Consider the following 72,089-nt stretch of genomic DNA (forward strand, 5'->3'; position numbering starts at 1 on the left):
GGAAAATCCAACAACATTAACACTGACCACTAGAGAAGGAACACTGGCTGAGTCATTTACAAACAGAAGAGAAATGAGTTGACTGCATGGAGCATCTATAGGAAGAAGGTAGTGAGGAATGATGGGGGTCCAAGCGTTCTCTATAGAACAACAGAATTACCTGAGGAATAAACCAAGCCTAGAATACTATGAATGCTCACAGCTCCAAGAATGTATGGATCTGCACATGGGGATAGAACTCTCAAAACATACTTGCCTTATTTTAAGCCATGTTTCTTGAGGATTCTATGACCTCAACAATGCCATCCATGCCAGAGCCCAAGCTTCTGGTATATGAAGCTTCCAGGAATCTAGATGCAAACATTGTGTTTTCTGTGCCATGCAAAGTCTTGTTTTCTTGAATGTGTACACAATTCAACCAACATGAAGACAATTTGATACACTGAACGTGGTACCTTTTCACAGGTTTCAGGTTCAGTTTCTGCGCAACAAATGGTGCTATAAACCAAACAAGTGATAAGTCATTTTAAATGTGAGTATAGGAATATACAACACATGAACCTACTAGATCTTCTTAAACCCTTTCTCTGCCAATGAGCTACATTCTTTATTACCCGCTTCCCACTGATTTATCTAGTGTAATTTATTTTACTCTTTTGTTTTAATGTTTAGTGTGTGAGTGTTTTGCTTGCATGTATGTGCTCTTACAAAAGCCAGAAGAAGGCTTCTGCTACAATCGAGCTGGAGCCATGCATGATGGTAAGCCATGAGTTAGATGCCAGGGATTGAGGATTGAATGTGGGGCCTTTGAAGATCATCTCACACTCTTAGTCACTAAACTTTGCACAGGCCCCTACTCTAACTTTATAACAATTGGACGAGGCATCACCATTTCTTTGTGAGAGAATATATCTTGATTCAATAACTTTTACTGCTAGTAAGAAGTCTTCTCCTTAGACTCTGGTCAAATTTTACTTCCAGAATTTAATACCGTTATTTTTACTTTTGTTTTTAGTCATTTGAACACAATTGTTTTCCTTTGAGTGCTCACACAATTTATCACTAGGTTTTGGTTTCTCCTTTTAGCTTCCAGACTGTTTTTATCACACACATTTTGCTTGAATCTATATTTTTTTTCTTTAAATTTACAACCTCATACATTTTGGAACAAGTTTAATCCATCTTTTCACTAGAGCTTTTCGAATTTCCATGCTTTCATCCTCAGGGAGGCTCCCACCACATCCCTGATGTGGGGATTAGTGAGCTATTCATTCCCTCTTTAAAGCCATGCATAACAATGCTCTGTGCAATAAAGTTCTAATTGATCTTTAAAGGTTGCTAGAGGCCTCCTCACAGCTATGCCCTCTGTCAAGATCATGAGTTACCTCGCAGACAATACTCAGTTTCCCACATGAGCAAAGATCAAAATATGCAATCGTCCTGCAATATTTCAGATGGGTGCTCAGTGTTGAGCAAGGGGAAAACATTACAATGTTTTCTTTTTAGAAATTATAGAATCTTAGTATTTATAATTAATAGGTCTAAAGCTTGTTGCAAAACAACACCATAACAATTTCATGAAAATAGCATCATTGGCAGAACTGTGGGGCTCTCTTCTGGAGTCCTAGGTTAAAGATGTAGAAATATTAGTATGTGAATATCTCCATTCACATCACAACCCTAAACTTCCCATCTAGACCATAAGGGACTAAAGGGGTACCAGGGAAAAGATATGACCATGTCCTAACCTCCATAGTCGGTGAATGTTAGCTCATTTAGAAAAGAAGAGAGTGACAGTATAAATAAGTTAAACACTGTGAATGGGAAGACAATCGTGGGTTATTTAAGTGAATATTGCTTATTGTAGGAAGCATGCAGAAGAGCTACTGGCCACACAGAGGTGGAGATTTGTAAACAAAGCAGAACCTGTGATTCTCTTCAAGCCACAAACTGTCAGCAGTACCTGATGCAGAAAGAAGCAATCCTAGAAGATTCAGGCCTCCACCAAGGTTTGCGCTGTTATACTTTTCCTCTCCAGAACTGTGGACAAATATATTTATGCTGTTTTCTGCTATTTATCCTGTGACAAATTGCTGCTACATTTCAGGAAGCTAATAAGTCACCGAGCTTTGGCAATTCCTTGAATTATTTAATCTTATAGATGTTGCTAGTTTATTCATGAAACAACAAATTAATCTCATTCTTAACTTACCCTGCCCTAATTTTGTGAGATAAATGTTGAGGCTTTTGCCATTCTGTTTGTAAATGAACCCATCTTTTAGGGATAAGACAGAAGCTTGGCCTATTTAAATGAATAGTTAGACATGACTGGGAGATGTCAGAAAGTGATGTTCCAGGAAAATATCCAGAAAAAAGAAGACGGCTGAACCTTAGCTCTTCTTCAAAGGGGAAATGGGGAGGAGCTCTGTGAGCAATGAATAACTAATCATTTTGGACATTTTATCCCAACAATTTGAGTTGCAATTCAAGATATGTGTTTTTATGTCAAAAATTATTGTATCTTGTTTTGTCCTGTTTGTTGGTTTGTTGCTGTCCTTTGAAGGCTGCTCTTTTTCTGAAGAGAACCAGAGGACAAGTGGATCTGGGACAGAGGAGAAGTGAGTGGGGGCTGGGAACAGTGGGAGGAGGAGGAACTATGGTCAAGATATATTGTATTCAACTAAAAAAAAGTTTAACGTTTTTCAGATAGAAAACTCTAACTTACATTCAACATATTCCCATACACGATCCCATAGGAAGAATAACAATATCAATCAACTCAGATTTCCCAAAGCATCCAGAGTACCCATGGAGGTACCCATGGCTCCAGCTGCATGTGTAGCAGAATTGACTTGTCTGGCATCGATGGTAGGGGAGCCCCTGGGTCGTGTGTAGGCTTGATTTGTTGAGAGCTTTTGGTGCCACTTCTAGGAATTTGACATTTGTCACTGGGCTCAGACAAGGAAGTAGGCTCATATAAGAATATGAGAAACAATGATTGTGGGGCTTTGTTTGCTACTTTGCTTGTGTGATCCTTTTGCTTACTACTTTACTTAGTTACTATCTTGTGTGATATCCTTGTTTACTACTTTGTTTCATCACTTTGTCTTTGATCTAAGAACTGACCGTGTTCTGGATGGACCTAGAATGATATTAAAAGCAGGCTGGAGGGAAAGAAGGCTGCTTCAGCCTCAGCCCTGGCTGGAGTCAGGCTATCATTTTGTGTAACTGTTTTTTTTTCCTTTTCAATCCTCACTCCCTCGCCTGAGACTCTGCTGACTGACTCAGCTGGCTTGGTCACTGGATGATCCAACAGAGTGGAATGCTAGGGCACTGAGGCAGGGGTGGTGGCTGAGTGCTGAAGCACTCTCATAGAAGCAGAGGGAAGCGGGAGAGGATAGGGAGTTTGTAAAGGGGAAACTAGGAAGGGGGATAAAGTTGGAAATCTAAACAAAGAAAATAAAGAAAAATAAAATAAAATGCTTTGTAGAAGGACATGAACATCAAAGAGAATAAACCAAACAAAATTAAAATCCTGCCAAAATTTGTTTCAAATGACTCAAGGAGCCAGTGTTTGGAAGTTTGATATACAGGTTTCAGTACTGTCTTTGGCTTTTATCTAAAAATGATATGAAGCATCTGAAGGTAAAAATGTAATATGCTGGTTACTTACGAATATATAGTTTTATCTGCTCATTTAAAAATATTACTCAATTATTTTGTCTTTATAAATAGCTATGTTTATTATCTATTATCTAGCCACATGTACTTTTGTACTCGTGGATAGATTATGTCTTTCCTGGTTGATGGCTGTGGTTAATTTTTAAGTATATATTTTTGAAATTTTAATTACAAATTCTCCCTTCTAACTCCTTCCATGCACCCCTTTACTTGCTGTCAAATTCATGGCCTTTTTTTCTTTTCAATTGAATATAGAGGCCAGTTAAGAGCTAAGGAACTCTAGACCAGGATGAATTCAAGCAAAGAGTATTGAGAAAACAATGCAAGATTATGAGTCATAAATATTACTGCACGCGTTGCAACTTTATCTCTTTGAAGCTATCTTACATGTCATGTAACATACCAGGAAAACAATTATCCCTGGATAAAGGGTTAATATTGCCTAGATATCAAGAGGAAAGAATATTAAAGAAGACCATGTACCAACAACCTTCAAAGCAATGCCCATCTGACATATCGCTGCCTTCTTAGGTAAAAACTAGACAACCTCTTTCACCTTTCAGTCATTTTATTGAGAACTTAATATCGTTTGCTGAGACTGTTTGCTTCATTCAAATAGTCGCATCCTGAAGAAACTGCTCATAGACCTCTCAGGGTTGGTTGATGTAATAACAGTCCACACTTCCATAAGATTCTGTACTCATAAGCTCTATTGGGGAGAGTGGCATTATCCCTTTTCTGTAGGACATACAGCTTTGAGCAGGTCTTCTAGAAGAATCGATTACAAAGGAAAGACACTTCAAAGGTCCATGGAGTGTGTGGAGGCTGTAAGTAACCGGATGACTTCTGTGACAGACAACACTGACAAGACTTACTCTGGTCCCACTTCTTCCTGTGAGGCAGGTGTCCATACTCCTTGAGAGAGGACGAGAGTCACAGAGTCTTCTATAAATAAAAAGATCCAGTAAATTGTAGCTTTTTCAGGTTAGCTTTAAGCCAATCATGCTTCTATAGTTCATTGGTCAGGCAAACTTTATATGCCCCAGTACAGGGGAATGCCAGGGCCAAAAAATGGGAATGGGTGGGTAGGGGAGTGGGGGGGGGGGAGAGGGTGTGGGGGACTTTTGGGATAGCATTGGAAATGTAATTGAGGAAAATACGTAATAAAAAAAAAGAATTAGCTTATCAGGTATTTTCTCATCTCACCCGTAGGTAAATCAGTTCAATGGAGGGTGAATATCCATCAAAGTACAGGCAAATTCCCTTCCCTCCTGCAAAGCATCCTGAACTGTTTACATCCTAACTATTATTCTATCAACATGTACTTGACTATGTGCACATGAGTGCAAACACATGTGTGTCCGCATGCACGTGCATATTATTTATGGTGGTAAGAGTAGAACATTCTCAAAACATACAGAATATCCTGACTACAATTGCATGTCCAGGAGAAAGTGGATACATTTAGATAGTCCCAGGTCCATTGATTCAACTGAGTCAGATATGGGATATATGTAGCCTAGAGAAAAACAATAGAAAATGACCTAAATAAATTGATAATAATAGATGATATTATCAACTCATGTTCGGTTACTAGCACTAGAAGAGGAAGCATGTTGTTTTCTTCATGAATGATATCAAGTTTTCACAATGAGGAGTAAAGAGCCATTTCCTTACTGCTCTTATGTAACTGAGAAGGTGACCAAACTCAAACGATGCTTCACAAGAGAACAATCATAAAGGAGGCCATTCGCCCACCTCTGCTATCATTCACATCAGCTTGGTTGGAAAACGTGCAGGCTTCAAGCTAGACAAATTCCAGGGTAGACAAGGGAAAGTAGATATAAAGCCCAACCATTAACCCAGAAGCTATTTGTGAGTGATAGATCCTGGAAGAGTGAATATATTTTTTTCTTATTGGAAAAATATTGCATATATCAACCAAGTCCAGGGAAGATTTATGTCTTCAGTAGTAGGTGACCAATACAAAATTCTTTCCTGTGTATATGTGTCTTTGTTTTAAGAGAGAAACATGAAAAATTGTGAAGTTGGGTATATGGATGGGGTAGCTAGGAAGAATTGAGGAAAGAATTTGATCAAAATTTGTTTATAAATTAAAATCAAATAATATTAAAGTGAAAGAAACTGTGCTGAGGAATGTTAGCAAATCACTTGTTTCTATTTATATTTTATCAAATATTCCTCATAGTCTGCAACTTTGCAATTGCAGATATATAAAATTCACCAGCATGTTTGAATTTGAAGCCTCTCACTAAGAAATGTGAAGAAAAATCATAGCCAAAATTTTAATCTGGGCTTGCCTTCTTATAAAAAAGAATACTACTCTGATATAATATGCTTGTGGCTCAATGTATATCATCACATTGGTGTGATGCTCAGAGAAAAATTTGTTGGTATTGACCTTCTCCTTTCAAAATGTGAGGGTTTCTTTCCTTCCACTGTGTGGGTCCAGAGCATTGAACTCAGGCCACGTGGACAGGGGAAAGCATCTGTGCCACGGAACCCCATCTGACTATCACGGACCCTCCCTGACCATCCTCTTTACCTTCCCTGTCCTCACTCTCATCCAGTCATCCTGCCGCCCATCTCTGCTTCCTTTATGCCTCTCCTTCTTTGTTGTATTTCCTTTTCATTTGTTCTGCTTTCTTTTAGCAGAGTTTCAACGGCCTGTCCTTTTCTGGGAAATGTAAACCATGAGGTTTTTGCATGCAGGATATAATCTGCCGTTACACAACAATTAAATTTCTCTGTCAAGAGTAAAAGGTGACTCAGTAGGCATTGTTTCAAATGGAAAGATATGCCCACATTTTCAGACAAGGAAGCTGCAGATGCCCTTGCTACAAAGCAGTGCTTGCAGGTATGAAGCAAGGGCTACTTTTTTTTCTAAGTTGTGGGAATTAAGAAACTATTAATAAATTCCTGTAAGCTTATGTCAAACCACAAAAGACTTGGCATTCTTATGGGAAAAATAACACAAATTTAGTAGAGACCCTGAAAGTAAAATGCAAAAATGTATAACAGATAAAACATCATTTTAGGCAGGAAGATGCTCAATGGAAATAGGTAGACACTTGAGAAGTGTGTGTGTGTGTGTGTGTGTGTGTGTGTGTGTGTGTGTGTGTGTTGGGGGGAGACCTTCATAAAAGGGGAATCGTCTTCCAAAAGGCTGTATTAGAACAGAAAAGTCTGTGAAAATAAAAGAGAGTCTGGGGGGACAGAGGCATTGAGAGATCACACACCAGCGAATAGTCTATGAGATCATGTGTTCGTCTCTAGAAGCTTATGCTCACCGGGAGGTTGGGAACTTCAAGATGTTGAAGATTTGGGTCTGTTGCTATAGGAAATCAAATACAGAATCAACAATAAAGTTTGAATCACTTGAATTTCTAATGAAATCAGCCTGTTGAAAGTCATTTTCCCCCTTAGGCAGGCACTTTTATCCAGAAAGTCATCAAGGAAATAGTGAGGGAGAATTTCCCAGAGATGGACTTCTAGAAGGAAATGTGGACCTCACAGGAGGCATGAGAGATACAGTGTATAAACCTTGTCAAACAACGGAATGGGAAGTTGTAACTGTTTTGAAGGAAAAGTAAGATCAGATGGGCATAGTGACCACAAGCATGATGGGACATGAGACATCAAAGGCAGGAGGACCACATCAGGGGCTAATTAGGTTTTCTGTGCAGCTCAGGGGACCAGGAAATGTCCCTCTTGAAGCAGTGGTAAGAATCTCAAGACTGGAGAGAAGTACTTTTAAGAGACAGCACAAGTAGGTTGTGGAGCTGGGGGATCTTAAGAAATCTGAGGCTTCAACCTGAGGGCACTGATAGGAAGAGGAGAGAATGAGGGTGTGAGCCTGAGGGTGTGAGCCTGAATATGAAACCAGCCTAGAGTGGTTCTGGAAGCCAAGCAGGGAGTCTCAGGAAGGCAGGCTTCATGAACTTTTCATACTCTGGTTAGCATTCCTGTTACTGTTATACAAATGACTTTGAATCACCCATTGTCCTATTAATAACCCCGATAACCTCACTCATTTAACAATCTATATCTGGGAAGAATCTTTTCTTTGCTCCATTGCTCTTGCCGTGCTTGGGATGAATAGACATTATTGCACATATCTCCAGGGAATGCTTACACCACTTCATGTGTTGCAATCGTAGTTTAGAACTAACAGGATTGCAGACACATCGGGAATGCAATTTTCTAAGAGAGAGAGAATTTAAGGTGGGGTACAGTTCTCAAGTTGTGTTTCCCGTCAAGCAGAAGTGAAGTCTCATAGCTTGATTCTGGAGACTGAGCATTGGGATCAATGGTGGATGTCATTAAGCAGAAAATTTCAATTCAAGCATAAAACCAGTTGGAATGGCTTCCTCTTGAAGTAATAAATTCCATGCCTTGGAAAGTGTTCTCAGCAGAATATAGTTCACAGAAGAGCAGAATTGGTATGGCCAGGAAGTGTGTTAGAAATACAGACTTTTGGCTCTTCCCAAAACCTGAATTTTAATAATTTGCACTGTAATTCCATCTGCTAGTGACTATTAGGTGACTATTACAACACTGAGCTAGAAAGCATTTTCCCACCGAGTAGACTGGTAGATATACAAGCTCGAGCGGGTTTGCAATATAGTCTGACTCTGAAAGCAATTCTCTGTCTTGTTTATCTCTGTCATTTAGTCTCCAAAGGGAAACAAGGCTGTTTAACATAGACACTTCCATGATGCTTGGCTTTTGTGAAACTCCTTTGCTGTGATATAGCATCTAGGTTCATTTACACACTCAGAACAGTGATGTGTTACATTTCAAAGTAACTTCGCACTTTATAAATGGTGCAGCTAAAATGTGTGACAGTAGGTTGAGAAAAGCAGAAGCAGCCATGGTTGAAAGGTCTTACTACCTTTCCAGTCCCAAATTCTTAGCTGATGATTAGTGCTGAGTCTGGGGTTGTCACTGTGGATGCTTTTCTCCCCTGAGAATTGTTTTTGGGGGGCTGGTAGACACTTCCTTGTGAGAGACACCGACAAAGACTCAGTGCTTTCTTGCGTTTGCCTTTCTGTCCCTCCACACAGTACATTTGTTCCCTCTTACTTTTATTAGTGGCATTGTCTAAGCCCTTGAGTTTTCCTTCTTAAAAACAAAACAAAACAACAAGAACAAAAAAAAAATTCCAATTCATCTTGTTTGGTTTTGAAAACCGTGCTAATTGTGGCAGTGATTCATCTATTAACAGGAAAATTACGTTGATAAATTGTGGTAGTAATTATATTTTGTCGTTTTTGAGAAAGTGCATTCCTTGAGTTTTTGCCTCCAAATGGAAGGAATTTTTAATTAGCATAAACATTATGCAGCTTCTCTGTAACAGGAAAACATCACAGAAATGAATAAGGCTTTCAGCTACAAACCTCTCATGACCTGATATTGTTTTGTTTGCTCACAATAACCGGTTTGTATGAAAAATCCCCACTGTCAGCAAAGACACATCACAGTTTACAAAGCCTCCATTCCACCAGGAGAATTATCATTACTTGAGAAAGTAGCTGATTTATGACAAATGTCAATACCCAAGAACTCTTGGTTTTTGTGCTGAAAACAATGGCAAAATATTTGAAACATCTTACTTCCTTGAGTTTGCAAGAGAGTTGCTCTTCACGATGGGCAATAAGCTGGCGGCAGAGCTGGAAGCCTTCATAAATCACCTTTTGTCTAATAATAACCCCATTGCTGTAAAAGCATAGAAAAGGCATTTATCCTGGCTGAACAAAACATGAGTCTATGTGGGCTCAAACACGAGAACACTATCAACAGCTGATTTCTCTGTTTGCTTGACAATTTCCAACCAACACTTCTTTTTCTGCCTCTTTTTCCACTACACCTCTGAGCAGGACTTACCTGTTCTTCTCATGGATGCCTGCCTAAAGTGTGATTATTATCTTCCCTGAAAAATAATCAAACTTGGAAATTTATGTTCATATTATGGTAAAAAAATCAACATTTATGGCACATAGAATAGAAGAATATCTGTGTCATTCATGCTTTCATTCATCCATTCATTTGAGATAGTTTAATGTAGCCAGGACTGACCTTAAACTATGTTCCTGTGGAAGGCTTTGAACTTAAAATCTTCCTGACTCCCTTGCCTAAATACTGGGATTACAGTTTTTCACCACTACACACCCAACTATGAGAAGAATTTTGAAGATAAGAAACAAAACATGTTTTGAACTCTTGTTGGAGAACTGACATTCCTTTGGGTTCTGAAAATTTAAAGCATGTTCTTATGTGTTTACAAGTTGTACTTTTCCTGGGTACTATAACCCCTTTGTTGCTTTTGCTTAGGCAGTTTAATTTGCAACAGTTCCCTCTTCTTTTTTTTTAAATTTAAATAATTTTACTGTGTGTGTATGGGTGTCTCTCCTGGGCATATGCCTGTGTAGCACTCTCCTGGGTTCCTGATATATGAGGAAGCCAAAATGGAGGGTGTCAGAAACCATGTATTTGCCACATATTATTTTTCCATCAATGGAACATATCATAGCAGTAATTCAAGACAAATTAAGCTATGTTAATTAAAATGTATAAAGATGCCACATTGGTATTCTTGATTAATGTTAATCCTTTTTCCAGAGATAGAAGTGAGAGATAAGCATCACAAAATTCTCTGAGAATGTGGAGCTCAAGTAATGGCAACTTGTTATACATTTCTACTGACTATTAATATATGGATCTCTTATTTCATTAGTTAATTAATTCACTTTACATACTAATTTCAGCCCCTTTCCTTTCTGTCTTCAATCCACCCTTTTCCCTTCCTTTTCCTATTCCCCCCTCATTTTCCTCAGAGAAGAGGTGCCCCCACAGGGGTTGTCTCCATGTGCCCTGGAATTTCCAGTCATTAAGACTAAGTGCATCCTCTTCCACAGAGGCCAGACAAGACAATCCAACTATGGGAACAGGATTCAAAGGTAGGCAACAGAGTTCAAGCCTTAGACAGCTTCTGTTCTAGTTGTTAGGGGACCCTCATGAAGACCAAACTGTACATCTGTGAGATATGTGTAGAGGGCCTAGGTTCAGTCCATGCATACTCCCTGGGTGGTGGCTCAGTCTCTGTGAGCCACCATGGGCCCACATTAGTTGGCTCTGTAGGTCTTCTTATGGTGTCCTTGACCACTCCCCTTTCAGCTTCCTCTATTCTTCCTACTCTTCCACAAGACTCCCTGAACTCTGCCTAATGTTTGCCTGTGGGTTGCTGCATCTGTTTCTACAAGCTGCTGGATGCAGCCTCTAAGATACCAGTTATGCTAGGCTCCTCTCTACAAGCATGGGGTGACTCTCAAGCTGGACCAGCCATTGGTTGGCCTTTCCCTTAGTCTCTGCTCCATCTTTATCCATCTATACCTTGTAGTCAGGGCAAGTTTTGGGTCAAAGGTTTTGTGAGTGATGTGGTGGTCCCTTTCTTCCACTGCTTTGTTACATGAGATGTCCACTTCAGGCTCCATCTGCCTTGCTGCAAGGAGTCTTAGCTTGGGTCACCCCTATATCCTTCCAGGAGCCTCCCCTGTCCCAGGTCTCTTGCTTGTCCTATGGATGCCCCTCCCCTCGATTCCCCTTCTTGCCCCCCCAGCCATCTCATTCTCCACTTCTGATTTCCTCACACCTGATCCACATATTCCTTTAGAGTTCAGGAAGCTCTAGGCACTTGGCTAAGAGTAAGTAATGGAAACTTTGGTTTTGTTTAACTTGTTACAGCTCTTCCAAGTGACAACAGATCGACATGTTTCATTCAATCCATGACTGAATTTACTTCAGCGAAGATATTGTACTACTGATATACAAGTGAAGACTTCCCAGGGACTCATCAGACACAGTTACAATTGGAAAATATGTATTGTGTTACATCACTTCAATTTATTCATAATTGCCACACTTGTGGCTTTTTGAAACTTGTATGGATATAGTCATTGAAATGTTAACCCTACTGGAGTTCTCCATTTCTCAAATATTTTATTTTGAGCTTTACCCCCAAGATTGACAAATATATATGTCAAGAAGTCTTGGAAAAGATTTGGTAGTTTTCTAAGTTTCTTTGCAGTTCATAACTCTGTGCATGAGTGTGTGTGTGTGTGTGTGTGTGTGTGTGTGTGTGTGCACTCACTCATGTCCATTTTTAGAAACATTTAAAGCAAGCTTTATTTAAATATTGACTGGGATGGGTTTTGGTCAAGACCACTATCTGGAATTCCCAGCTTAGTAGCCAGGAATGTTATGGGAGCTATTTAAGGGCAAATCTAAGTGGCTTGGTTGTTATTTTCCAAGAACCGAAACTCTCAGAATGTTGAGAATTTACCTGGCCCTTGCAAGGTAGGGCTTACAGGTTAACTTTTGGGTCTTACAAGATGACTCTGTCAAAAGATGTTTGTCCTCATATCATGTGATATATTTTCAGATTGCTATGAGTACTATGAAGGAAATAACGCGGTACTGACTTAGCTGATGACAGGAGTATGCTAGTTTGTTTACATGTTCTCGAAGAGAAATTGAAGAAATATAATTTTCCCTACTATATGTAGGATATGGATGGTTAATCCATATTGCCATGTAAAGATAAAAATGTTCATCTGTAGTATAAAGCAAACTTGCATCCACCTTTATGTAAGCCTTAGTGAAATGTCGAAAATTTCAGAGGTTTGGGAAAACAGTTAATGTACTCCTAGCAGTAAATGGGAAAAAGACATTACTTTCTTCCTTCAAAATATCACTATCATCTCCATTATCACCTATGTTAATAGCAACTCTCAGCTTCAAGGGACATTTTAAAAACACGTGTCCAGAAGAATGTAAAGGCTTCTTAAGACACTTGACACTTTGTAAAACACAGCTACAAACATTTTCAGAAAACCTTAGAACTTTAGACCAAAGAGCTCTCATACAGGTGATTATCTGTTTTCTTCTTTCTTTCTTTCTTTCTTTCTTCTTCTTCTTCTTCTTCTTCTTCTTCTTCTTCTTCTTCTTCTTCTTCTTCTTCTTCTTCTTCTTCTTCTTCTTCTTCTTCTTCTTCTTCTCCTTCTTCTTCTTCTTCTTTGTCCTCTTCCCTTCTTCTTCCTCCTCCTCCTCCTCCTCTTCTCCTTCTCCTTCTTCTTCTCCTCCTCCTCCTTCGTCATCGTTGTCTTCTTCTTTGTTGATTTTACTTATTTATTTTTGTTATTTTTATTAGATATGTTCCTTCTTTACATTTCCAATGTTATCCCCTTTCATATTTTCCTCTCTGAAAATCCCCTACTCCCCCCTCCCTCCCCTGCTCCCAACCCACCCACTGCCGCTTCCTGGCCCTGGCATTCCCCTATAATGGGGCATTGAACCTTCACAGGACCAAGGGCCTCTCCTCCCATTGATGACCAACTAATCCATCCTCTGCTACATATGCAGCTAGAGACACCAGTCCTACCATGTGTTTTCTTTGATTGGTGGTTTAGTTCCAGGGAGCTTTGGAGGTACTGGTTAGTTCATCTGTTATCTTCTTTGTGGTTTACACATATACGAACATTAGCAGATGAATTGTTTGGCTTTTAAAGCAGCACTTTAGCTTTTTTACAGTCAGAGAGCTTACCAATGTGGAGTCTAATGTTATGTAGATATTTAGAATATGATTTTATGATAGTGTAAAATATGTGCCAGAGTACACAATATTCTTAATATGACAAACATTTACAGTCATGTTGAATTTTTTTGAAAAAGAAAATCATAAGCAAGTCAAAGAATATACAGTGTTGAAATGAAGAACAGCTACAAACATTCATTATGACATTGCTTATAACATTTTATGCAATTCCAAGCACCCTGGTATTTGGAGACTTTGTGAAGAATGCATGATGAAATAGTTCAAAGACCATATCAATGAATTACGGATTCTCCAAAGGAAAGAAGAAATCTTTGGAATGTCATTGGGGTATTTTCCTGACCATCTCAAGGAGAATTCATGGCAGCAGGCAGAGGGTTTTAGGAGTTCAGAACATTTGATTCCCTTGGAATTTCACCCTTCTCATTTTCCTCTTCTAGAAAATGAATTTGTATGGATATGAATTTCTCTCATGCTTGCACTTAAAGAATTGCTGGACCTACTCACCTTTCTGCATGTTTGCCAGTCAAAATCCAACCTGATCTGTAACCTGCTGTATTACCCAGATACCTGAAACTATGTATCCTACAAGCAGAATACATTAAACGATACTACTGAAAAAATTTAAATTAAATATAAACTAGCAATTTTGGTACTCTGAATATCTATCTACTGAAGATATTCCCTTTGAGCCCTTAACATACACTCTCCTGGTTTCTAGATGAGTAAAGGCCTTGAATCAAAAACAAAAACAACAAAACAAAACAAAAATTCTGTGAAATGATGGAGAAAGGGATGAGAAAAGGTTCAAGTTTAAAAGCTTTAGGCTTGTGCCTAGACTTATTGTATCATGGTAGATCATGTTCCATGGGTAGCCCTAGGATACATGGTCTGTCTGTCTGTCTGTCTGTCTGTCTCTCTCCTGTCTCCTTCTTCTCCTTCTCTTTCCTTCCTCCCTTCCTCCCTTCTTTCTTTTTTTGAAGGGAAACAGAATCTTCAGGAAATGAGAGATTGGAGGAGGTACTGAGAAGAGTGGAGGGAGGGGAAACTGGTTAGGCTGTGTGAGAAAAGAATCTTTAGGTATTAATAGTCCCATTTTATTTAAGAGTAAACAATTTAAATATTATTTTCAAAAACATTGCATTGTACATACTACACTAAGAGCAGTTTATTCAGTAAATCAATTTCGCTATTTTGTTGTGAATTACTTATCTATTTCAAAGGTGTTTTTTTTTACATCCGTGACTAATAATTAAGTGGGATGGATTTGATTTGCATTCAAAGAATGACTAATCTTCTAACTAAAGGAAGCGCTTGAAGGTGTTAAATAAAAAAGTAAGCTGACATGACTGCCTTGCTCCTTTGACTCCTAAGTTTCACAATTTGGAAACTGAGAATAATAATCAATTAATTCTGAGAATTCGGGTGGTGTGCATCTGGCAGCTTTTTGTTGTGAATCAGTGGGTTTCATTCCCACTATCATGTCCAACAGCAGTAAATGTTAGTCATGGCATGGATATTAGCATAAGTTCTTAAAGCAATTAGTACTAAGAAATGAGCTATAGGTCATTAAAATTAGAGTTAAAAATCAAACTAAATTTTTCAGGGTGGATAAGTGAAATTTATGAAACCTAAAAGCAAAAGTATTCAATACATAACCATAGAAAAATCCTGGGAAAGACTGTTGGCTATAAAAACATAGAATTACAAATAGAAAACTAATGGGTTATAACATGTAGCAAAGTACTTCAAGGAAAAGCACTGTAATCTTGGGCCGCAGGGCCACCTACTTGTGATTTTTTTTCTGTTCTTCCCTCAGATGAATGGAGAAGACTCCTACCTACTGGACCTTGTATTCCAAGTAGATCATCTTTTAATACAGGGAGTGTCTGCCTTCAATTCAGAAGATATAGATCTAGAAGGTCTTTGGATGTGATCTCTTGCCAGAGCAACCATATTATTAGAATAAAATTCCTCTATGCCTGATAAGCTTGTTCCTCTTATCTAGACAATATCCTCTGAGATCCTGCAGCTTAGAAAGCCAAGTTGAAAATAAAAATAGATAATAGAGAACTATAATACTTCTTTGCTTTTGTAATAGCAAAATACTACATATACTAATATAATAAATTATAATCATTTTCACTTACCCATTTCCTGCTTTCTCCTTTCTTTCCCACTGGAACCCTTTGCAGCCAGTATTTCCCTTACATTTATCTCTTCTTTTTGTGTCTGACTACTGAATCTAATTAATGGTTTTGCCTGATCATGGGAGGGAAGTCCTGTGGTTATGTCATTGAAGAAAATGGTAGGTCTCCCCAACAACTGTTAACTGTCAGTAAGGATGGAACCCCCGCTATATCTGTGATGATATGATTGTGAACTCAATCATGTGTAGTTCTTAAAGAGATAATTACAGATAGTTTCAATTTAAGAATACAATAGTTATGCCTTAATCAGATTTTCCCCCCTACAAATCTCCCCAAACTGTGGCTTTTATATTGTTTTGCCTCCCTCGTGAGTGTGTGTGTGTGTGTGTGTGTGTGTGTGTGTGTGTGTTGGTATGGAATGATATACTTGTCCAGTTTAGAGCCTGAGTATTCCACCACGTTGAACAATTACCCATTGCTTTAATGATTTCCTGTTACTGTGTAGTTGAGATCCCGTGCTCCAGGTATTGCTTCAGTGTGGTACATGCATTCACTTACTCAAATCAGTAGGAATATAGAGGAGGATTTTCACTGTTATTGCCTTCTAGTCCAGGCAGAGGAGATGAAGTTCATACTCAGGCTACTGAAGAGTACTTGCCTGAAGTTTCTAACTGCAAATCCTACTTAGATGTGCTTATAGTCTGTAACTATCACATAATAAAGAACAGAAACAAGAACCGTAATTCTGACAACATTTACAAAGCAGAGCTTTATTACGGCATCCCTTATTTAGATTGCTTGGTGAAAATAATTGTTTCTTTGGATTTAATACTATAGACTATAATAAGGAGAATGTTTGTTAGCAAATAGTAGGTAAGAAAGCCTATTTTTCTGTGATAATAGTTAACCACTTCTGACCATTTTACATAACTATTTGTAAAAATACAGGTATGTTTTAGTCAGTATTACTTGGGTAAAAAATAGTCTTGCCCATCACTTTAATATTCCCAGAAGTTCTTGGATCATTTGCTAATTCATTTTATTAATAATGCAACCCCATATGAAGAACAATATCAGCTAACTTTACCACCCAGAGCTTCCAGGAACTAAACCACCAATGAAAGAGTATATATACATGGAGAGAGTCATGACTCCAGATATATATGAAGCAGAGGATGACTTTATCTGATATCCATGGAAAGGGAAGGAGGCTTGATGCCCCAGCATAGAGGGATGCTAAAGGGATGAGACAGAAATGGGGTGATTGGGGAGAGGAGCACTCTCATAGAGGCAGAGGGGAGGGGGGAACAGGGAGGGTGGGGTGGGGAATTGTGGAGGGGTAACTGGGAAGCAGAACATCACTTGAAATGTAAACAAAATGATTGATAAAAATATATATTATCTTTTATATATGTCACTCAGTAATATCTTCAAATATCTGTCTCATTGACTTAGAAGCACGTGGCCAATTAAATCTAATCTTAACAATGTCTATGAAGGACAAATTTAATTTATATTACCAGGTATTACAATAATTATCTATTGCATAGTGATTCATGAGTTACTTTTTATCTATTTAAACTTTCACCATAACTGGTGACTGTTGTGATCATAATTTATTACTGCATTATTGCTCAAACCAATACAGAATATTTTTCTCTTTCTCAATATTTAATTCTGGTAAAAATTGATTTCATAATGCTATTTGGGAAAGTTCCTTGGCACTAATTTTGTTTAAAATCTCACTTTCAAAGATACCAAAACTACAAAAACTACATTTTATATTGATTATAGTAATTAATTTTACTGCCATTGTAGCGAAAGCTACATGATTTTAAGAAAGGTGCATTGTTTATTTTTATATTCATACAATTCATATATAGTGTACTAACATATATAGTATGACTAACAAGGTATTTCACACATATTATTTCATTGAGCTTATTTAAAAAGGAGCAGGCAAAAAAGGGGGGCAGGCTATCAGAGAATTATGTAACCAACCACCAACATCAGTGAAAGTACATGTGGATAAATTTTTTTTAAGTTCTAAAAATCCACAAATATGAAATATAAGTTCAAACTTCAGAATTTTTTTCTTCTTATCCTATTTTTTTAAAACTGATTCTGAAACATATCAATGCTCTAAAATAGGTAAAGAGCAAGAAATGAACATCTATACATTAAGTACTCAGTTTAAAGGGGAAAATTTATAGATGAATCTGTTCTTGACATACACACACTACTCTATTGGATTTATTCATTCATATTTAAACAATAATTTATTCCTACAGCCATTCTTCAAAAAGTGGGTTCTTTTCTCTTTTTATTTATCATTCTCTCATTCAATACATTGTAACTGCAGCCCCCTCTCTCAACTTTCAACTTCCCTTCCCCGCCCCAGATCTATTGCTCCTTCTTTTTCATTCAGAAATATCAACAGAACCCAGCTTAATAAGATCCAATAAATCTAGGCAAATATCCCACAGAGCTTGCAAGGGTCTATTCCAGACCTACATACATGCTGTCCCTGTATTATCTTGTTATTTTGGGGTAACTCTGAGCAGTGGAAGAAGGGTTTCTCTGAGTATTTTGTCTGCTCTTGGGACCCATTACCTCAACTTGGGTTCCCTAATCCAGCCTTGCTTTTCGTGTTTTTGCTCTTTAATTTCCTTCCTTTTTTTTCTCAAACTATCCTCTGCAGTCCCACTCCTGGTTAAAAAATGGTTTACTCTTACTCAAAGTACAAATTTTGGGAGGGTAAATAAGCTCTCCTGTATGTTTTTGTTTTTGTTTTGTTTTGTTTTTTGAGGGGGTGAGGATGACAACACTAATACCACTCAAAAGAGCACGTCTCTCCAGAGTAGAAAGAAGAAAATTGGGATTGCTGAAATATTTTTGAGATTTAAACTGCTTGACTCTTTGGTATTGGAGCTTTGTGATTGGTTTTCATTAGTGTAGTGCAGTGATCTAAAGGTTAAAATGAAAGGGCCCTTGACTTTTATAATTATCCACATAAAGTGTTTACACTTAATAATAAAGATAAGTTCAAAATTGAGTGAATCTGTTGCTGAAACACAGTTAACATAAGTATTTTGAACATAAAGTTCTTTCATTCAAGAGCTTTTATGTTAATTTTTATTTCTATTTTGGCTATTGAGAAATTTCAGTCCATGGCAAGAGTTATTTTGTGAAATGTTTGTGTTTTCCTTTTTAAAAGAAAAGGAGTTTTGAATCTGTAGATTTCTTTGGGTAAAGTGGCCATGTTTACTATGTTATTCCTACCAATCAATGAGCATGGGGAGGACTTTCCGTCTTCTGCTATCTTCTTCAAATTCTTTCTTCAGAGACTTGAAGTTCTTTTTATACATGTCTTTCACTTGCTTAGCTAGAGTTACACCAAATATTTTATGTCATTTGTGGATAGTGTGAAGAACATTGTTTCCCTGATTGTTTGTTCAGCATGCTTGTCATTTCTATAAAGGAGAGATACTGATTTCTTTGAGATAATTTTGTACCCAGTCACATTGTTGAAGGTGTTTATCAGCTATGAGAGTTCAATGATGGAATTTGGGGGGTTATCTATACTATCATATGTGAATAACAATACTTTGACTTCTTCCTTTCCAATTTGTAACCCCTTGATCTCCTTTAGTTATCCTATTGCTCTAACTAGAACTTGTCAAGTACTTTACTGAATAGACAGAAAGAGGGTGGACAGCCTTGTCTTGTCTGTGATCTTAGTGGAATTGCTTTAAGTTTGTCTCCATTTAATTTGGTGTGGGTGACTGGCTTGCTGCATACCATCTTTATTGTGTTTAGCTATGAGCTTTATTTCCCTGATCTCTACAAGAGTATTAACATGAAGAGGTTTTAGCTTTTATCAGCAGCGTTTTCAAAGTCTGGTGAGATGATCATGTTTTTTTCTTTCAGTTTGTTTATATGGTAGGTTATCAACAGTGGAATCAGTAAATGCAGAGAAGCAATTGAAGAGATGGTTAAAGTCCCTAGTCATCAAATGCAAATGAAAAGGATTCTGAGATTCCACCATACACCTGTTAGACTGGCTATGATCAAAAACCCGATGACAGCACAGCACATGTTGGCAAGTTTGTGGAACAAGGGGAACACACCTTCATTGCAAGCTACTACAACCACTATGGAAATCAATCTGGTGGTTTATAAATTGATAATAGTTTTACCTCAGGACTCAACTATACTGCTTCAAGGCATATATAGCCAAAAGATACTCATCTTATCATGAGGATATATGCTCCATTCTGTTCATAGCAGCTTTATTCACAATAGCCAAAATTGGAAACAAACCAGATGGCCCTCATTGGAAAAAATGGATAAAGAAAATGTAGTTTCTTTACATAATGGAGTACTACTTAGCTATTCAAAACACGGACTTTATGAAATTTGCAGACAAATGGGTGGAACTAGAAAATATCATCCCAAGTGAGGTAACTCAGACCCAGAAAGATGTACATAAAATAAACTCACTTTTAAGTGGATATTAGCCTTAAAGTACAGGATACCCATGCTACAATCCATAGACGCACAAAACTAAATAGCAAGGAGCTCAAGGGAGGATGCTTGAATCTCACCCAGGAGGGGAAAAATTAATCATTGGGGGTTGATGGAGGGAGGGAAGTGGGTGAGACAGGATGAGTACAGGATTGTAGTAGGAGGTTTAAGTATAGGCAGAACCAGGGAGAGAAGGCAGGGAGAGTGATTTGAGATCTCTGCAGGGGTGGACACTACATCTCTAGGACAGAAACCTGGAATGGGGGAGACTCAAGGAAGTCTATAAGAGTAACCCTAACTGTGACTCTTAGCAGCAGGAGATACAGAGCGTGAAGTGGACATATTCTGTAGCCCAGCAGGACTCTCAGTGTAGGGATAAAGACATCAATGCACACACAAAATAATTATTTGACCCAAAATTTGTACTGCCTATAAAAAGTACAGGCACAAAAATAGAAAAATTATTTGCACCTCATGGTATCCATTCTATGGGCAAGAACCAATCCCTGACATTATTAATGATACTATTCTATTTTTGTAGATAGGAGCCTAACATAGCTGCCCTCTGAGGTGCTGTATCCAGCAGCTGGTAGAAACAGATGCAGGGACCCATAGCCAAACATTAGATGCAGCTGAGGAAATCTTATTGAAGAATTGGGGGAAGAATTGATGAACCTAGGAGAGATGGGGTCTCCACAAAAGACCAAGTGTTAACTAACCTGGACCCTTGGGTGTTGGGCCATATTTTGACCCTGCTTTGGGCCTGAAAGACAAACCTGAGCCTGGCTCAAGTTCCTGTGTCCTTGTGGGAGAGACTAAGCCTGGCTAGAGTTTTGAGACCTGTCTCAGTCACTTTTATATCAGGGTGACTCAGCAAGACCTGTGTGGCCCTGCCTCTGCCATACTGTTGCTGATGTAGATCTTTGCCATTGGCCCTGTCAGTCACTCCATACCATCCTTCACCCTTCCCCACCTCCTACATCATCTTACCTCAACAAAAATCCCCCTCCCTATGTTCCGAACTTATATAAGCAAGAGACTGATCCCATAAAGTTGAGTTCCTGATTTGACAGACTCCCACCCTGGGTATGTTTCTTTGGGGACATCTACATTCGCCATCCCACTCAGCCTTGGAGAGACCTGGGCGGGAACCCGGACCTTTCTCCTCCAGCCTGGACTCGCCAGCAAGGAGCCAGCACTTGTGGGCTCCTAGAGAATAAACCAACCAAAGACAAAGGCTAGAATTAGGCCCAACCCACATAAGTAACAGATGTGCAGTTGGGTCTTCATTAGGATCCCCCAACACCTAGAGTTAGGGTGTACTCTGACTCTGTTGCCTGCCTTTGTATTCCATTCTCCTAAATGGGCTGCTTTTTCTGGCCTCAGTGGGAGAAGATGTTTGATTTTTCTTTTGTTATGGAAGCTCTCAACAATATTCTTGCTGATATGTATCTCTCTTCTTGCCCATCCTCCTAGAACTCATGTCACCTACTAGATTCTTCACATTTCACATGATTGAGAACCTCGGAGTCTCACCCAGATGCTGGCCTCAATCTGTCTACGAATGTATTCATCCAGTATGCTCTGTGTACTTTATGTGATTGTCTTTGAATCTACCTTAGGGGGTATTATAGTCTTAGGATCTAAGCGTTTTATTTCTATTATATTTTCTTGTACTACTTTATTTTCTCATGCTCTGGGATTGTATATCAGCCTTTGCTCTTTTGACCACATGAGTTCTTTTAAAAATATCGAACATTTGGATATTTCAACTGCAATTCAATGCTAGTCTAAGTGTTGTGTTTATAGTATTAGTGTAGTCCATACCTCTCATTTGAAAATCTTAGAGATTTTCAAGTTGTGAATCTGTGCTTTGCTGAGCTTTAATCCCTCGAGGTCATCAGAGATCTGTATTTAGGATTCAATTTTCCAACGGAAATGTCCTCTAGTTTCTAACACACTAATTAGAGTTTTAATGTCTTAGAGTAGATTAAGTAAATTTTGTTGAATAAGAGTAATTCAGTGAGCCAGGTGTGGTGGCACACACCTTTAATCCCAGCACTCGGGAGGCAGAGGCAGACGGATTTCTGAGTTTGAGGCCAGCCTGTTCTACAAAGTGAGTTCCAGGACAGCCAGGGCTACACAGAGAAACCCTGTCTCAAAAAACCAAAAAAAAAAAAAAAAAAAAAAAAAAAGAGTAATTCAGTGACTTTAATCCCCCCATTCTCATGGATAAATCTGTTTACACAGTATGTGGCAGACATTGGTATATTACTTGTAGTTGAACTTGTAGTAGAGTATTCTCCATCGCCATTTTCTCCATTAGAACATTGTTCTCATTTGAATCTTCCTTTGTCTTGTTCCTCTTTATGTTGTTAGGATTGCTTGGGAACTTAGTCCAACCTTTCTCAGCAGGAAGCTACACTCTCTTCTTATATTCGCAATAGTGCCATTGATTCTCAAATATTTCCTCATTTAATCCTAACAACTTTATCCCTGCTTTTTCTAGATGAAGAAATATACTTAGATATTCTCTTAGTCAGGATTTATATTCCTGCACAAAACATCATGACCAAAAAGCAAGTTGTGGAGGAAAATGTTTATTCATCTTCAACTCTTCAACTTCCACATTGCTGCTCATGACCAAAGGAAGTCAGGATAGGAAATTGGAGGCAGGCGTGAATGCAGAAGCCATGAAGGAATGCTGCTTATTGGCTTGCTCTCCCTGGCTTGCTTAACTTGCTTTCTTATAGAACCCAGGACTACCAGCCCAGGGATGGCACCACCCACAATGGGCTCCCCCCATCCTTTATCACTAATTGAGAAGATGACTTACAGCTGGATCTCATGGAGGCATTTCCTCAAGGGAGGCTCCTTTCTCTGTGATAACTCCAGCTAGTGTCGACACACAAAACCAGCTAGTAAAGGTGAACCAAAAATTTCCTTAGTAAATCAGAAGGGCTAACTATTCATAGGACTAAGAGCCACATGTGAATGTTTATGCGGTGGCCTTGTTTCTATATATACACATACTTAATGGCACGTAGGACAGCTAAATAATACAAACTTCCGTGAACAATGTACCGCTTACCTTCACTGCAGGTGTCATAAAATATATACCATTTCAATTTTGACATCAAGATTTTGCAATATCTCTTGCGGCATGAATATTCATTCATACCTTCTTTATACATTATTTTGTGTTCTACAACGTTTAATGTAAACTATTAACATGACTACACTTTTTTTACAATGCTCCAGAGTACCATTTTGGTTTGATGTGTTCCTTTTTCTTATGTTACTATGAATGAATAGAAACTATGAGTATATTTTGTGAGTTTTGATAAGTGCATAAAATATAGAATATTTTCCAAATTTGAATAATATCTTTATGTATATACTTTCAGAAGGCACTTTCTCAGTTTCTATTATAGTTAGTATATGTGCTACCAAAGCAAGATTTGCATGTATCTTTTGTGGCGTGTGAATTTCTATGTGTATTTGAGATTGAACCTACAGACTTGCACATGCTAAAATAAGATTTTTATTCTATTTCCAAATTGCTCAGAAAAGTTTTCAGATTCCTTACATGAAAGCATAAAATAATAATTGCCACAGGTGGAAAACTTTTATGCAGGCTGACGTGTGATGGTATATTTTACATGGAACCAGGGAGAAGGCTTACATTCAGGTCACATACAGAATTTGCATCTAAATAGTCAGAAATATTCCCGATCAGATTGACATCAGAACGATGGAAATCTAAGCGTAATCTGTTATCATAGATTCTTAATTCCAATTTAAGAAAAAAAATTACAAAAGAAGCTCTTTAGCCCTGGTATACTTAAAAAGAAAAAGATAATGGTGAGTAAAATTGAATCTAAATGTGTTAATCATGGTAATTGTTCATTAAAATTATTCTTAAGCATGAAGTGATGCTTTTAAACTATAAAACTTCTGCAGAAGAGAATACTTGGCTTCTATCTCATTCTACAGCATCCTTAGAGAGATTGTGGAAAAGCATCTTGGGTAGGTTCTTCGCTGTTTTGGTAACCTTGGGCCTGACATCTGGGAATCATAATGCATTTTTATTTTCAAACTGCTTCTCATTGAAGTTTTTCCTCTAGCTTCCCAAAAAGATTGGATCTCAGGCTAGGATTCTGAGAAAAGTAAGCCTGGGTTTTGGCTATGATACAAGTCTTGGAAACTGTGGTCGGTCTTAGGTTTCCTTCCCCAGAACAAATATTCTCTCAATTTTAAAGAGTCAAGAATGATGTTCCTGCCACCCTACATTTTGATTTGTTTTAGGGTAAGTTATTGCAGCTTTTCAGGATCATAAATGTATGCAATAAATTATTGAAGATATTTGTGGCCAAATTGCATTAACAATTCATGATAGGTAAATTTTGCAGCCACAAAAAGTTACCACAAACTTAGCAGCTTAAATCATAAAAAAAATGTATTGCCTCACACATCCTGTGGTCCAGTAATGTGGATATGCTGGACGATGTCCTTGAAGTAGGCTTCCCAAGACCACAATCAGCTTGTCAGCAGGGCGGGTCCCTGATGGTAGACTCTTGGGAGGAATCTGTTTCCAAGTTCATTCAAGTTGATGGCCAGATTTAGTTCCTGTGTTTCTAGGCCTAATGCTTATGCCTTTGCTAGCTTCAGCTGCTGGGAAGTTTTTACTTCTCAAGGCTGTCTCACTTTGTTCTAATCCTGTATTGGTGACTCCTTTGTTATACTGTGCTAATCCACTTGTCTCGTTCACTCTTTCTTTCCTTTCCACAAATTACCATGATACCCCATAAACCCAGAACAAAAGTCTGAGTGACTGTCATTTACAATAATGGTTTATGATTTTAGGATATTCTGAATTGTTTTATCTTGCATAAATTTTATATCTATGCAGTACAGTCATATGAGTGAATGCTTATAAGGAGTATTTAACTGATACTTATTTATATAACATATAGTCTCTCTATATTACATATATAGTCTATATAAAGAGAAAATAGAAGTAGATGATAAATAGACTAAAATTACCCTTTTTAGTCTTTGTGCCAATCCCTTGAGTTAATTGCTTGTTCTTGGCCCTCTCTTATGAATGAGTAAAATCAATGATGGTGCACCCTAGCCAGGTTTGGTAGTAGACATCTGCAAGCAAAGGTGGGAAGATTAAAACTCTGAGATCAGCCTGGGCTACATGGCCATGTATTATCTCCAGAATAAATTCAACGTTTGGAAAAGATGAGATGGGAACTTGAACTTTGAGATGTGTGACTGAAAAACCCATGCTTTTAAATACCATGTTTGCAATGTTCCTCTTTCATTAGCAGTTGAGCTTATCAAAGCTACTGACACTTTTGGTCTTGTGATGGTCACTCCTTGTCCTCTGTTTAAAGGACAAGTAGAGGGGGACAAAGTATGCCTGCATGTTGAATGTGCAAGATTTGGACTGGAAGTAGCAGAGGTATAGTAGCATCAATACAATAATAAATGGCCAGCCTTGAAAACACACATGCAAGTACCATGATGTAGACAAAGCAGTTGTATTTATACATCAGGAACATGCATTCAAAGCAATTAGTGAATAAAAGTGGACATGAATATAAAAGATGGTAGCGAGTGATACAAGGAAGGATTGGATGGAGGGAAAGGCTAGGAGTAGTAATGTAATTATGTAAGAACCTCAAAACAATAAAAGAAATAAACATAATTAGATTTTCAAACTTTGAAAATTCTATAGACTGTAGTTATATGGAGAAACAGCCCATTAAGTGGGAGTTAGTGCATAGAGAGTATACGATTTCTTTAGGAAATATAAGTGTTCGCTGTAATGACCCAAATCAGGAAATTAATCTATAACGCAAGAAGTTTCACAAAAGATTTCCATGTAGTTTTTTGAAATGACATATGTCCAGATTGAGAGTTTAACAGTATAGGAAATAGCTATAGTAGAAGCAATTTGTAGAGAATAATGAAAAACAGGAATCGGAACCTGTGATGTATAGAAAATGAATTTCTGGTGCTTATCACTATGTAAGGGCATGATAGAAAGCATGCTAGACTTTTATTTTAATAATTTCAGAAAAAAGTTCAAACACACACATAAAGACATGTTGCAAAACACATGCTGTATCTTTAAGCAACTCAAGTTCACAGAGTAAAGCATAATTCCATTTCTCTCATTGCTCAATATAAATCTTGCCCTCCTTTTCTAAACCAAACTAATAAGTCACTCCTGGCAGAGTCCTATGCTTTCAACTCTGGAGTCAGCACCTCTCTCTGACTGGCCATTTTCCCCTAACAAAGTTTCTGTTGGCCAACATGGTATCAAGAGGGTAGGACTCACATGCAGTTTCATTTTTCTTTTGATCTTCTATTTGTCTTGCAAATTTCTGTCTCATCCTTTAATTGTCTTAGCTGTGAGTAATCTCTTTTGTGCCAACTTGTGTGGAGTATGGCAGACAGACGCAAGCAATGAAGCATCCAATCCCAGGGACAAACGTCCATGCTGGATGCAGTGTTTTAGAAAGACAAACACCATAGGCACATTTTCTAATGAAAAACCTAGGGGAATGCCAGGGCCAAGAAGTGGGAGTGGGTGGGTAAGGGAGCAGGGCAGGAGGAAGGTATAGGGGACTTTTGGGATAGCATTTGAAATGTAAATGAAGAAAATATCTAATAAAAATTTTAAAAAAAAAGAAAGAAAGAAAAACCCAGAAGGAACATTTCTCTAGCAGGCTAAAGGCAGGGTTAGGCTTGCACCTTCCAGCAATTCCTGTTATGAAATATTGTCCTAAAATGTGAACTGAGTTACCATAGTTGTTCAGTATATGTCAGTAATGCCTAGAAAATGTGAGGATCAGATAGTAAAATGATGATGTCTTACATCCATTTCCCTCCCTCTGCCCCATACTATTTTCTTGTAGGATTATCTTCTCCCAGGCAAAACTCTGGGATTTAGAAAAATAAGATGCATTCATATTGATTTACTCATATGTGATCACAGGGACTAATGTCTATGGACAGTGAAAAAGAGAGGCTTTCTATTTCAAAGCCAAAACAAACCAAGAGAGTCAAGAAAATAAAAATGAAGTCATAAAGCAAGAAAAGGAAGAAAGAAAAAAAGGAAAGACAGAAGAATTGATCTGTTGTGTTAAATAGTACGTTAGAAAACTACCATACATAGTAGCTGTTTTCTGATATTTGCAAATGATGTTTGTGCTTAGTTAAGCTCTTTTGCATATTCCTTCCAACTTGGGGGTGATGGATAGCTTGTCCCTGGGATTGGATACCTCATTGCTTGCATGTGTCTGCCGTACTCAACCCAAGCTGGAATGAAAGACATTACTCACAGCAAGGACAATTAAAGAATAAGGTAGAAATTTGCCAGAAAACAGAATATCAAAAGGAAAGAGAAACTAGGAAAGGAAACTGAAGAAACTCCTTTAAGATTGCAATATGAGAGAAAAAATGGTATGTACCCCCTGTGATGGAAACATCACAAAATGTGTAGCAGAAGACATGCTTTTGCTTACTTTCTGTTTAGGATAATCTTGGGGAAACTAAAGAAACCATCTAGTCTTAATTTCCGAATCAGTAAAATAAAGCTCAAAGAAGTCTAATTAATTAGGCACTTAGTTAAAACAGGTTCTCATTCAACCCAGGCTGGCCTGCCACCCACTATGTAACTGAAACTGACCTTAATTTTATTTCATTTTCTTTATTTAATTCATTTTTTATTTATTTACATTTCAAGTATTATCCCCTAACCTGGTCCCCCCCCCTAGAAAACCCCCTATCCCATCTTCGCTCCCCCTGCTTCTATAAGGGTGTTCCTCCACCCGCGCACCCACCCACTCACCCACTCCTGCCTCCCTGCCCTCGATTCCCCTACACTGGGGCATCTATTGAGCCTTCATAGGACCAAAGACATCTCCTCCCCTTAATGCCAGACAAGGCCGTCCTCTATTACATATTCAGCTGGAGCCATGTGTACTTGTAGGTTGGTGGCCTAGTCCCTGGTAGTTTGGGGCAGTCTGGTTGGTTGATATTGTTGTTCTTCCTATTGAGTTGCAAACCCCTTCAGTTCCTTCAGTCTCTTCTCTAACTTCTCCACTGGGGACCCTGCACTTAGTGCAATAGTTAGCTGTGAGCATCTGACTCTGTATTTGCAGGGCCTTTCAGGAGACAGATACATTAGGCTCCTATCAGCAAGTATTTCATAGCATCCACAATAGTGTCGGAGTTTGGAGACTGTGTCTGGGATGAATCCCCAGGTAGAACAGTCTCTGGATGGCCTTTCCTTCAGTCTCTCCTCTGCACTTAGTCTCCATATTTGCTCCCGTGAGTTTTTGTTCCTCTTTCTAAGAAGAACTGAAGCATCCACACTTTAGTCTTCCTTCTTCTTGAGCATCATGTGGTCTGTGAATTAATTGTATCTTGGGTATTCAGAGCTTTGGAACTAATATCCACTTATCAGTGAGTGCATACCATCTGTGTTCTTTTGTGACTGGGTTACCTCACTCAGGATGATATTTTCTAGTTCCAACCATTAGCCTAAGAATTTCATGAATTCGTTGTTTTTAATAGCTGAGTAGTACTCCATTGTGTAAATGTACCACATTTTCTGTATCCATTCCTCTGTTGAAGGACATCTGGGTCTGTTCAGCTTCTGACTATTATAAACAAGGCTTCTATGAATATAATGGAGCACAAAAAAGTGTATGACCTTCATTTTAAAATTCTTGACATTCCTCCAGTCTGTCTCCCAAGTGCAGGTATATGTGTGTACCTATACATATACATAGGTATATGGCACTGAGAACAAGTGATGCTATATTTTATGAATATCATGAAAAAATAACGTAGAAAGTATACATATGTACATTTGAAATAGAACATTATTTGTAGTCACTCAAAGTTTCCTCTAGCCTTCTATCCCTAAACTTGTCTTTATCCCTCAGATGTGAGTAAAAATGTGCTTTGGGTTCTGAGTAGACTACATGTATTTCTTTAACCTTTTGACTAAGTTCCTAACCCCACTTCTTATACTTTACATGTAAGAACTGACTCAAGATTTCCATTTGTTCATTTGTTATGTTATATATTGTACTGGCTGGTTTTTGTGTGTCAACTTGACATAAGCTGGAGTTATCACAGAGAAAGGAGCCTCTCTTTCGGAAATGCCTCCACGAGATCCAGCTGTAAGGCATTTTCTCCATTAGTGATCAAGGGTGGGAGGGCCCATTGTGGGTGGTGCCATCCCTGGGCTGGTAGTCATGGATTCTATAAGAAAGCAAGCTGAGCAAGTCAGTAAGTACCATCCGTCCATGGCCTCTGCATCAGCTCCTATTTTCTGACCTACTTGAGTTCCTGTCCTGACTTCCTGTGGTAATGAACAATGTGGAAGTGTAAGCTAAATAAACCCTTTCCTCCTCAACTTGCTTCTTGGTCATGATGTTAGTGAAGGAATAGAAACCCCACCAGCAGAGTGGGGTATTCCATGTTTTGGGGAGGACTATGGAAAGACTTTGGAATCTTGAGCTAGAAGAGCCATTGGGATGTAAAGAGCTCTATGGAATGTTCTGTATGAGTTTGGAAGATAATGTTGAGAACAGTGCAGAAGATGAAGGCCTGGCTTGAAAAATCTCAGAGGGAAGATTAAAGACTGTTATCGATGTTGTTGCTATTTTGATTGTGAAGATTCTGTGGTTTTGGTTACCTGGGGCTGAAGAATCAGCTGTGATTAACAAGATTGATATCTTGTTTTGGTGAACTATTAAGTAAAACCTTTTCATTACTGGAACAAATGATACTGGTTAGCTGGAGCTGTGAAATTACTGGTGATTAAGAAGACCTCAGCATCATTGAGGCGAAGTCTTCTGTGAAGTGTTTTCTGAGAGCACAAAGAAGCTGTGTTCCAGAGTTAGCCAAGGTTGTACGTTGAGCTGCAGCTGGACTTGTTTGCTTACCAAATATTACAGCTATAGATACTATATGATCCAGCTACACAATGATAGAACATATGATGGAAGAATGGCATGCCAAAGAGAGACATCCCTACTTGTTGATGTTAGCACTCCTTATAGCAGCCAAGGAATAGAAACTTTCTGTGTCTACAAAGAGAAAAATAGATAAAATATTGCTCACAATATGGAAGATTATTCAACATTTCTACAGAATTAAGTGTTTATTTACCAACAACTTGGATGATTATAGAGAGTGTATTAAATGAAATAAACTGGGTGTTGTAGGTAAAGTATTATATTATCTTACTTTATGTGAAATATGAAAAGTACCTGGTCTCATAAGTTGAGAGTGATGTGGTGGTTTTCAGCAGAAAGGGAGACAGGGCTAATGTGAACCCAGTTTGAGTATAACGAGAGCAAGAAGTTTCTATAGGCTATGGGATTTCAAGAAAATAATAATTTTAGTTTTTATTTTCGAAAAAAAGGGGTTTTAAGTGGCTTTCTCATACACAGTGACAATGCAGGTGACGTTTGAGGTGGGAGATGTGATGAACTTTACTCCAACTCCAATGAATGCTTGTGTCACAGCAGCACAAGATGCCTCACTGACAGGCATGGTTTTGTTTTGTCATTTAGCAATAAATAAAGTAAATAAAGCTGAGAAGAGAACATAGCCTTAGAAGGCATGGTAGGAGATGTCAAGTGGTGATGTCTGCTGATGTATTTTGCTTTGTTGTTTTCATACCTCATTGCTTTACTCTTCTCTCATCTTTCTCCTCTCAGTCCTCAGTTTTCTTATTTTTCTTTATCCTTTGCTTTCTATTGTTTGTTTTTCATCCTTCTTTAAATTAATATTTCTGAAATATAAAATTCTAGCAAATGTAGTGGGAACAAATATTTCTATGACATCAGCAGTAATTTGGGACCCTAGAGCTAAAAGATGTAAACACATTCCCCAACCCCTAACAAAGAAGCTATCTCCACTAATAGCTACTTAAAAAGGAAAGAAATCAGTTTTCTTCAAGGGACTATCACTGGGTAAAGGAAAGACTCTTAAGAGTAGGCTCCATGTCCAGGAATAGATGGCCAACACATACAGACACACATACACACCCACAGACACACACACAGCAAAACAATCTCAACACAATCCCTGGGGGTTCTTTATCTTATAATGTTAAGCCAATATATAAGTGAGTATGACTTCTGGTTTGGATTTTCTATAGGATTCCTGTGTGCAGAGAAGTGTCTCTGCCTTTTACTTTGGATCTTTTTCTTCTTTAGTTGTTTGATCATATTCTAATTTTTTGGTTTTGACTCAATTTACTGGATTCTATTATATGATTACTTATTAGAAAATTGTTTGTTTACCAATGAGATAGAAATTGGGTGGATCCTGAGGAAATGGAGCTGGGAAAAACTGGGAGAAGTAAAGGGAAGGAAAACCATAATCAGAACATATTACATGAAAAAATATTATTTTAATTGCAAAAAGGATTTTTTTCATCCAATATAACGCAACCACAGCTTTTGTGTATCCCACTCCTCCTAGCTTCCCCCCACACCTCTACTCTCTTTTAGATCCACTCCCTCTCTATTCTCCTTCAGAAAAGAGCAGGCCTACTAGAGACGAGAAACCAAACACACACACACACACACACACACACACACACACACACATACACACACACACACACAAACCAATATACAATAAGACAAGGGAAAAGCTCTCAGATTGAGAGTGGTTATCGGTTATCACAACTGAATAGGAGGAAAAGAATCCCAAGAGCAGACAAAAGAGTCAGAGAGAGACATACATGCTCCCACAGTTAGGAAACAACAGAAACACCAAGCTAATAACCATATATACACATGTATTTAGCATATATGCAGAGGACCTGGTAAAGAACCATGTGGACCCTGCCTATGCTTGCTGTTTCAGTCTCTGTGAGGTCATGGAAGCCCTGTGTAGAGATTTATCTTTCTCAAGGCCTAGCATAGAACTAAACATTACTGGCTAACACACACACACACACACACACACACACACACACACACACACACACATGCACACACTAGATCAATGAAATGATTTCTAGTGTTATTCTGCTGTACTCATAGCCCACTGCCTTGTCCAATCTTCGTCAGAGTGGTTTCCTCTGATAATAGATAGCAGTGGGTGCAGAAATATACAAGACATTATGCAGAATGAGAATCTAAACTGAAAGTCTCCATCAAGTCTCTCCCCCTGGAGTTTGGAGAACCCTGCTGAAGACCAGGAAAAATATTATAAGAGTCAGAGCACATGGAGGACACCATGAGAACATGGCTCATTGGAAAACAATTATTTACAACAAGAGAAAAACATATTATCAATCTGTATTTGAATTTCTCTTAACATTATTACACATATTATAATTAGGAACTATTTCCTATTTAAAAGAAATTTAAACTATTTTAAACTATGGAAAACACTGGATTTTCACTTTCTCTGTTAATTTTAATTTTTCTTTCACTGGTTAATCACTCTTTTTATCCTTGTAGGAAAATAATGCTTCTATGATCTCTCACACATAGCGTACTCCATCTTATGGAAGCCCAACAATTAATTTTGAGAGAGTTCTACATTTAAAAAAAAACAGCTCAAATGGAGTTCTGTCATCACAGATACCACTGGAATTTTTGGGAGTCCATCCAACGTGATAAACCATTATCTGTGCTATGTTCTAGGTGAGTGTTACTGAATATAAAAAATGAATCTGTGACTTTGTAGTAAGATATATCTCCTCATACTTGGGAAATATGTCTGTTTATCACTATGCAACTATATTCAAATGTCACCATTAGTGCTATAAGAATTTTAATCCTAATATAACTGAAATATTTTGGAAAATTCATATCCTTTAATTTTATGATATATCACTGCAACCATTCTGATAAATTTGTACCACTTTAGCATGCTTTCATTATATACATATGTATCTATTCTACTATATTATATAGTAAATCTGTTCAAAACTTGCATTTTGGTTCCCATAATTTTCAAGATTCATCTTTCTTATCAGTTTTCTCTCTCCCTTTCCCTCTTCTCCCCCCTCTCTTTCTGTGTTTATATCATTTAATTGTTTTGGATTTGATATTTCTTTGAAACACATACACATATTTTCAGACTCAAGTATATATCCTAGACAAAGTGACACTACTGGCATGATCACATTAGTAAAACCAGTAAGTCAAAATATTTTTCATTAGTAACTATTTCTAGGACATTGTGTCCTTTGTGTCTGATGAAGAACTTTGCATACAGGTCATGTCACATGTCAGGTTAAAACAAGAGAGTGTCTAAGGTTGTTTTCCAACTGGAAAGAAAGTGTAATAATGCTATTGTACAAAGCAATTTCTTCATTTTTTTCTTAAATAATGCAGATACCTATGGTTCCAGAAAAGACATACTTGGAAAGAATTCACTAAAATCAAGCTCTAGTAAATGTTAGCTTTAACAGTCCATTAAATGCTACACAATATCAGTTTGCAGCCCATCAAAATGGAGATCTTCCTCCATTGGGATAGTTTTGTTCCAGCACTGCCTTCCAGGCATCAAATAATGGAAAGGACAGAGTAGGCTGCACCAAAAGGATCTACAGCAGTCTGAGAAACTGAGAGATTCTTTATCCAGGAGTTGGAGGAAGACATCATTGTTTGCATAGCAGATTTTAAAATGAAGGAATGAAAGTTTTCATATGACTCATACCTAAGTACTTTCCATGTAACGTTTGTAGTTTAAAGAAATTTCACAAACTGAATTACATGCTAACATGTACCTCTTGGCCAGGGTTCATGGTGTCAAGGTAAGAAGGTTGATTTTACGGCTAACATAAATTTCATGTCACAGTATTGTTTTAAATAAAATTATATATTTCATATTGCCAAGAATAGAATCAAATTAAATTACGAATGCATTAAATTCTAGGATTCATTGGGAAGAACTGTTTAGGAGTTAGGAAGAATCAAATCAAAGGCAGGCAGAGAATGCTAGCCACATGGACTTGCAGGCTGCCTTGGAAAAGCAAATGAAGATATTTGTGTAAAGTTGACAATGACTGCAGATTCTGTAATCTTTCAGGATAGCAGAGTATTAGCTGTGGGCTTTCATCACTTAATCTAATGACTATCAGGAACATTGACATTGTATTAGCTGTATTTTGTTTATATGGCCTGGTTGATTTTTAATCTGTTCAAGGAATGATTAATCCTGATCTTCCTTTTATTTAAAAAAAATTTTTTTGGTTAAGTTCTCAGTAGGAAGAGAGTATATCCCAACATTACAATATTATTGTAGGTGATGCTGTGAATATTTTTATTGGGAATGATATTTTTGGAGATGTTTCTCCTAAGGTAACTGTGGTCATCACAGGCATAGACATTCATAATGCTGAACGCATGCATATGACCCTAGCAGGTATTATCTGAGACAAGAGTTGCCACAGAAAGGCATTCAATACTCCTGCAAAGATTTAGCCTAAAATGAGGATTAATGTTATGGCATGAGGAAAATAAGGAAAAAAAATAGGGATAAAAAATATTGTTCCTTGCTGGAAGATTTAATCTCAAAACAGGCTCCATATTATTCTGGCTTTCATAATCTTTCCTAATAATCAGTGGACCTTGGGTTTAGAGGGCTTTATTGTAGAGGATACTTGGGACATGGCTTCAGGACTCTGAATTTTTATTGATTGTCATAGTCTGCCATATGTTACTAGATAGATCAAGAACAAAGCAATAGGCATGCTAATATAAATGGGAGAGAGGCCAGGGGTCCTCAACTGTACATAGAGACCCATAGGCAATTAAGGATCACTGAAAGAGAAAGAAATACTCTTCTATTGGGAACAGTCCACTGATGGCCAGACTGACAACATACATATAAGTAATATTATTCAGATTGCAGAGATTTACTTAGGGGTGTGTGTGTGTGTGTGTGCTGACAACGTACATATAAGTAATATTATTCAGATTGCAGAGATTTACTTAGGGGTGTGTGTGTGTGTGTGTGTGTGTGTGTGTGCATGCGTGATCACGCATGTGAACATTCGTGCACATGTGTGGGTATGTGCACTAAGATCTTTTACATTTTAGGTAACATTTAGTCACATATTGATCAAGAAAAATAACATATTTCTCTAGCTTCAAACTGCCCTGCTTTGAAGTAATACTGTAGACAAATTAAACACTTCAGATTGTATTGTGTAAGATGATTTAAAGCAATACTTCAGGAAAAGAAGTAAAAAGTGACAGAGGTAGTTGAATCAAAGTATAATATTAATTCTGGAGTCTGTTGTAATGACTTTTTAACATTTTTTGTTGTTATCAAGTTTCTGCTTTCAGGGCTAGGGAGATTCGCTTTGCTAATGACACTGACAAGAACAAGTGCCAAGAAAACAAAGTGACTAGGATAGGGAAGGTTGGAACTTTTATGAAGCTTGACCCAGAAAATAATAGCACTCAACAGTATTTTATTATCTTTTTTTTCCCCTTGGGAATACGGTAAACAATCAGCTTGGAGACATGCATGTTATTTATAGACAAGTCAGAATGGAAGGAATAGTGTGTCTGACAGAGTTGAGTTACTCTTGAGGCTGCTATTGGTGTTGCTGGGAAGAAGTCCACACAGGTCCTACTTTCCAAAAGAAGTAATAGGTGACATTCTTAGTCTGCAACAATAATGAGTCCCGGTATAGCTCTGGTTTGTCAAATTCTTCAATATATTGAAGAGATTGGCTGTTGCTAAGGAAATAGTGTCAATAGGGTGAAAGGTCATGCTTATTGAGTCACTGCCTAGAAGACAAGCTTCTAAGTTCCAAGGCTACAAGAAATAAAGTGTGTTCTGTTTGGTCACTGATATTTTGTGATTGTAGCCTATCTCACAGTGTTCTAATTAATATAGGAAAAGGTTAATTGGTACCACATCTCTAACATCTATAAAAATGTGAGTATTTTTTGAAATGTTAATTTGATGATAACATTAAAAAGTAGCTCTGATAGAGAGAGAATATATATAGTAGAACTGAATATAAAAATCAGCACCTGCCATTATAATGATATTTACATGAAAATTGTTGAAAGCGGTCTGATTTTCTCTGCTGTATTCTCCTCCAAATGCAACACAGGAGTAAATTCTATTAGGTAGCAGCGGCATGTGGAACTGTACTAGTTTCATAACTTCTTAAGTATAACAGAGATTATAGTAGCACCTTTCATATCAACACAGTGTGTGCTTCTGTGATAAGCTTGGAGATGATGCTTGTGTCTTTACAACTACTGGAGAGGGAGAATGGTCTCTTTCATTATGATAAACAGTCATTTTAAAAGGCGTTATTATGTCAGGTAATATGTTGTCTATACTGACTGGTCAGTTAATTTCTGTTGAATCTCAAGTGATCCTCATTAATAAGGCATGGACCAAGTCATCAGTACATATGTTGCAAGAAATAGAAAAAAAAGTAATTAAGGCATAGGCTTTCAACTCTACAGTAGAGAAATGCAGGGATTTTACATAGGGACCAGAGTGCAGATGCAAAAGAAGTCTCACTTCTCAACTTCTTTAGCACATTGAATCTCTGTGTTTAACAATATTAGTATGTATCAGAGTGGCAGCTTAAGAAGATTTTGATAGTCCTTAAAACAGAGAAAAGATGAACACTCAAAGTAATGAAAGTCAATTCCTACAACATTATCTACCACATTGCACACATGCGCCAACGTGTCACTCAACATTCTAATGATATGTATAACTATTCTCTATCAATAAAAACAACAGGATTATTTTATTTGTTCTTTTGTAACGTTTGATAATTTTGTTTGATTTTACACTTGGAAGACATGTGTGATTTTTTTCCACATTCTTTCATAAACACACTTTTTAAAATCTTGTAAATAAATAAAACATCCCACTGCAGAGTCTACCATGGTGATCACATAACTTTAAAATTTCCAAAAGTTACGGAATTTGGTTTGAAAGTTCCATTGTGTGTGCTATATTTCTCTCATTATTTCCTCAACATGAAGAAGCTCTAACTGGGTGGGAAAGCGTGGCACTTGTTGCCTTTATTTACCAAAGAAAAAATTGTGCTCTGCAAAGAAATGATGTGCAGGTGAATCAATGACAATGCTTTAAAATCTTTCAAATTCTACTTTGAAGCTTTAGTTATGTGATGAATAGACCCAGCTCAGTGATTGTCACATTGTCTATTTTTCTGTCTTCAATTTTATTTTTATAATAGGTATTATTATAGATACTAGTGGATATTAACATCTATATTATCTATTTTATCTAAACTTATTTATCTAATTAATATGAAGATAATATACATATTACCTATGTCCATTAATATCTTTAGCATAGATATCTACTAGACATTAATAAATATTAATACAAATTATTTTTATAAACTGTGTTAATTAGATTATTATTTATGTCTTAATATTATGTAAAATACTGTCTTAGCATATGTTTATTTCATTTGTAATGAGGTAGGACACATTTAATTATCATAATATACAAGGAGAATGATCACAAAGAAGACATAGACTCAGGGAAAAATGAATACAGAGCTTGGGCTAACATTTGATCTGTTCTATGATCTGTTACTGACATTGGACACATGTGATATGGAACAATTTTGTGTGCTCACAGTCCAAATGTAGTAATAGAGCAACAGCCCAAATAAGATTGGCTCCTCCTATGCAACCTCACTGGTGATGAATGATTCACTGTTCTTAGCCAGTGCTTAACAAATCAAGTTGTCCATAGCCATCTTTTCACTCTTACCTTCGGATGCAGTCTTCATCAGAATAGTTCTTAATACTGGACTACACGTGAAAGAAGTTCTTTAGACTGTAGTGATGATGGGATCAACAGATCATAGTTAATGCCATGATTTCTAGGGTATGTATATATCTACAGTGCCAAATTTCATGTTACTAACTTGAATTTTTTTTTTATATTTAAGATGCAACTTTCAAAAAATTAGTGATTGTTATAGTATGCTACTTCCCTTAAGAAAACCACATGTGGACAAGTCCCTTCCACTCCACTCGAGCACGGAGGTACCTTGCCAGCGGAGTCGCCCGACACCCGCAAGGCCACACACAGGCTTCCCCACGGGATCCTAAGACCTCTAGTGAATGGAACACAACTTCTGCCAGGAGGCAGGTTCGAACACCAGATATCTGGGTACCTTCCCTGCAAGAAGAGAGCTTGCCTGCAGAGAATACTCTGCCCACTGAAACTAAGGAGAGAGCTAGTCTCCCAGGTCTGCTTATAGAGGCTAACAGAGTCACCTGAAGAACAAGCTCTTAACAGAGACAACTATAACAGCTAGCTTCAGAGATTACCAGATGGTGAAAGGCAAACGTAAGAATCCTACTAACAGAAATCAAGACGACTCACCATCATCAGAACGCAGCACTCCCACCCCACCTAGTCCTGGGCGCCCCAACACAACCGAAAATCTAGACCCAGATTTAAAAACATTTCTCATGATGATGATAGAGGACATCAAGAAGGACTTTCATAAGTCACTTAAAGAATTACAGGAGAGCACTGCTAAAGAGTTACAGGCCCTTAAAGAAAAGCAGGAAAACACAACCAAACAGGTAGAAGTCCTTAAAAAAAAAGAGGAAAACACATCCAAACAGGTGATGGAAATGAACAAAACCAAACTAGAACTAAAAGGGGAAGTAGACACAATAAAGAAAACCCAAAGCGAGGCAACGCTGGAGATAGAAACCCTAGGAAAGAAATCTGGAACCATAGATGCAAGCATCAGCAACAGAATACAAGAAATGGAAGAGAGAATCTCAGGTTCAGAAGATTCCATAGAGAACATCGACACAACAGTCAAAGAAAATACAAAATGCAAAAGGATCCTAACTCAAAACATCCAGGAAATCCAGGACACAATGAGAAGACCAAACCTACGGATAATAGGAGTTGATGAGAATGAAGATTTTCAACTTAAAGGGCCAGCTAATATCTTCAACAAAATAATAGAAGAAAACTTCCCATTTCAAAGAAAGGGTAAAGTGGGAACAAAACACCCATAGAAGGAGTTACAGAGACAAAATTTGGAGCTGTGACGAAAGGATGGACCATCTAGTGATTGCCATATGCAGGGATCCATCCAATAATCAGCTTCCAAAGGCTGACATCATTGCATGCACTAGCAAGATTTTGCTGAAAGGACCCAGATATAGCGTTTTCTTGTGAGACTATGCTGGGGCCTAGCAAACACAGAAGTGGATGATCACAGTCAGCTATTGGATGGGTCACACGGCCCCCAATGGAGGAGCTAGAGAAATTACCCAAGGAGCTAAAGGGAACTGCAACCCTATAGGTGGAACAACAATATGAACTAACCAGTACCCGGGAGCTCTTGTCTTTAGCTGCATATGTATGAAAAGATGGCCTAGTTGGCCATCACTGCAAAGAGAGGCCCATTGGACTTGCCAACTTTAGATGCCCCAGTACAGGGGAACGCCAGGGCCAAAAAGGCGGAGTGGGTAGGTAGGGGAGTGGGGGGGTGGGTATGGGGGACCTTTGGGATAGCATTGATAATGTAAACGAGGAAAATACCTAATTTAAAAAAAAAAAGAAAGAAAACTTCACAAACATAAAGAAAGAGATGCCCATGATCATACAAGTAGCCTACAGAACTCCAAATAAACTGGACCAGAAAAGAAATTCCTCCCGACACATAATAATCAGAACAACAAATGCACTAAATAAAGATAGAATATTAAAAGCAGTAAGGGAGAAAGGTCAAGTAACATATAAAGGAAGGCCTATCAGAATTACACCAGACTTTTCACCAGAGACTATGAAAGCCAGAAGAGCCTGGACAGATGTTATACAGACACTAAGAGAACACAAATGCCAGCCCAGTCTACTATATCCGGCCAAACTCTCAATTACCATAGATGGAGAAAACAAAGTATTCCACGAAAAATCCAAATTCACACATTATCTTTCCACGAATCCAGCCCTTCAAAGGATAATAACAGAAAAGAAGCAATACAAGGACAGAAATCACGCCCTAGAACCAGCAAGAAAGTAATCCCTCAACAAACCAAAAAGAAGACAGCCACAAGAACAGAATAACAACTCTAACAACAAAAATAAAAGGAAGCAACAATTACTTTTCCTTAAAATCTCTTAATATCAATGGACTCAATTCCCCAATAAAAAGACATAGACTAACACAAACAGGACCCAACATTCTGCTGCTTACAGGAAACCCATCTCAGGGGAAAAGACAGACACTACCTCAGAGTGAAAGGCTGGAAAACAATTTTCCAAGCAAATGGTCTGAAGAAACAAGCTCGAGTAGCCATTCTAATATCGGATAAAATCGACTTCCAACCCAAAGTTATCAAAAAAGACAAGGAGGGACACTTCATACTCATCACAGGTAAAATCCTCCAAGAGGAACTCTCAATTCTGAATATCTATGCTCCAAATGCAAGGGCAGCCACATTCATTAAAGATACTTTAGTAAAGCTCAAAGCACACATTGCACCTCACACAATAATAGTGGGAGACTTCAACACACCACTTTCATCAAGGGACAGATCGTGGAAACAGAAACTAAACAGGGACACAGTGAAACTAACAGAAGTTATGAAACAAATGGACCTGACAGATATCTACAGAACATTTTATCCTAAAACAAAAGGATATACCTTCTTCTCAGTACCTCACGGGACCTTCTCCAAAATTGACCATATAATTGGTCACAAAACAGGCCTCAACAGATACAAAAATATTGAAATTGTCCCATGTATCCTATCAGACCACCATGGCCTAAGACTGATCTTCAATAACAACATAAATAATGGAAAGCCAACATTCACGTGGAAACTGAACAACACTCTTCTCAATGATACCTTGGTCAAGGAAGGAATAAAGAAAGAAATTAAAGACTTTTTAGAGTTTAATGAAAATGAAGCCACAACGTACCCAAACCTATGGGACACAATGAAAGCATTTCTAAGAGGGAAACTCATAGCTCTGAGTGCCTCCAAGAAGAAACGGGAGAGAGCACATACTAGCAGCTTGACAACACATCTAAAAGCTCTAGAAGAAAAGGAAGCAAATTCACCCAAGAGGAGTAGACAGGAGGAAATAATCAAACTCAGGGGTGAAATCAACCAAGTGGAAACAAGAATAACTATTCAAAGAATTAACCAAACGAGGAGTTGGTTCTTTGAGAAAATTAACAAGATAGATAATCCCTTAGCTAGACTCACTAGAGGGCACAGGGACAAAATCCTAATTAACAAAATCAGAAATGAAAAGGGAGACATAACAACAGATCCTGAAGAAATCCAAAACACCATCATATCCTTCTACAAAAGGCTATACTCAACAAAACTGGAAAACCTGGACGAAATGGACAAATTTCTGGACAGATACCAGGTACCAAAGTTGAATCAGGATCAAGTTGACCATCTAAACAGTCCCATATCCCCTAAATAAATAGAAGCAGTTATTAATAGTCTCCCAGCCAAAAAAAGCCCAGGACCAGATGGGTTTAGTGCAGAGTTCTATCAGACCTTCAAAGAAGATCTAATTCCAGTTCTGCACAAACTATTTCACAAAATAGAAGTAGAAGGTACTCTACCCAACTCATTTTATGAAGCCACTATTACTCTGATACCTAAACCACAGAAAGATCCAAGAAAGATAGAGAACTTCAGACCAATTTCCCTTAGGAATATCGATGCAAAAATCCTCAATAAAATTCTCACTAACCGAATCCAAGAACACATTAAAACAATCATCCATCCTGACCAAGTAGGTTTTATTCCAGGGATGCAGGGATGGTTTAATATACGAAAATCCATCAGTGTAATCCATTATATAAACAAACTCAAAGACAAAAACCACATGATCATCTCGTTAGATGCAGAGAAAGCATTTGACAAGATCCAACACCCTTTCATGATAAAAGTCTTGGAAAGATTAGGAATTCAAGGCCCATACCTAAACATGATAAAAGCAATCTACAGCAAACCAGTAGCCAACATCAAAGTAAATGGAGAGAAGCTGGAAGCAATCCCACTAAAATCAGGGACTAGACAAGGCTGCCCACTTTCTCCCTACCTTTTCAACATAGTACTTGAAGTATTAGCCAGAGCAATTCAACAACAAAAGGAGATCAAGGGGATACAAATTGCAAAAGAGGAAGTCAAAATATCACTTTTTGCAGATGATATGATAGTATATGTAAGTGACCCTAAAAATTCCACCAGAGAACTCCTAAACCTGATAAACAGCTTCGGTGAAGTAGCTGGATATAAAATAAACTCAAACAAGTCAATGGCTTTTCTCTACAGAAAGAATAAACAAGGTGAGAAAGAAATTAGGGAAACAACAGCCTTCTCAATAGTCACAAATAGTATAAAATACCTTGTCGTGACTCTAACTAAGGAAGTGAAAGATCTGTATGATAAAAACTTCAAGTCTCTGAAGAAAGAAATTAAAGAAGATCTCAGAAGATGGAAAGATCTCCCATGCTCATGGATTGGCAGGATCAACATTGTAAAAATGGCTGTCTTGCCAAAAGCAATCTACAGATTCAATGCAATCCCTACTACTCAGCTATTAAAAAGAATGAACTTATGAAATTCCTAGCCAAATGGATGGACCTGGAGGGCATCATCCTGAGTGAGGTAACACATTCACAAAGGAAGTCACACAATATGTACTCACTGATAAGTGGATATTAGCCCAAAACCTAGGATACCCAAGATATAAGATACAATTTGCTAAACACATGAAACTCAAGAAAAATGAAGACTGAAGTGTGGACACTATGCCCCTCCTTAGAAGTGGGAACAAAACACCCATGGAAGGAGTTACAGAGACAAAGTTTGGAGCTGAGATGAAAGGATGGACCATGTAGAGACTGCCATATCCAGGGATCCACCCCATAATCAGCATCCAAACGCTGACACCATTGCATATACTAGCAAGATTTTATTGAAAGGACCCAGATGTAGCTGTCTCTTGTGAGACTATGCCCGGGCCTAGCAAACACAGAAGTGGATGCTCACAGTCAGCTAATGGATGGATCACAGGGCTCCCAATGGAGGAGCTAGAGAAAGTACCCAAGGAGCTAAAGGGATCTGCAACCCTATAGGTGGAACAACATTATGAACTAACCAGTACCCCGGAGCTCTTGACTCTAGCTGCATATGTATCAAAAGATGGCCTAATCGGCCATCACTGGAAAGAGAGGCTCATTGGACACGCAAACTTTATATGCCCCAGTACAGGGGAACGCCAGGGCCAAAAAGGGAGAGTGGGTGGGTAGGGGAGTGGGGGTGGGTGGGTATGGGGGACTTTTAGTATAGCATTGGAAATGTAAATGAGCTAAATACCTAATAAAAATGGAAAAAAAAAAAAAAGAAAACCACATGTGCTCTGCTATAGTGCAAACTTCTGCTTATTCCACACCAGGAAGTCTTTATTGGCTAAACCCCATGAAAAGCTATCATCAACTCCCATTGTCTCTGCTTTTACAACAGCATTGAGGACAGAGAAACACATCCGCTTGTCTTCAGATATAATGATGTGGGGATTCAAAGATCCTTGCTTTCCTCCCACAGTTGGAATATGGAGAAATGCAGCCTTACTGCTGGTACTACTTGAGATTCTCGCTTCAGTCTGCCCTAAGGATTAACAGATTCTGCAGGCAAGACAGAATGAAATGCAAAATTGCATAGGAAACTTGATGTTTCTCTATGAGACATTTAAATCTATCTTATTTAGTATCTGGATTAGTGTGCAGCAAAACTGTATATTTCCACTCTCATTTCAAGACGTTGCTTGTAAACTGTTTTGCCAGCGGTAAGATGGAGGAGATTCATTGGGTTTTTATTATTTTCCTATAATTTATATTATCTTTCTGATCTTTCAAATGACAGTCTTGATCCTGGTTTACATTCTTCTTTACAGATAATTAAGTTTCCTTCAGAGAAAAAGAGGAAGTTCTAACTCTTACATGTCAATGTAATTGATTCCCCAAGATATTCATTTGAAAAACAAAACATGAATCATTCATGCTACTAAATTCACAGCTCTTGTATGGAATTTTAATAGCTATTGTTCATGTGAACCTGAAATCTTAAATACTCTGTCTAAAATGTTCTCCAGTCATTTTCTTCTTGCTTAAATAATGCAGGCAGCACTGAAATGATTCATCAAGGGGTATTTGTATATTTGTTCAGTTGTGTGTGTGTGTTTGTAATAACAATTGTTAAAGAAGAGAAGGCTATGAATTTAGGAGGGAGGGATGTGAGGGAACATGAGAAATGTAGAAAGGAGAAAAGGGAGAAAGATATGATGTAAAAATTATATTTAATTAAATAATTTTGTTGCTTCAAGATTTTTTAGGGAACAGAAAAATAGAGTTAATTTTGAAACCTGCTATAGTTTTATTTGTTGCAAAGAGAACAAGGTATCACTACATATTATATCTGAAGGGCAATGTATCCATCAATGGACTGATAGGATTTTCCAAGATTCCCCAAATGAATACATTCCTCAAGAGGAGATAAGAGACAATCTGCCAGTATGACTTTTCTTGAACAGAAATGAAAATATAGACAAGCTGAAATCCTCTTATAAGAATTTATGGGACAAGCATCTCACATAAAATTGACTAGTCGGTTCATGTTGTAGGTTTTTATAAATAAAAAGAACTACTTTTCTTCTTTTCTGGCTCCAGTGAATATAATATGTTTGAAAACATTGGCTGTCAGAACAACAAAGAGAAGATAGCCAAAACGCACAGATTTCATTGCCTGGCACAAAGAGCTAAATAAATCTGCTATTTCTTGTCCTTATATTTCAATCTTTCACTCAATGTTTATAATATAATAGAAACTGATTTTAATGCACATCAACTTTGAGTATTTTGTGTCCCTGGTATCAATTTACAATTAACACATGATAGTTGAGATCTTCTTGCTTAGATTCATAACACTAATAATGGGAGACAATGTCACTGATAGGCCACTCTTTTCTTACCCCTCCCAAAATGTCATAAAAATTTAGGCAGAGGAAAGATGAGGTAATACATCTCATATGTGCCAATAGGATATTAATTTCTGAAGAATGCATCCCAAACATTTGAATGTTACCGAACACTTTCTAAGTTAGCTCCCCAAAGGGTGTAACAAAATCTAAATGAATCTGTAAAAGTCGTTTATGAAACATGTATTACATTAAGGTTGGGAGAATGTGGCTTTAGGAATGTTTCTGAACACAGTATGCAAACTCCCCTGTCTCAATTTTCACAGATGTCATGAACATCCACTCCTTAAAAGAAAACATTTTCATTTTCTAAGCTCAAAATTATATCATTTCAGTGACTAGATACTTGAATTTTTAAATTTATGTCAACAAAGAAACACTTCAGGCTCTTAAGCTCTTAACATTAACAAGCAGGTTTTTTTTTTTTCAGTGCTCTCATGAAGTCATGCTATGAAGACATAGTATCTGAAGCCAAATTTAAGTGCAGAAACGGTTGAAAAAATCTTGACTCCATTAGACAAAAGACATTTGATAAGCAGCTATGTGCCTATTGCTTCTTGACTCTGTTCTATTGTTCTTTCTTTTTTAGCTTTGAGACAGAAGGATTGGTATAAAATTGTATCTATGACCCATTAAGAAAATACAGGGTGACATTGTTTACGGTTGGGACACAAGGAAAGGGGTCAAGAATGCCTTGTTCTCAGGGCTGGTGAGATGTCTCAGTGGTTAAGAGTACTAACTGCTCTTCCAGAGGTCATGAGTTCAAATCCCAGCAACCACATGGTGGCTCACAACCATCTGTAATGAGAAACAAACAAACTATGGGCTAGATTGGAGTGAGTGGGGCCAGAGCAAGGGGGAGGGGTGGCTTGCTATGTATTTTATGAACTCACATATCCAAAACAAATGAATGAATGCCTATCAGAAATCATTCTTCTGACTACACAGAACAACAAATGAATGCTTTATATATAGTATGCTTCTCCTTTTGCAGAATTTCTCTGAAATACCTTGGAGAGAAAACAGAATTAGTCATAAGAGTAGTAGGAAACAAATAAAAGAGGTCCTAACAAGTGAATAGAACAGAATATTTTTTTCAGTTGTCTTGAAACATGTTTATGAAAACTTGCAGGTTCTGGTACAACTATTACCAGTACACAGTTCTGAAAGATTGGGCCAGCACTCATCTAATGGTAGGCATTCACAATTATTATCAGCATAATACATTGCACATTAGTACATTAATTAAAGTAGCATTCAATCAAATTTTTCAGAAGAATAAAGGAGAGTGACCCGAAGAAGCGTTATTGAGTTTAAATTTATTAGTTCACATTACTAAGCTACTGCTACACATAATGTAGAATTGGTGTGGGATTAATGTAAAAATTACATGAATATCAAGCCAAAGAATGGATGAGAGAATATGCAAATGATGGGTGTATAGGAGATATATTGGAAATGTGTCATCAAAAAATATTTACTCAAGAAAAAAATGTTTACATCTAATGGAAGACACGATTCTAGAAGCCTTAAATTATAGAGAAGAAGATTGGTAAAAACAAGATAATTTGGACTCAACTAAGAGAAAGTTTCAATGTAGTAGTCATTTAATTTTAATCATTTCAATATGTCAGATTAGTCAAAATGCATGAAGAGATAATTGGTTACAGATATAAGACCCCATTTATTGGTCCTTTCCTGATGGTTTCTCAGAGGACCAGAAATAATTGTACTTCCAATCGAACTTAGTACTTTCCTTGGTAATACTTATCCTTAACTGTCATATCACTTTGTACGTATGGTAATACTTAGCCATACAAAATGTATGTTTGGTAATACTTAACCTTAACATAATCAACTATTTAGTCTAGTTTTCTAAAAGCATTACATGTTGAAAATGTGTATTTGTGTTATAAAACAACATGTTCCAGAAAGAGGAAGTTAGCTCTAAATGAAGCCAAATTTCAAACAATTGTATTGCTGAAATCTTCTCCATTTGTCCAACTCCAATAAAGAATGAAAACATAATTAGCTTTGGTTTGAAGATTTGGTCCCAATTACCCATAGTACTCTGCTGCTCAATTAAAAGATAGTCAAGATTGCATTGTATCAGATAGTGTTATGAGTTGTCCTGAATTGTCCTGGCTTTCTAACAAAACAAACAAACAAATAAATAAACAGATAGTCCAAAGGCAAGCCAGATTATCTTCCAGAAGAATGAGAATGAACAAATGTGAAACTATGGAGGAAACATGAGTGCCTGACAAAGCCCCAAACACTTCTAGCAATATGATATGACAGCCCCAACTGTTATTTGATTTAGAAAAGGTACATTTGGTTTTGCCTACAAATAAAGCACTCATTGAGCTAGCTAAAATAAGTCACACCTCTCCTCTATAAACTCTTATACATTTCAATATTTTGTAAATTAGTTATAAAAAAATTGAATTATTTGGCATCCCCTTCAATATAGATGTGATTTATATCTTATTAGACTTTCTTGTTAATGAAAATACAAATTATTATGTATGTTTCCAATACTTTTAAATAACCTTATACCTGTATGTATATATCTTATTGAAAAAACAAATTTCATTTACTTTCTCCAAGGAAAAATATTCTGTGAATAAAAGATATGATGAATATGTGAATTTGTTTATTTGTTGGTTTACTTATAGTGGACAACATTTTATCAATGAGAAATCCCTCTGAAGAAAATGTATATCACTTTATGTAAAAAGCTGGATGACAACAGTCAAGCTCAATGATGAATACTTTCTGAGTTTGTAAATGTTCAGTCTATTTTTTAAAAGGAAGTAAAGATAAAGATATATTGTAACCTTCCCTCCCCAGCCTGAAACCTGTTTGCTCAGGTTTCAGTGTTAGAGAGCATCAGGTCAGAGCTTGCCGCCCTATTGTCCTGCCACTCCCACTGCTGCTGCCTGCCAACTAGCTGTTCCAGAGCTATCACATGTTCACCTGCAACCTTACTCCAAGATGATTTGGTAGGGATAGGGCCCCTTCCCCTCCTTCATAACTCAGTGCACGAATTAGTAAAATTGAACTTTGATCAGAATTTTTGTCTTAGCTTCATCTTTCTCTCATCCGCCTAGCTCCCTCTTCTCTTCCAGATTCCAAGATGCCTTCCCAGAACAGAACCCAGACATGTGAGCCGTTGGCCGGACACAACAGTAAATGGTCAAAATTCCACAAAGATGTTGAAACTTACAGATGTTTTAAAACACCAAAGGAACTTTTAAATAGGAAATTCATCTTTCAATAAATATAATAATACCAAGTATTATACAATGATGTCTATATGCATGCCTATAACTTATTGTAATTTTAGAGTAAGTATTTTGTGTGGTGTGGCTCAGCTGTCTTCATAGAAGAAAGCATAACAAAATTATGTCCAATCCACCAACGCCAATCAATAATGCTCTACCCTGCAGATGACCTACTTTCTTAGGACAGGCTCCAGTTTTCCCAAGTGACTGTCCTCAGGATTTGTGAAGCAAGAAAATCCTTTCTGCATCTTGTTTGCCGAAAGAAACAGGGATGCATGCTCAAAGACATTGTTTTCTTTTATCCAATTCTGTATTTGTAAAATAACTGTCGTGGAAGAAAGTAAGCCAACAGTCCACTGGGAAACACTTTAGATGGGTGTTAAGGATTTTCTATATTTATGCATAAGTTAAACAATCTGGGCACTAACGAGGCTGATATAGGAAGATGGTGATTTCAAAGACACCCTAAGCTATATGGGAAGACCCTTTAGCAAAAAGAAAGAATACGAATAAATAAAAAAAATAGAAACACTACATTTTAAATAATATTGAGACAATGATTGAAACTTCCTGGAACCTATGACTCTGACTCTACTGAGAGATCCCAATAATGGAGGATATGAAGCCTGAACCATCTACTTCTCTAGCCAGGCTAGGTTCCCAGTGATAAGAGTGGGATACCAATCAAGCCATGAAATCTCTGATCTGACCTGCTTGCAAGATACACTGAGAAAATGGTGGTTCAGAATTTGTGGGAAGGCCAACCAATGACTGGTTTCTCCTGAGGCTCACACTACAAAAGAGACCATATTCCCAACACTGCCTAGATGGTAAGGATTGAGAAGCAGGATGGCTCAGAGATCTACAGAAGAACCAAAAATCACTCACTCACACACACACACACAAAGAGTTAATGAAATGATTCCTAATGATATTCTGCTATACTCATAGGATCCATAAGGTCAATGGATAGCTTAATAATCATCAGAGTGGCTTTCTCCATCAGCTGATAGGAGCAGGGGCAGGTACCCATAGTCTTACATTAGTTAGGCCTGGGGCATAGAAGAGGGGGAGGATGGATTACAAAAGCCAGAAGGATAGAGGATACCACAGGAACATGGCCTCCAAAATCAAATAAGGAGGTATCAGGAGGGCTCACAGAGACTGAAACAGCAGTCACAGATCCTGCATGGATCTGCTCCAGGCCCTCTACACACATGCTGTGGTTCTTCAGTTTGACATTTTTTAGTTGGACTCTTAACAGTATGTGTGTGTGTGTGTGTGTGTGTGTGTGTGTGTGTGTGTGTAGGAGGGTGGTTGATCCCTGACTCTTTTGCCTACATGTAGAACATATCAAAATCAAACTCCAACTGTCCAGTGTCTGGGATCCACTCACAATCTTTTGGACTCATCCAAAGGGCTTGGCTTACTTCTCCAGCTCTGTCTACTGGAGCACAAACAGCTTGTATTTTAGGCTCAAGATGGTTCCACTACCTTGCTGCTGCTCTTCTTGGTGGCCATCCCGTGATACTGGCATCAAAAAAATGGTGAGATCTTTTGCTGCAACTAGGCTGCACTTTCACCTGTAGACTCCTGTAGTATCTCTTCATGGTACCAAGGCTCAACCACTTTGCATGACTTTTTCATTCCTAGACCTTCAACCATGCAACTTCACCAATGGCCTTTCTGACCCATCACAGTGCCAAGGTTCAGATTCATTCCATGGCCCCTTCATGCCATCAAAACCAGTGCCACCTGAATGATTCTTATACATTTCTAAGTCTGGAGCCAGCATGAGGTCCCTGAAACACACCTTTTTTGTGCTCTCAGAAAATACTTCCCAGAAAATGACAACTCAATACTGCTGCTTTCTTTATCACCACTCGTTTCTTAGCTCCATCTAACCAGCATCTATTGTCTCGGTAATGCAAAGATTTCGACTGAGTAGTTCTGGTATCTTGTTAATCCCAACTGAGTCTTCAACTAAAGCTAACCAGAACCACAGAATCTTAAATCAAAACAGCAAGGGGTCCTGACAGAAAGTCTTTCATCTTGCTTCTGAATTGTCACAAGCCAGGTCTCCATCCTCTGCGCTGCTTTCAACAGTCTTATATTCCAGCCTCCTGCAGATCATCCCACCAAGCTCTTAACACTCAATGGCGTTTCTAGCCCAAGTTTCTAAAGTACTTCCACAATCTTCCCCCAAGCACATCATCAGGTCTGTCAAAGCAATACTCTACTATGCTGGTACCAACTTGTCTTAGGGTTTCTATTGCTGTGACAAAATACCATGGTCAAAATGCAAGTTGTGGGAGGAAAGAGTTTATTTGACTTACACTTCCAGATCACAATCTACCATCTGAGGAAGGCAGGACAGCAACTCAAGCAGGACTGGAACCTGGAGGCAGGAGTTAATGAAGAGGCCATGGAAGGGTGCTGCTTGCTGCCTAGTTTCCCACAGTTTCCATGGTTTTCTTACCTACAATAGGCTGGGCCCTCCCACATTGAGAAAATTCCATACAGCTGGGTTTCATGGTGATAGTCCTCTTCTGAGGCTCTTCCCTCTCTGATGACTCCAGCTTGTGTCAAGTTGATGAACTAAACCAGCCAAACACAATACATATTCAGGATTTAATACCCAATTGACAGTGCTAAGTGTGAGGCCTAATGGGAGAGTTTTAAAACATGAGGATTCCACACATACAAATATAGTAATGATGATTATGAAGGGTCTTCTGGGATATAGTTTCATCTTCTTTTCCTGTCTCCACATGATGCCTTCTGCCATGTTATAGCAAAATCTGCAAGTCCTTTTGATTTTTGCTCCTCAGACTAGGACATCACACACTCTAGAGAGATCAATCAAAGGATATTCTATGAATTATAAATTATCAATTCTATGATATTCCGTTATAGCAGAACAGAAGAGAAGATCACAGATGGCCAGCCTTAAAATTACTCCTTAATTGGATCTCTATGTTTTTCAAATGTTAACAATGGTATACAAAATTAGTCTATCGACATCTGAATGTGTTACCCAGAATTGAAATATGATTGGGATATAAACTTCTTGTCTATTGAACATATGTCTCCTCAGGTCGATTTCCCACAACTCCAAACTATAGGCCTACTTTTTCCTCTCACAATTCACACAGAATACTTTAAATGACAGGGTCCATGGTTGCTAGATTACAAGTTTTTTCAGGTTAGGGTTGGCATCCCATGGGTTCACTTCTGATTGTTTCTTGCTCTTGCCACACAATCAGTGCTAATACAAGGTAAATAAATGAGGGGAGCAAATATTTTAAAATACAGTAAAACTTCTGGGTAATTTTACCTGCTTAAAACATGTGCCTTTTATAATTTTAGCAAATATCTAGTTGTTGTATTTCAAACTTATTGAAGTACTTCTCCCATGGGTGTTGGGCAGAACATTTTCAGTGGTTTCAATGCTGCATAGCAATGCCCTGACAGCTCTTAGAGCAATAGTTAATGTTAGTTAATGACACATGTGGATCTGCAACTATTTTATTTCATCACAATGACAGCTCACGTTCTGTCTGCTCCTATTTCCTCTGCAATTAATGCGGCTGAGTTTCAGAGCCATGCCTATAAATCCTTTTGAGTTATTCACTATTAAGTCCTCCTCAACATGGTCTAATTAGCCCTTAATAAGTCATTGAGAGCATTACACCATGCCCACATTGTATTAGGATGCAATGGAATATAGGCACAGCTTTCACTTCTGTAAACCTCTCTCCTTACCTTTTATGATGAAGGTAAGATTGACAAGCCCACTCCTCAGGTCCCGATGTGACTCAAGTTATATCCACTGTTCTCAACACACTATTTTACTATAATAAAAGGAAGATCCAAGGCTTGAACGATTGCTCACAAGCCATTGTGGTCTCCCAGTTGTCTTGTATGGGAATAAATCTTTCATGGATATGTTCTAAAAAACAATTTCCCAAGGTCTTGACAAACCCTGCTTTGATTTTCATCATTAGCATACTGGACAGATTCAGCCTTTTGCTTACTCAAAAAGAAATGACTTATTCATAGCAGCATATACATGATGAATATTCTGTATTTCAATCTTATGCATGGTATATATATATATATATATATATACATATATATATATATATCTCCTTATCCATTTATATTGCCTCTTGAAAGAATTTTGCTACGACTAAAGAACCATAGAAATTTTAGAATTGCAAGAACCATTAATGTCTAAAAGTGTAACCTCCCCTCAGCCTGAAGCACACAGAGCCAGACCTTGACTTTGTTGCCACTAAGGAGATTACCTAGGGTGGAGCCTTCCTCCCTAGATCACTCTATTATTCAGCCATTGTCTCTGTTCCTCTTCAAGATACTGCTACCTGCTGAGAGGCCCGGAGCTATCCCAGAGACTAAACCCTATCCTGCATGTGGTCACCTGCAACTGCGCTCCAAGAATGAATTGGCAGGAATGGGCCTCCCCCTCCTTTATAAGTGCATTGGCCATTAAACATTTGAGCCTTGATCAGAACTTTGTCTTGGCTCCATTTCTCTCTCGTCTGCCTAGTTTCCCTCTCTTTCAGCCCCAGTTTGCCTCCCAGGAGCTATTGCAGTAGAGGAAGCTCATCTCTTGAATTCAAAGTAAAATAAAACAAAAAACAACTACAACAACAAACAACAACAACAACAACAACAACAACAACAACAACAACAACAACAACAAAATGTCTTCTCAGAAGAATGAGGAGCCATGTTATTTCAATATGGAATTTGAATCTGACATTCTCTGCAAGTTGAGGGGATTTTGCACTTTCTCATAGTTGTGAAAAAAACTGTATGTTTAGAAGCATAACGGTCGCCACTGCAAAACAAACTGAAGCAAGCAATGTTTTCAGTAAGATGTTTTTCAAGAGCACAAGCCGGAAATGTCCGTGATTCATGTGCTTTCAGCCTATGTGTCAAAATCGAGAAGCAGAGTTGTGGGCATGCCTTAGGTGGTCTGATCTGACTCGGAAGGCAACTTTAAAAAAATCGGACACACAGGGCTTTGTTGTGTCAATCCGTTTCATTCCTTAGTTTCCTCCCATTTTACAGCACTTACGGATGTTATTTTTCAACTTTATTTCATTATCAGTTTTCTAAAAAATGCGTGTAAAAACAAAATTTTTGCTGTTATTTTGCCTAATAGATGATGTTGGACATGCTGACAAGGAGAAAGTATGCTTTTGTACAAAATGCTCTGATTTAGGTCAATTGTGCACTTGGGAAGGGTGCATCCTGCTGATCATGAGGTTGTTGAAATCTTTGAGCCATTTTCCACATTTTTAAAAATGAACTTTTTTCCCATTATTTGAAAACCCAATGGGACTGTAGTGGAACTGAGAAATGTAAGCCATATGTTTGGAGCCTTTTACAATTAAATCAGCAAATTACTTTCCAGCATAGTCTTCAAACACTTAAAAATGTAATATATATATATATATATATATATATATATATATATATATATATATACCTGTATAAGAAAATAATGCATAATTCAGAAGATTATTTTTGGCTAAACATTTTACTTCTAAATATTTAATTTCATTTTTGCCTTGAAGAGCATATGAGGCAGAAACACTGTGCAATGATTTTTACAAGCAATGTTCAACTTTAAAGCCATGAAATACAACATACTGTTAAAAGGAAAATATCTTCTACTCATTGCTCACTGTCACTGATTCACCATACAAACATGTGTTCCTGTAACCAAACCCAGCTAAGGCAAGACTCTCAGATGCACGTGGCTATGTTATCATTTTACTGATAGCCACGAGTTGTAAGAAGTATGGCCATTTGGTGTTTTGTGTGCTTGTTGTAATATCTAATGGATAACATTCATTCTGTCGCATCACATTAAAGTTAAAAATGCAACATTTCATATTCACAGAGAAATACTTGAGAAACTTTGATTATTTTTTCTTCATTGAGAAGCACCATCAATTTCCATCTCTGCGGCTTGTGTGTGACTTAGAGTGGGTGATTAAGGGAAAATCCTGTCTGGTTGCAGGAAGAGCCACCTACTTGTTAGTTTGTCTTTTTTAAGAATGCTGCAGGAACTGAGAAGACACATCACACTTTCAGGGGTCCCCCATGTTGAGTGAGTCATTCTAGGGGTTTTCCTCTTGTGGGGTTTTTCCTTTCCCTAGTATTCCCTGGGATGCCAGAGCCTTCTTCTTTATTTTCAGTTGCTTGGCTAAAACAGTAATGGTTTTAACAAACGTGCTTGACCCTGGGGCTTATTTACACAAACAATTTTAAAACTGAACACTGAGATAATTACAAATCGTTGAGGTACATGAGAGAATCATTTTATCCCTAAAGAAACATTTAGCTGCTGTGGAAGCAAAGCAATTTCGAATGCACATGGAAAAAAAGCATTAACTACTAAGGAACTATTAGAACATCTATGGCTATAAATCTATACAAGGAATTTTTGCTACAATTCTTATTAGCATAAATATAATTTGCATCCAAAATGGAACTTTTGAACATGTAAGATCCCATTGTTTCTGTGTCTCCACAGTTGCTTCTGATTGCACTGGACTGGTAGAGGCCTGCTGTGTGCAGATGTAATTACACATGTACTGCTACTGCTGAGTAGAGATAACACACTCTATTTGTGAAAAAAGCCATATGGTTTAGATTCTTGAATTGTGGATTACAAAATCATTTGCAGCCACACCTTCCACTTTCAGTGAGAAATTCACAGGGGATGTATGCCCACGCCTGCAGTTTAAAAGTTTCTGATGGAAAAAAAAATGAAGCTGAAGTGAACTAGTAAATTTGAAATGGGCCTTCATCAATGTCAAGACTAGTATGCACTATGAAGATGTGAACTTTTAGTCTTTCAGAGGGAGACTGCAGTGTAGTTCTTAGAGGGATGGCTTAAGCTTCCTGAGCCTAAGAGTCTACATCCTTAGTGCATAAAAGTGAAGAAGACTTCTGAATTTTCGTTTCCATTTTGAAAAACAATGCTTGAAACACAGAAAGCATGCAATATTGATTGTGAATGGTTTTTTTCTCTCTAATCATGTTACCCTATGTAAAATGGCACTTTAGTTTATTATGCTTTTTCATAAAAGGTTAATTACAATCAGAGTAAAGGTTACATGAAATAGCTTGTTAATAATAACATTTAATTATTTGAAGACTTGAGTAAATACCAAGTGGATTATTTAGAAACACTAAAATTCAGTGCATAAAATGTTAGGATATTAGTAAGCTTTTCAGAACATTGCTAATAATATTCAGATGATAGTTCAGTGAACACATTTTGTTCATACTTACTCCAATGAACTGAAAACTTATGTCCAAACAAAAACCACCCATGAGTGCTTATAGAAGATTTTTTTTTCTTTTACTTACTATTGCCAAAGATGAGAACAAATAAAATAGAAGAAAATATGTTCTTGGAAGAAAAGAAGATGCATGTTCAGAAGATGAAAAATTGTTCAGTGATAAAGTCACGTAGGTCATGGACTACAGTAAAAGTAAAGAACAGTGCTTTGGGGGTGTTATAGCTGAGGGATAAATAGGCAGACCGAGCACAGAGGACTTATACAGAAGTAGAACTACTCTGCACAGTGTGATACCATGCTACCCCACTGCTCAACGGGCATCATCACAAAATTATCATAATCTATAAACTGTAGAAGAATGATCCCTAGTGCATACTATGAACTTAGAAGTACTCATGATGTATTAACATAGGATCACACATTTTAATAAGTCCATACAACATGGGATGTTGCTAATAGTATAGGTGTGTGTGTTTCTGTGTCTTTGTGTCTCTACACTGAGCAGATGGGGAATTCTGGCTTTTATTTACTATTGTCTTGTGATGAACTGAAAACCATGATGAACTGAAAAACAATGGTGAACTTGAACATTGTGCGCATTTATGAGGAGAATATTTCAGTGATTTTGTACAAATGAAGTTTGCTTATTTTTGAAAATGAAGACCTAAAAATTGGTCCAATATGTACGAATCATCAGTTTTTGAGGCAGTAAAAAACACTTTACACTAATCCATGAAGAGGCAAGAAGACACATCACACTCAGCTATGAACACATGGATAACATTTGGCTCAATATTGAAATGAGTTTGCAGAGTCAACACATTTGAAGGGAAACATGGCAAGAAGTACAGTTCTTCTGTTCAACATGATCCATCCGAGTCTATCTGGACATGTTGTTAGCGAAAACATGCCCTCAGAAGTCTCTCCGCTGGTAGATAACATGCCCCCTTTCACCTCATTCACTGAGAATAGAATACTAGTCACTAGGAACTCATAATGCAGCAGTTGGTTTGAAACAGTATTTTCTTGTATCTCCAGAGAACCAAAGGACTGATGGGAATCGGTGGTATGGACAAAGAGGCAACGTAGAATGCAGTCTCAAGAAAGTAGGATTGTTCAAACTTCAATGTTAATGACTCCATACTAACAATGACTCCATAGTAACATTTTCTTCATCTGGAGTGGAGCTAAGGTATTCATATCTAATAATATAGTGCATGGCCACGATGAAAGCTGACCTGATAGCTTATTGGGAAGCAAAGCCTTAGTGTACAGTTACATGACATGAAGAATATAGAAAAAAATGTGAGGGAGGGCCCTGGGAGGGAAAGTGGATGGGGGGAGCAGTGGGGAGGGGGAGAGGGAAACCTGATCTGGTATTGGGTGAGGGAAAAGGACTGAAGCCCTGGGGGTCAGCAGAAAGAATGGAAACAGACAACCTCAGGAAAGAGGAGATTGGGGGGACCCCCCAGAATGCACCAGAGATCTGGGAGGTGAGAGACTCTCAGGAATCAAAGGGAGGGACCTTAGATGAAAAGCCACACAACAGGGAGAGGGAACTTATAGAACCTACCTCCAGCAGGAAGACAGGAGATCAAGTGAGGGATGGAGTTGCCATTCCACAGTCACATCTCTGACCCATAATTGTTCCTGTCTGAAAGAATTAGAGGGATGGAAATGGAGAGGAGCCTGAGGAAAAGAAGATCCAGTGACAGGCCCAAAGTGGGAACCAGATCAAGGGGAGGTTCCAAGGTCTGACACTTTTACTGAGGCTATGGAGAACTCACAAAAAGGGATCTATTGGAAAACAAAAAACAAAACAAAACAAAACAAAAAAACCAACCAACCAAACAAACAAACAAAAAACCACCCCCCCCAAAAAAAACAAAAACAAAAAAGGGATCTATCATGACTGTCCTATGGAAGACTCAACAAGCAGATGAAAGTCAGATGCAGATATTTGTATCCAACCAATGGACAGAAGTAGCTGACCCCTGTTGTTGATTTAGGGAAGGCAGAAAGAAGCTGAGAAGGGCGATCCTGTAGGAGGACCAGGAGTCTTAATTATTCTGGACCCCTAAGATCTCTCAAACACTGGACCACCAAACAGGCAGCATACACCAGCTGATATGAGGCCCCCAATACACATACAGCAGAGGACTTCCTGGTCTGTGTTCATTCAGAGATGATGCATCTAATCCTCAAGAGAGTGGAGGCCTCAGGGAGTGTAGAGGTCATGTGGGGTGGAGGGTGGGGACACCCATGTGGAGACAGTGTGGGGTGGGGAGGAGGTGTGTGATGTGGAGCAGTTGGAGAATGGATGGGGGTCCGGGAATGGAATATAGAGTGTAAAAATAAAATAAAAATAAAATAAAATTTAAAAAAAGAAAAGAAAAAGAACTTTGAGAACTTACTACCTACCAAACATTTTTATAAACATCTTCCATGCACTGGGTGACATGGGTGGGTAAACACAAAGAACTGAAGTGAAAGACATTTTCAGAAAAATACAGACACCCTATGAAGCTTTCTATAAGATAGAATTTGTCAATTTTTGGACGCAGGAGGGAGAGTGAGTCTCATCTGGGGTGGTGACAGCTGGAAAGCAGCTCATGCCACAGTGGATACCTTAATACTTAACACTTTATATGTGGAGCACTACCTGGGCTTTGGGATTCTTAATAATGAAAAAAATAAGAGACAAATCTGGGAGGACGGGGCAGGTGACATTAGAGAGAGTTGGAGGGAGGATATGCTAATGGACATAATTAAAAAGAAATTATATACTTGTGTTTCTGAGCCTATTTTCTGTCTTTTATGCTCACTAAACCTGAATGAACTCCAATTTAAACACATTTCTGCCTTTCTTCGGCTCCTGCCAATTCTTGCTTCTGCTGAAAGACTCACACTCGTGACTGTTATTTTTGACTTGATTTTTTATGTGCAAAAGTCTTCAGAGCATCTCCAGAAACAACATTTTAACTTTTGTCCATTCTGTCTTTTTGCTTATAATACTTCCCCTCTATATTCTGCCTTCCATAAAAGTAGTTTCCTCCAGCCAGTTATGTGGCAGAAACCTCAATACTTGTCCACATGTGCCTCTGTATAGCACCTATTCTAATAGTGACTAAGCTCATGATGATTTTGAGGAAGGCAGTATTGTTATCCAACACTGTACAAGTGGCAAACTGAGGTGAGGGGTGGAAAGACTTTGATCAATGGGAGGTCCCAAGGACTGACACTATTACTGAGGCTATGGAGAGCTCACAAAAAGGGATCTATCATGACTGCTCCCCGAAATATCCAACAAGCAGCTGAAAGAATCAGATGCCTATATTTGCAGCCAACCAGTGGACAGAAGCAGCTGACTCCTGTTGTTGAATTAGGGAAGGTTTGAAAGAAGCTGAGAAGAAGGGCGATCCTGTAGGAGGACCAGGAGTCTCAATTAATCTGGACCCCAGAGATCTCTCAAACGCTGGACCACCAAACAGGCAGCATGCAACAGCTGATATGAGGCCCCCAATACATATACAGTAGAGGACTTTCAGGTTTATGCTCATTCAGAGATGATGCACCTAACCCTCAAGAGACTGGAAGCCCCAGGGAGTGTAGAGGTCAAGTAGAGTAGGGGGTGGGGCATCCACATGGAGACAGGGTGAGGTGTGGAGGAGGTGTGGGATTTGGAGCAGATGGAGGGTGGATGGGGGTGTGAGGAACGGAATATGGAGTTTTAAAAATAAATTTAAAATAAGATTATTTTAGTCGGGCATGGTGGCACACACCTTTAATCCCAGCACTTGGGAGGCAGAGGCAGGCAGATTTCTGAGTTCTAGGCCAGCCTGGTCTACAGAGTGAGTTCCAGGACAGCCAGGACTATACAGAGAAACTCTATCTCGAAAAAACAAATAGACAAACAAACAAGACAAACAAACAAAAAACAAAAAAAAATATTTTAAAAATAGCCCTCGATGAAACCCAGAGCTAGGAAACTGTGCAATTATAATCTAAGAAGGTAGTCACTTAACTGTAATCTAAATTACTAAAATTATAAATCTGTGCTGGTCTTCCTCTCAGCTTTGTGGAGAAAACTGCAGATGTACTTTTAATACTCATACAGAAAATTACTGCAATGCATCAGATACATTAAACTCTCTTTTAAAAGTGTGACCATGCTTTGCATGTTCTGCTTCCTTTAGCTTTGTGAGATCAGCTATATCCTTACTTCAAGCTAGTCAAACATTTTCTGTGTATCCCAGTATCTCACTTTCATGGGTTCTGGGGCTATAGACATGCATGGTTAGACTTCACTAGATGTGTAACCACTTAAAAGAAAATTACTAAAAGTGAACTTACTGGAATTTATATATGCACTTCAAATGACATGCTACAATAATTTTACAAAAATTAATATTTTACATGGTATATTGTCAAACATAGATTATCTGAAATATAAATTTTGTAGTAACATATAGAATTAAATTTTAATCATGAATATAATCTTACGATTGAAGCTTCTCAAAACACATTTTAAACATAGCTAGTTAATTTTAAAAGAGGTTTTTTGTTTTGTAAAATCCGCATGTAACATGCTAGAAACTGTCACGATATTTTCCAACAAAGCGTAATTTTATGGTTTTCTTTCTCCGTTTCCCTCACACCTCCAGCTTCTCCTCCTGGAGCCTGTTCCTTCCTCAGACGCCTTTATCCTTCCATGTCTCACATGGTTTCTGGTGTATTCCCATCCCTATGTCATTATCTAACTTTATACACTCTCACTTTCTTGTCTAGTGTTTTTAGACTTTATCTACACTTGCAGCAAGCTACTTATATACATAAATACATTGTAGACTGTGTTGAACACATGAGGGAAAAGGTTTTCTCTGTATTTTGCGTGTTTTTTAAATTCTGTTTAAGGAGATTACTAGGATGATTATTATTATTATTATTATTATTATTATGTACCTTAATGGAAAACCTTCTCTTGAGTTTTAGCCCTGTTCTTAACACATTCAGAATGACTTGACATAGGAACATACATGTATGTATGCTGGAAGAAAGTTAACTGAATAACAGCCTTCCATCAGCGTGGTGTGTGTGTGGGGGGGGGTGTATATAATTCACACATTCAAGAGAAAAGTGAGAAAAATAGACAAACTCTGCCATTGTGTAATAAAAGTAAATGATTTAACAAAATAACTTATCAGAAAGGCAAAATGTACCGCGAATAATTCTAGAATTGGTCATATATTGTGAGGAGCAGGTGTGGCGGCAGTCCCAAGTTGGCGCCCAGGACTGCAGCTAAGTCTTATGACTTGCACCTGACTTCCTCATACACCTGAAAATAGCTAAGACCATCGTGAGAGCTGCACAGGTGCACCATGATGCTGGCGGTTTAAACAAGTCCATATTTGGTGGAGACATGCCCCTGCTGCCCTGATTGGCTGAAGCTGTGTGCCTGGTGAGGTGACGTGGCCTGCTGTGAGTGGATGGGGACTGAGAGTATATAAGAGCGAGAGGCCCGGGGTTTGGGGGAGAAAGATGAGAGAAAAAGTTGAAGAGAGAGAGAGAGAGAGATGAAGACGGAAGTTTGCTGAATAAACTGCTGTTAGAAGGACTGGTGGTCGTGTCGTTCTTGCTGGTCGAGAGCGGAAGCGACAATTGGTGGCCTGTATAGGGAACCGACTCCCCCACCAAGGAGTTCAGAACTTTCAGCAGTCAGTGGTTGCCAGCAGGGTAAGTTCACGGTAAGTGAAACTTAGGACCCCAGGAGTTTGGGAAGGACCTCGGATAAAATAGAGGCAAATATAAAGTTGCCAGGAAGCAGGCACAAAGTAAAAGTGAAACCATGGGGACAAGTTAAGGTTCCTGGCTTTGGGACAAGTTAAGGAACTCTGATAAGCTCAGTGTAGTGATCAATAGATCCTCGCTGTGTAGTTATGCTTTTTTCTCCCATTGACCCTTTGTGGGTAGGTCTGATAGTTTTGGTCTTGTTTGTTCTGATATATGGACGCTGTTACTGTTTGAATCGAGAGGCAGTCAAGGCAGGTCAGAAAATCCTTATAGAGCAACAAGAGAGTATGTCGGAAGAGGAGAAGGGCTTAAAAAGAAAAAAGAAAAAGAAAGGAGACACAGAGTTTTCAGGTGGACAGAAAGGACAAAATAAAAGCTGAGGTGGAGGAGGAAGGCGAATTAGCTTCTGCGCCCCCTCCCTATGCCTCCTCGGCAGCCGCATATAGAAGGACCTTCTGTCCGGAGGTTTGGAGAGAGGTTAGATTCTCCTTGCTGGGATGTCCTATTTTCACGGACCAAGCAGGGCAGAGATATCATGAGCCTCTAGATTTCAAAGTAATCAGGAATTTGGCTGAGTCCGTGCGGGTGTACTGCTTAACTGCCTCCTATATTGTGGCTCAAGTAGAGGCATTGAATAGACACTGCATGACGCTGTCAGACTGGGCAGGCTTGGTAAAGGCATGCCTTTCACCTGGGCAGTGTTTAGATTGGAAAGCCTTCCTTATTGAATTTACAAATAAACAGGCGGTGGCTAAAGTTGCTGCAGGAAATCCAGCATGGGATAGGGATATGCTGCTTGGTCAAGGTCGCTTTGCACAACAACAGACAGGATATCCAGTGCAGGTGTTTGAGCAGGTGAATCAGATTGCCATAAGGGTGTGGAAGTTATTGCCCACCGGTGTTGACGGTGTTGCAGAACTCCAGAGAGGCAATGAGGCGCTGAATCAGGTGAGAGAGGAGCGCTCTCAATTGGTTTGGGAGAGAGGGTCTGTTTGTGTGTTTCCCCAGGATCACTGACAACAGCTGTGGGTCCCAGAACGGCTGACCAGAGCAATTCAAAACAAGCAGAGCTGTGAGGACGTGGATGTTCCTGTGGCTGGGACTGCTTCTGCTAGTGAGAACTGAAGAGCTACATTGGGGAATTAGTCTGTGTTCCTGAGGCCCATGCCATTGACGCATTCAAGTGTTTCCTCAATTCTTTACATCTAATGCTTCACTACAATTGCCTTTTTTTCTATGCTGCATCAGCTAAAGGGATTGTTGTGTTTTCAGATGATTCAAAATATTTCACAGATGAGTGATTGTGTTCAGCTGTATCTACTAAAACTAATGCTACCTGGATTCGAGGGGTGTGAACTGCCAGTATCCAAGGGCAATGGCACTATACCTCCCAACCTAGATGGGCCCCCCTTCCTTTTTGTAGGAGTGTTCCTGATTCCCTTCCACCTTGGGCAGTGCCCCTTATATGTATGGTTGTTATGTGGGGTGAATGGTAGTTGCACTGATCTTTCCCCCTTAAGCCAGGTGGCAGGAGGGGCCTGGGGTAATGCAAATTTTATTGGAATGGTTCTAATGTGTTTGAAACTTCTGTATTTCAACTTGCTGGAGAAAGGAATGTTTCTTTTCAGGCTACGCCTGTTTGTGACCTCCTTTTGTGTTTATTGTTTATAAGATCCCTTGCCTCAGGGCTGATGGGAGCCCTGGGATGTATGCTTGTAATAGTGTGTGTGTTGTGTGTTTGGCGCATGTGTCAGGTGCAGTGTGTGCAGGCCCACACTTCCGCCATGGTGGCACAGGTCTTTGCAACACTGGAGGCGGGACAATCTCCTCAGATTTGGCTTGCTGCTCTAAAGAAATAATGCTGCATTATGCTGTGGGTTGCGAGGCTAAGCACTGCACAGAGGATAGCTTGCTGTTGGTATCCTGTGGAAGGCACGTCTGATTGCATGAAGGTTCAGTGTCCTAATTCCCTTCCCCCAGGAAAAATGACACGGGAGCTGGCCAAGACCTCTCTGGGTGATGAGCCCAAGGGATGGTTTTGTGTAGGGCCCCTTTGCTTGCACACTGGGGATCAGACCTCTACCTTCACCCATGAGGCTTGCTTGCAGCAATCAAGGTCTGGCCATAGATTAATCAGCATCCTGGCCTTCTGGTGCATCTGCTGCATGCAGACAATCTCCCCATGTGTGGCTTGGCATGATAGAGAAGTAGTCAGTGACAGATAAGACTCCCTGGGCGTGTCACCAACCTAAGACAGAGATCAAACCAATGCTATTTGTCTCCCAAGGACGGGTAAGGGGCATTGCTGCAGGGGGCAATCTAAGACAGACATTCTCTCTACCAAAAAAAGAAAAAAGAGGGATATGTGAGGAGTGGGTGTGGCAGCAGTCCCAAGTTGGCGCCCTGGACTGCAGTTAAGTCTTATGACTTGCACCTGACTTCCTCATACACCTGAAAATAAGCCAAGACCATCGTGAGAGCTGCACAGGTGCATCATGATGCTGGCAGTTTAAACAAGTCCATATTTGGTGGAGACATGCCCCTGCCACCCTGATTGGCTGAAGCTGTGTGCCTGGTGAGGTGACATAGCTTGCTGTGAGTGGATGGGGACTGAGAGTATATAAGAGTGAGAGGCCCAGGGTTCGGGGGAGAAAGATGAGAGAAAAAGTTGAAGCGAGAGAGATGAAGACGGAAGTTTGTTGAATAAACTGCTGTTAGAAGGACTGGTGGTCATGTTGTTCTTGCTGGTCGAGAGCAGACACAACAATATATTATCTCATAGTAATATCTATCTGGGAGCGGATTATCACATCTACATTCGAAATGTGAACACAGTGTGGCATGCCTGAAAATGAGATCATACTCTGGCAAGCATATAACTTGTTCTGACAGCAGGTAAATATTTAATACATCCAATTAATGAGCCCTTTCATTCCCATTGGTAGAGTTGACTTTGTGGATAGAGATTTATTGCCTATATTGTAGGCTTCTGTGAAAAAAAAAAACAAAATAAAATAAAAGGATTAAAAAACAAAATTTGCAAGCATCTGGAATGGCTGGTAAGTGCTAACTAACTCTTCTCATGATGCTTATGGATCATCTTATACACAAATCTCTCTCTTTATATGATGGATGTTTAATTGCTAGAAACTAGCACTGGAAAAATTCAAACCCATATAAACAAAGAAAGATGATGAGTTTTCACTGAAGCAAATTAAAATCATTCATTCTTTGATGTGGAATCACTGGAAAAACTACTCAATTCAAAAATCGACCTCACAGAATGTAAACTCAAAATGTGTGAAAACATTCACATTACTGAATTGAAAACCACATGTATGTTACAGTGTTTAATGAGCAAAATTCAAAATACCATCAAAAGGCCTTGGTTCTTAACGTTTTCATAGCAAAGGCAACCAAAAAGTGTTATCAATTTCATCTCTTAAACCATAATTTTGAATTTTCACTGGACACCCAGTGACTATTTAGTGAATTTATAATTTTCATAAACTATAAAGAAGCCTCTTATTGTGACCAGAAGACATTTGCTGAAATGCACATGAAATGTTGTCTCTTCAATTTTAATCATTTCCCCACTGTCATCTTATGCCACAATTGGGTAGCAAAAAATGTTATCATAACCTCCAATCAATGTTACTTAAAAAATGAAATGAATTGGAAAACTCAACAAATTTGCAGGTGGAATTACAGAGTTTAGTACCTAGCATATGAGTAGCAAAATCTACAACATCAGTTGACTCCAGGTGAGAAAACTTGAACTTTTTAATTTTGAGTATAAGTTGGTTTACCTCTCTCGTTTGCTCTGTGAAAGAGTTTTTGACAAAAGATAAACTTTTGTTTATCAGAAGTTCTGATTCGGTTTTGCTAACTAATGGCAAAGAAAGACACATGAAAACAGAGCCTCTGTCCCAGGCAGTGTCCCAATAATAGGTCCTGTGTCAGTCTTATTCAGAAAAGACAATTATTACATGAGACAAGGCAACAATGACCATTAATTAATAATTCCAATCTTTGAACTTTATTGCTTTCAGCACATCTTAAGAGCATCATTCAAGTTTACCCAAAAAATTGATAATGAGTGGCTAAAAACTAATATTTAGTTCGCAGATGAGTAAACTTCCTCTCTGGGCTGTTCAAAAGCAAGATCTGAAAGCACCAAGAAACATGATGTAACAAACTTATTCAATAAAGGAGTAAAATGCGATATTGCAAGGTAATCATGTACAATTACAACATACAGGATTGCAAAGTTTACAAATTTTTTCTGTACAGTGCCCTAGATTATATATAAAAAGTCATAGAGACTCATATAAAGGTGAAGAGAGGGAGGAAAGATGCCAAGAAAGAGACAAGGAAGGAAAGAAGGATGTAAACGAGAAAATTACATATGAATACCTAAAACGTTGTACTTGAGATCCCTCAGGCTGCACCTTATTCCTTATTCCTTATGTGTAGAACTAGTATTAATATCTCTTATGCAAAATAAAATTATATGTCTTACGTGTGGTATAATGTCTACTCAATTTCCAAATTCAAGTTTAATGTTTATCATTTGTGAAGTACATCATTAGTGTGGCAAGAAATCTACATGAAAGAATATGTATTTTTAATTGACAGATAATAATTATGTAAATTAAATATAATGACCGCTCAAGTTAAAAAGTAATGATCAGATTGCTGAGAAGTTTGTATTTATGATTTAGGAATATAGTAATATATTAATGGTTATACTAGTGTTAATATTGTATTACTATATTAGTTGTTATATCAATGTATTACTAATGCTATGTTACTGTGTTTATATAATTGTTATATAGATGATTAATGCATATAAGTTATTATATTAATATTGTAGTTGTTGACTTCTATATGACAGTTAATTAAAATGTCTGGAATATTTTACTATTATTTTTCCTGTCCCCACCTTTTTTCTCACCCTTTTATTAAAAATATAATTTTCTCAGACACAATATATCCTGATTATGGTTTTCTTTCCCTTTCTTCTTTCCGCAACCCCTCCCACACATATCTATGCCCTTTTTGTCTCTCACTAGAAAACAAGAATACTTCTATGGAATAATAATGAAATATGATAAGATAAAGTAAACCCTAACACATTGGAAATATTATTTTTATGGCTATTATCCACTTATTAGTGTGTACATACCATGCATGTCCTTTTGGGTCTGAGTTACCTCACTATTGGAAATAGATCTACTTGAAGACCCAGCTGTACTACTCTTGGTCATACACCCAAATGATGCCCCACTGTGCCACAGGGGCATATATTCTACTGTGTTCATAGTGGCCTTTTTCTGTAATAGCCAGAAGCTGAAAACAACTCAGATATCCCACAGCAGAAGAATGGATGCAGAAAATGTGGTTCATTTACATGAAATACTACTCAGCTATTAAGAATGAGAACACCATGAGTTTTCCAGGAGAATGGATGGAACTAAAACATACATTCCTTCTTATAATTACAACCGGACACTGATCCAGAATTGTGCTGGCCATAGATTAAGGCAGAAACTCGAAACTAAGAAACCTGTGGTTCAAACATAATAAACTTTTCTGGACTTTTTGGCACAACCCTAGGAGAATGCCTGTGTTTTGGAAGTTGATGATGAAAGAGACAGATGAGATGCACAGAAGAAGAGGATGTGCAATCATGGAGCACTTGGACTTCTTAGTAAACCATTGCCAGCTGAGGTTGGGTGTTCCTATGCGACTACAGGGCCCTTCATTTTCAGGGCTACAACATTCTGCCATCATTTCTCCCATTGTTCCTCCCTACCACACAGCTTTGTATGGAATAAGGGCACTATACCTAAATCTGACTTGATGTATGAGTCGCTATAGACTAGGGTGATTTGGAACCTCATAAGACTGTAAAAGGACCAGACATTTCAAAATGATACCTTGCCTATCATTTCATCGAGTTATACCAGGTTTCCACAGCTGGGAAAACTCCATGTCTTTTCTTATATTGCCACTTTCTTACCTTGCCTAGGAAATCTCATTCATTAGGTTGTAAAAGAGCAGAGTAGTCACCTGAGGTAAAGGTCTTGAGCAAAGATATTTCTTATAGCTATGGCCTTCTATAGAATCCTATGAACAAGTTTACAACATCGAGGCAGTAATTACAAGAGCAGCTGTTCAACATCTCTAAGGTTGGTGTGTACCTGCCTACTTGATTTTCTTTGGTAGTAAAGAAGTAATTCTTAGCTTATGGGCCGTGACCCCTTTGGGGGGTCAAATGACCCTTTTACTGGGGCCACTTAAGACCACTGGGAAACACAGATATATAGATATTTCTATTATAATTCATAACAGTGGCAAAATTATAGTTCCGAAGTAACAATGAAAATAATTGCATGGCTGTGGGTTACCACAAATTAAGGAGCCGTGTAAAAGGGCCGCAGCATCAGGAAGGTTGAGAGGCACTGCAGTAGAGGACAGTCAGATCACCAGTTCTGGAAAGCCTCCTCCAAGGGAAAGCAATCCTGTTTTTGTGCAGCAGGACTTTTGTAGTATTGTTCTCAGAATTTCACACAAAGATACTTGAATGGTTTTAGGCAACATATTTATAGTTTAAACTTTAGAGTTTGTATTTTCTTTCCTTTTCCTTTTTCACTGCTGTAAGTCTGTCACTGGTTGGAATTTGTAATTTATGGCGATGCAGCAATCCCAGGTTCTTCATCCTCAAGTGATCTTTTCCCCCTGAGAACTTACACTGCTTGATAAAATACACCTGGGAATGAATTGATGACATCTCAGAAAAAACCATGCAAAGGTTCTAAGCATGCTCTTCATGGGATGGCCCTGAAAAATTGTAAACATCTTTCAGAGGTCAATAAAAATGTTCTGAAGAATAAATGAGTGAATTGTATATCAGTACTCTAGACATCCAACAAAGACATGGACTTCATGTTTAAAAACAAAACAAAACAAAACAAAATACTGTAGTTTCTTTTCACTTAGGGCTTTTTGAAAAGTAAATAAATACAGTATTACATTAAGCTAGTATATCAGACTTAAAATAAATATGCATTATTCACCTGACCAGCTACTGTTGTATAACTTAAGAGGGTGCCTATATTTGGAAGTTCCTCATCTGTAATTCTCGTTCAAGCAGCCATGATTCTCATAACCTTCATACAAAAATGGATGCTATGAGAAGACTGGTCATTGAATTCTAAGTCCATGAGAGGGCACTTTGCCTGGTCAATGGAGAGAGAGAGAGAGAGAGAGAGAGAGAGAGAGAGAGAGAGAGAGAGACAAAGAGACAAAGAGAAATGGAATGGAGAGGGAGAGAGGCAGAGAGAAGCAGAGAAGAGACAGAAAGGGGAACATAGAGGCTAGACAGAGGAAAATTAGAGAGATAGAGATCGTGGTAACATAACAAATATAGAGCTCCTCATTTACTGAGTTAAACTTTCTAAGTGACTCCTTCATCTAACATTTGTTTTTTTCCTCTTAGATTAAAATGACAATTATTAATTCTGTACTGTCAAAGACAACACACAATATTGAAACTTAAAATAATAGCAATTATAACATTAACTTTAAGTAATTATGAATAGTTTTACAAAGAACAAAACCAAATCAAGCCAAACCCAAACCAACTAACAAAACAACCAAACAAAATCATCTATACAGTTATTCAAACTGAGCTTTATGTCATGGTTCAGTTGAGTCTCTAGAGGCCAGATATATAGTAGAGCTGCAGACAGACAAACACACGTCGGTATGTTGGTGACCTGTCAATTGAGATTTGCTAAAATGAGTTAGAATATCACTTTTTTCATGCAATACAAAAGTTTTTCAATTTAACTATTTTTAAAAACGCTTCATTTTGGTGTGTGTGTGTGTGTGTGTGTGTGTGTGTGTGTATCTGCATGAGTTTATTTGTATGATTTGCATGTACATTCACAGTGTGGTCAGAAGAGGCCACAGATGCTCTGAAATTATAGTTTCAGGTGGTTGTGAGCTATCATGCAGCCAATGTGAACTAAGTTCTCTTAACATATAAACAATCTACCCAGCCCCTAATTTAATTTCTTATATATTAACTAAATATTAACATTTTAATACTTGACATTTTAGTCTTTTTTTGTTAATTTTTTTCCAGGATAATTCAGAATTGCAGTTATAACCTAGAAATACAGCACTCAAACATCTAAACAGAAAAACCACACTTACCCTTTCAGCTCTAAACTATTAATCTTATTTCTAACTTGAAGGTGCTGATTATATAGGGTGAATATTAATTAGCCTCTATGCACTGTAATTATTTTGTTTGTACGTAAATTTTTTTCCAGACTAGAGCTTTTGATATTTTACAAGAAGAGTTCACTTTTGTTGCATGAGCATTCTACATTTGCCTTTATAAGATCTTATAAAAATCCCATGTCGTGTTTCTTTTTGAAACAAGTATGGCATTAGAACTCTGCATTTATATACACTTACAACATGTGTAATTTGATCCTGCTGGAAGTGATAAAATTTAGCTCTTCCGTGTGTCTATCCTGATGAGATAAAGAAAGCATGTAGTTTCTGACTCCACTCCTGGTGTTGAAGCTAGAGCAACAGAATTGTGAGGGTGTGAGACAACTATTAGCTACAATTATCTCTGCTTCACAGACAACTAACAAAGACCCCAAGTCTCCTTTAAAGTTACATAAACAAGATTATAGGATGTCAACAGTTCTTAAAGTGTAGAATTAACATGTAGATTTATTTTTCTAAAGAGTAGATGATCTTTATCATACATCACGAATAGCTTGTGCTTCTACTACTGGTACTGACAGTACAGATAGACATCCAACTCCAGCCTTATTTTCTTCCTGCTGGAATAATTCTATTAATTAAAGTAAGCAAATTTCTGTAAAATTCAACAATTCAGCTATCAGCGAATACACAACTGTGATCTATCTGTTTCAAGGTAAAATCAGAAATGTGGTAGCCTTTTACATTTAGACATTCTGAATCTCAACTCTCCAAGATATTCTGCTATCAATATTTCATCTCCTTGGGGAATCTTAAAGCTTTTTTCAGCTTTATATCTACTAAGAGGGAAGAAGCCTTTCAACCTGGGCTTGCTTGCCATCAGCCTGATCTGTTTTCTCTGAAGTCCTCCAGCACTTTGTTGGGTTCATTTGAACTGAGACCCTCCAAGAACAACAAAGTAAACAAGAACAGAAACAATAGCTATTTTAAAAAAGAATACTGAAGAAAAGATATTTGACATAGCTGTGTAATTGCTATAACACATTCCATGTGGGTTATGTTAGGGACAAGGGTGTGCCATCTACACATCAGGACATATTGTCTTATATTTCTTCACTTTCTAAGAAGTTGGATTTGTTGGTTATTGTAAACTTATATTTTGTAACTTTAAAGTGGAAATGTCTGGGAAATGATTTCATAAAAATATCAACAACAAAAAGGAAAGAACAGGCAAATTATTTCTCTCAGTCTATTTCCAGAAAGCATATTAATCTTGTTAGATTTACTTATGGGAAATCAAGTGGTACATAACCACACTACAATTTTGTAAATAATACAGCTTTCCTGGAAGAAAATGGCTCATCACTGCATTAAAAATTAATAAAATGGTTATGGCTAGTAAAGCATTTTAAAAAGTAATTTTATATGGCAGATGTCTTAGAATCAGCACATAATACATGTTCAATAAGTGTATCTGAACAGAAATATGCCACCTTGTCTCTATAAAAATGTACAATGTTTCTCTGCCCTGAGGGTTTTTTTGTTTGTTTGGTTGGTTGGTTTTTTGTTTGTTTGTTTGTTTGTTTGTTTGTTTTTTGAACAACTGGTTCTCTGTTTTACTGTGAGCACATAGGCTAAGATATTGGAATTTCTTAAGACATAATCACACTGTGGGCAATTCAAGAGGGGTTTATATTTTCCCCAAACAATGTTACATATAATTGTTTTACTAAAAGTTATTCATACACTGTTATTTTTTTTATTGATTTCATTTACAAATTTTTTTTTTTACTTATTCACTTTCCATTCCTCTCACTGATCCCTCCTGATCATTACCTCCCACAATCCTTCCTTCATCCCTTCCCCTTCATTCCTCCTATTGTTATCCTCTGAGAGCAGAGAGGGGCTCCTTGCGTTTTCTCCCATCCTGGCACATCAAGTCTCTGCAGGGCTTGGACTAGGTGCATCTCTCCCCCTGAGGTCAGACAAGGCAGCCCAGCTAGAAGAACATATCTCACAGACTGGCAACAGCTTTTGGGATAGCCACAGCTTCAGTGGTTCATGACCCACATGAAGACCAAGTTGCACATCTGCTACATATGTGCAGGGGGCCCTCCGTCCAGTCCGATCTTAGGTTGGTGCCAATGGTCCAGTCCAAGTTTGTTGACTGTTCTAATTCCTGTGGTGTTTCTATACACTTCGGGGTCCATAATTCTCTGTACTTTTCTGTAGGAGTCCGCAAGTTTATCTGTCAGTGTCTGTATCTGTCTGACTCAACTGCTGGGTGGAGCTTCTCAGAGGACAGCCATGCTTGTCTGCAAGCATAAGAGAGTATCATTAATATTGT

This window comes from Mus musculus, chromosome 16 (genome assembly GCF_000001635.26).
Source record: "Mus musculus strain C57BL/6J chromosome 16, GRCm38.p6 C57BL/6J".
Lineage (NCBI taxonomy): Eukaryota > Metazoa > Chordata > Mammalia > Rodentia > Muridae > Mus > Mus musculus.